The 72089-nt window shown below is 46.9% G+C and overlaps 1 long non-coding RNA gene across 1 annotated transcript; it reads right to left on the bottom strand.

Annotated features, from left to right (window-relative positions):
- Window positions 1-17047: 17047 nt before the first annotated feature.
- LOC144311758 (uncharacterized) lies at window positions 17048-44508 on the bottom strand. The gene is made up of 4 exons (XR_013377281.1): window positions 44388-44508; window positions 32315-33059; window positions 20120-20256; window positions 17048-19061 (listed from the first exon to the last, which is right to left on the bottom strand). It is a non-coding gene; the product is annotated as an uncharacterized LOC144311758 (long non-coding RNA).
- Between the last annotated feature and the right edge of the window lie 27581 nt (window positions 44509-72089).

Here is a 72089-nt window from a genome sequence, read left to right as displayed (position 1 = left end):
TGCAGGAAATACAGACTCTTAATTATAGGAAACAAACTGAGGGTCGCTGGAGGGTAGGGGACGGGTGAGGGGATCACAGGGGACCGGCATGAAGGAGGGCACGTGATGTCACGTGCACTGCTGTTATCTCCAACTGGTGAATCCCTGAATTCTTCCTCTGAAAGTATAATACACTATCCATTAATTAATTGGGTTTAAATTAAATTAAGTTAAAAAAATCAGTTGTATCAGAGCACAATTCCTTCTAGAATCTCTGTTCTGCTCCTTCAGCTTATGCCGGGACCACCTCCCTTGTGTCTGGTTTGTTTAAGTAGGCTCCACGCCTCATCCATGGCCCAGCCCCTGGCTAGAACTCACGACCCCGACCCCGAGATCAGGACGGGAGGTGAGGTCAGGTGTCGAATGCTTAACTGACAGCCAGCCAGGGGTGCGAGAACAACACTGCTATATCCTGTGTCTCTGTGACATCGTTTGAAATAGGAAAGTGCCATGTCCCTCTCTGGCCTGCTCCTCCAATACTGATTTGCTGTCCGGGGTCATTTTGGGGGGCGGATGGATGTTATGTTTTTTTTTTTTTTTTCTATTTCTAAGATCTGCGACCATGATTTTGGTTGGAATGACATTGAAACTGAGGGTGGCTTCAGGAACTGCGGACATTTTCACAAGATAAAGCTCCCACCCCCGAGCCCAGGAAGGCCTCCCAGAGCCTGGTATGGCTCAGTGCACAAGTCTTGTGTTCCTTTGTTTCTGTCTCATTATTTATTCTCTGTGATGCTCCTGAGAAGGGAGTCACGTCCTTCATTTCCTTCCTGAGTGCTCATTGTCGGGATACAGCAAGGCTATTCTGCTCTGTAGGGTCAGTTTGTGTCCCCTGACTTTACTGAACTCACTCCTTAGTTCTAACAGGCTTGGTGGAGGCTCTCGACTTTCCTGTTTCTAGTACCACGTCTTCAGCATACAGGGACAGTGTGATTCCCCTTCCAGTTGTGGAACCTTTGCTGTTTACAGCTTAATGTCCTAGAAAGCCCGACAATAGAATAAAAATTGAGTCCAGGCAAAGGGCAGGAAGCCCCTATTAGAATGTGAACAGAGCTCAATGCCCTAGAAGCCCCCATATCAAAATGTAAACAGAACTTGAGGAATTGCTCCAGCCCTCCTGGAGGTCCGGAGACCAGCACTTAAAACTAAGCTAAAACCCACCTCGGGGTCCAAGTCCCTGCTCCGCTATGTCGGGTGTACTTGGACACAAGCTCGAGCTTGTAAATAAACCCTCGTGTGTTTGCACTGGTGTCGGCTTCTGGGTGGTTTCTCGGATTCGCAATCTTGGGCAAAACAGTCTGAGAAAAAAAAACAAAACCAAAAGAAGCTCGGACGCAGGCAGAGTAAAAGCAGGGTTCTGAGAGAAGTAGTGGAGACCCGGGGTGTTGGCAGGTCTTTTGTGTAGGCCCTGGCAGATGGGGGGTGGGGTGGGGGGGGTGGGGGGATGCTCAGCCCCAGAGCCAGAAGACTCAGCGTCCCCACCCACATCCCGCCCATCAGGAGAGTCTCAGGGAGCAGCACAGCGCCGCCCACTGGAGGCCAGAGGCGCTGACGCCCACCCTGCCTCTGACCCCACAGTTGCATCTCCCAGGCAGATGTGCACCTAAGAATCAGCGCCATGGCCCATCCCGAGACCCTGCACAGACCACTCACTGCCACCAAGTTGTCGGACCACAGAGGCTGCAGAGCTTGAGCTCTGCCTGGAAAGTAGGGTCTAGCTTCCTTTGTACTTTGTGCTTTATTTTCATTTATTTTCTTTGATTCTTTTTTATTAATTGCCTTATTTTAATTTTTATGTATGTACCTTATATATTTATTATTTTTACTATTATGGTACTTTAATTGTGTTTCTTATTTTGGAATTTAGAATCTTTAACAAGCAGGCCAAAATAATCTGGTGTTTTTTATTTTGGGAGGGTAGTTGTTATTGTTTTTCTTGGTTTTCCTTTTTCTTCCTTCTTTCTTTTATGGAAAAAATAATGATATGGAGAAATTCAACTCCATAAAATAACTGAGGTAGTACTCACAGCCAGGAAGTTCATCAATACACATATATGATGTCTAATTACAGTTTAAAACAATGATTATAAAGGTAGCAGCTGGGCTGGAAAAAGAGCACAGAAGAAAACTAGAGAATTCCTACTGTAGAAATAAAAGAACTAAAAACTAGTCAGACCAATGTTAAAAATGCTATAACTGAGATGCAGTCCCAAGTGGAAGCCTTCAAAACAAGAAAGGTTATGGACCACAGAGGCAGACATAGAGAACTCAGCCACTTATTAAAACAATAACATTCATATCATAGAAGACTCAGATGATGAAGAGAGAGAAAAGGTGGGCCTTGCTCAGCCATTAGAAAAGACAAATGGCCACCATTTGATTCAACGTGGATGGAACAGGAAGGTATCATGCTGAGTGAAGTAAGTCAATCGGAGAAGGACAAACATTGTATGTTCTCATTCACTTGGGGAATATAAATAAGAGTGAAAGGGAATATAAGGGAACAGAGAAGAAATGTGTGGAAAATATCAGAAATGGAGACAGAACATAAAGACTCCTAACTCTGAGAAATGAACTAGGGGTGATGGAAGGGGAGGAGGATGGGGGTGGGGGTGAATGGGTGACTTGTACTGAGGGGGGCACTTGACGGGATGAGCACTGGGTGTTATTCTGTATGTGGGCAAATTGAACACCAATAAAAAGTAAATTTATTATTAGAAAGAAAGAAAGAAAAAGTGGCATCTGGGTGGCTCAGTCAGTTAAGCTTCTGCCTTAGGCTCAGATCATGATCCAGGTCCCAAGGCAGGCTCCCTGAAGCAGGGAACCTGCTTCTCCCTCTCCATCTGCCCCTCTCACTAATGGTTTTTCTCTCCTCTCTCTCTCAAATAAATAAATAACATCCTGAAAAAGAAACAAACAGAAGGAAGAGAAATCTCCCATGTATTAGAATTTCAAAGAAGTTGTCCAGACATTCCACCCTCAAGTTGATTAGCATAGCCTCCCACTCTTATGTGTGGAATACACATAGTAACTTCCTTCTACAAAATATAATATGAAAATCTTAATATAAAAATAAAAATGATAATAATAATAATAATAATAATAATAATATCACTTTACTATGGAGAAAGCTGACAAACACTACCTCAGCAAGATGATCAGATCAATACCAAGACTGATAAATCATGTTGATAATATCTATCCTTTATATGATATAATAAAAATGGCAGTATATCTCTGTATATAATCCACAAAAACAGTTCAATGATGAGATAAACAACAGACATGTCCCAACTGAGGTAAATTTTACAAAATACTCTACTTCTCAAAGTGTTCCAGTTCAACGACAACAAGGAAAGGCTGAAAGACTGTCACAATCCAGAGGAGCCTAAGAAAACACGAGTACAAATGGAATGTGATATGAAAGATAGTAACTTAGCAAAATCTAAGGAAATCTGAATAACGTATGGTCTTTGGTTAATGCGACTATTTTAATATTGATTCATTAGCTAATATTTGTACCGGACTAATATAACACCACAATCATATCCCTGCCCCACACCATCCACCACCGCCTCCAGCAAGGACCCAGTGCAGCTGCCCCCCTGTGGGACCATGCTCAGCCTCCCCAGGGTTCTCTGGATACCCTGCTCCCATCAGAAGCCCGATTGTCCCATAGAGAACCCAGGGCTTGCAGGGGGGAGGGAAGGCAAGGATCCCCAAAATGGTGGGTGCAGGTGAGTGGTGCAGAGGACACATTGGGCCTTGCCTCCGCCCACTGTCCCTCCTGGAGTTCGGCACACCCTGCACAGGACACCAGCCCCTAACCCAAAGGGACCTGGGCTGACCTGGCCCTGCGCTCTGTGGGGGCTGAGGTGATTTGAGCCCCACCCAGGCCCAAAACAAAGACTAATGGGATCCAGGCCCCCATGGTCCTGGCTAGCCCTGGATTCTGGCCCCAGGATGAGTGAGCCCTCTCACAGCTGGACGTGGCCTCTTGGGCCCTGTGTGTGCCACACAGATCCAGGTCACTGACCTAGGGCAGGCTGGGGGATCCCGGGACAACCCAGGGTGGGGAGAGGATGGATAGGCCGGTTGGCCCCACCCGACTCCACACCAGGAGGCAGGCTCCAGGTACTGGGTATTGGGGCCCCAGAGGGCCCAAGGCCGGGGTCCAATTGCCCTGTGGGTCCCAGTGCAGGAGCCCATGAGCTGCAGGTCCAGGTCATCTCTGCTGTCCTCAAAACAGTCACTCAGGCTGAAATCTCAGGACACACGCCCCCACCCGGAGTCCACACATGCTCCCACAATGTGGACCCTAGCACCCGCCCCCCCCACACTGTGTGATTCTTGCCCTCCCCTAAAGGACAGAAAGGTCTCCCTGCCCAGGGGAAGGCTCACATTAGGCTCTGAGCCCGTTTGCTGTAAAAAGTCAATAAAGTTTTGTGGTGCGAAAATGCATAGCCAGGCCATTTCTGTGTCTCCCAGAACTCTGCATGGGGCATGGAGAGATACCCAGAGAGGAGGAGGGGGCACCATCCAGGCCCCAAACAGCCCCTGCAGGGGCGCCACCAGGTACACACAGCTGACGTCCCCACGTGCCTTCCAGGGGCGGCCAGATGCCAGGGTCAGGACCCACAGATTTTCCTGGGACTCAGGCTCTGCCCACTGGGCCAGGAGGGGCTGGGACAGAGTGACAGCCAGGGAGCTTCAGGTCACCAGGGTCTGTGCACAGCGACCTGGGAGGTCTGTGCTCCCTCTGTCCTGATGAACGAGGATGGCCGAGTTCCGGGGCACTTATTCCCGTCCCCACATCCCCGTGCCTGTGTGCCTGGGGCACAGAGGGCCTGCGGTCAGCATGGCCCTGGAAGGGATACCAGGACACCAGGCCCTGGTGTTGTGCCCAAGATTGTAAATCAGGGAAACCACCAAGGAGCCCACACAGATGGAAACTCCCGAGGGTTTCTTTATAAGCTGGAGCTTGGGTGTAATTGCACCCAACACAGCGGAGCAGGGACATGGATCCCGAGACTAAGAGGCATAGCAGCTTTATAGGGGCCAGTGGCACATGGGATTCGCAGAAAGTTGCACGATCATGCCGGTCCACACGCAGGTGGCCAACTGAATTACACCTTACCCTATAGTATCCAATTGAGCTGGCCTATTACTTTGGTCAGAATCGTCGCACAGTTTTGGGGGACACAAAGCAGGGTTACATTGTTATAAGCCGATTTCCGATTAGGGTGTGCCCAGCGGCCTGACTAGGGTGGGGCAGCACCTTAAGCAATAAGCAGGTCATGTGGGGGTCATAGGGGAGGTGGCGGGTGTAGCACAAAATGGAATCAGTTCTGCCCTGCTTGTCCAGGAGTAGGGGATTTTTGTTAACTTTCCTGGGTCCCACACTTGCAGCTCATGCACCTCGGCTACCCTGACCAGGTGGACTCAGCCTGCACACCTCGTGGTGCTGGATCTCTCACACCAGCGTGTGGAGGGCACCCTCCTTGCCCTAGTGAGTAGGGGCTGGGTGAGCATGGGGCTCGCCACAAGGCCAGGCAGCACAGGGGACTGAGAACCCCAGCCCTCACCCCAACTCGACTCCCACACACAGGCAGCAACAGGGCTCTCTGCCATGGCCAGCTCCTCAGGATCTCCCCCAGGCAGCGCTGAGGTCTGGCTCCCTGATGGAGAGGCATCAGGGAGAAGAGAAGCAGCCTGCGCTCAGCGGGACCCCCTGCTGGACATGGGAATGTGGCGGAGTCGGAACTTCAAGCTCAGCTGACCCTCCAGAGGAAAGTCACTGCAGGAGCGAGCCCCGAGTAAGCAAGGAGAACCCAGCTATCTGCCCAGCGCCAGCACCAGAAATGATGTTGTGCCAACCATTTCGGCATTTGGGTGACCCAGCCAGAGGATCAGATAGCTGCACGTGATATCTGCATGTGATAGACACACACACAACCCAAAACCAACAAAAGTCGGAATCCCCCAATGTTGTCAAACAGCAGTCAGATGGTTACATACACGACGCTGTGGTCCCCAATAGGATACATGGAAGACGCTATAAACCATGACTGCAGAGGTAGTGGAGACATCTGTCCTCCTCTTTTGTTCTTCCTAATTCTAGTTTAGCCTCGACCCTGCATCCAAGACTATGACCAAAGAGGCTTCGTTATGACATCGCGTCCTAAAGGAGGCCGAGCTCTGGCTACCGGGTTCAGAAATGGTCATTGCCTAGGTGTATGCTGATCCCCCGAAGTCGTGGCTTCACAGCTCTTCTCTCCCTGCAGAACGAGGGGAACCACAGGTCTTACAATGAAAGACGCCCACTAACACTGAGGCAGGACTATCCCTTGTGGAGGACGTCATCTGGGCTAAGTAGGACAAGTGGGGCGATCAAGAATAGTTCGCAGGTGAGACATAAGCAAACACTTACCTTTGATGTCATGCTTTATTTGTTCATCCATTTATTATTTGTTAAATATTTTCGTTTCATGTCCTCTCTATACCCAACATGGAGTTCAAACTCACAACCCTGAGATCAAGATCCCCCAACCAGGCCAGCCAGGCACCCCAGTGCCATGTTTCATAACTCTTTGCTTCCTTGCCTATCTCTGCATCGGACTGGAACATTAAGTCCTGGACGGGAAGCTTTAGTTACCTCCGAATCCTAGAATGTTCTCACTGTATCCCAATCCTAGATTGACATTTACCATTGAATAGCACTTTAAATAAATAGTAAAATAACTACTACAGTAAAGGAAATTATCAACTATTCACGTGTGTGGGCCCTGCTCCCTGGGCTCCCAGGGAAGCTATGGTTTCTTTCACATTGATCAGGTCCAAATGACTCCACCACACCTCAAAGCGTGGGCTCAGTTTCTGCCCTGACACATGCAGGACCCCTGCTTCAATTAACATGTATCAATCAATCAAAGAGAGCCTGACCGGCTCAGTGTGGTTCGTAAGAACATGGGACTCTTGTTCTTGGGGTAGCAAGTTCAAGCCCCGTGTTGGCTGTAGAGATTACAGAAAAATAAAATCTTAAAAAAATCAATCAGTTGATCTTGGAGAGACATAGCCCCGGATCCCACAAGGGCAGAGAGCCAACCTACGAATCTACTCACAATATTATAAGCAGCAGTGCACAAAAATTGTACTTTCAGAAGTCTCCTAGAGTGGGGGACACACCAGCCTTAAGGTGTTCAAGTGGAGAAGTGGGGGGCAGTCCCTGGAGCAACAGGGTGGGTTCAGGATCCCAGGGGTCCCAAGGACAGTGGCGCCAACTGTTCCCAGGCACAGGAGCAGGAACCTGGCTGAGAGCAGTGGGGCTCGGGCCAGCTGTCTGCCCTGTGTGGCCATAAGCTGCAAACCCCTGTGCAGTTATGGGGCCCAGTTCCTGGGACAGAGCAACAAAGGCCAGGAGTGTGTGGACACCCTCCCGGGCAGGAAGAGAACAGGTCTCCACCAGGGCAGCCCCTAAAATTTGGAGTTTTAAACTTCAGTCACTTGTCTGTGGGGAGGCTGAGAAAATTGAGGCCGTTCCACTTTAAGTTCACAGTTAGCACAAGTACTGCCATCCCAGGACCCTGTGTATAAGAGCTAAAATTTACATTACTTCAGTTACAGGAAAAAAAAGAAAAAAAACTTACAGCTTAAGGTCCCAGAAAGCCCCATATTAGAATGAGAACAAAACTCAATGCCCTTGAAGGCCTCATATCAAAATGTAAACAGAACTTGAGGAATTGCTCCAGCCCTTCTGGAGGACCCTGAGAGGAGCCCTTAAAACTAAGCTAAAACCCACCTCGGGGTCCAAGTCCCTGCTCCGCTGTGTGGGGTATACTTGGACCCAACCTTGAGTTTGTAAATCAACCCTCGTGTGTTTGCATCGGTGTCTGCTTGGACAATCTTGGGCACAACACCCCCAAGTGTTGGGCACTTGCAATCTTGGGCACAACACCCCAAGTCCCCTCCCCACCTGGGCTGATACCCTGTCCCCTCCCACCCAGGCTGACCCTCAGTCACCTCCCGCCCACAGCGGCTCACCACAGCCCCTCACATAGGTCCCACAGCCACGGTCGGCACTCTGGCCATCCCCGGCCTCCCAGGAGAAAAAAGGAGATTTCAGCAGGACACACTCCTATGGTGGTCCCAGGGCTCCCTGCCCAGGATGGCAGCTGGTGACTGGCCGGTGTCTGTGTCCCTGACGCCGGCTCCTCCTCCCCGGTTTTCCCGCAGGAAATGAAGGAGGAGGCCTCGACTCCTCCAGGGACATCACGCAGATAGACTTGGACATCAACAAGATATTTAGCAGCCAAATTAAGTTTTGGGATTGCTAGAGGGTGGGGAGAGGCTGTTGAGTCAGGGGGCTTCTAGGCCCCGGGGGAGGCCTAAGGGCTTCTGGGTAGGGAACACGGGGCTTAAGAGGCCAGGGAAGCAACAGCAGCCAGCAACACACCACTGTATGGTTGGGTGCAGGGGAGGACACCCATGCCCCAACCCCCGGGGCTTCGGGGTTGAGGGGGTCACTAGGTCGGTGCCTCTAGGGGTTTCCATGGGAGCTGAACCACACAGGGGCGAGGGACGGCCCCTTGAAAAGCAGGGGGCTGCGGTGGGGCCCGTGGAGGGCAGTAACCGGACCTGCGGGCCAGGCGGCATGGCCGTGGCTGGAGCAGGACACACATCGTTCCCATGAGGGTCGGATGGGTCAGGGTGACACCCACACTCGGTGTTTTATATATATCTAAATTCTATGCATTTAATTTGAGACAATTTGCAATTTGTAAGCATACATAGTATGATGACCCCCAGATAATGCCCCCGGTCCAGCCAGCGTCCTGCACTGACCACACGGTGCCCCAGGGGCAGGTGTCACAGCAAACCCCAGACTGGGATCGCCTTTATCTGTAGACGTATCCATGTGCGTCTGAGAGAAAGTGGATGCCCTGTGTCAGCAGGCCCCCCATGTCATCCCCTCTTTCCCCACCCCCACAGCATCCCCCTTCATCATCATCCCCAATGGCATCCCACCTATATCATCCCCCTCACACTGACACAGCCCCACACAATCCCCACCCAAACTATTCCCCCCACCATCCCCCCGCACCATCCCCCACACTCCACCACCATCATGCCCCTGCCCCCACAACATCCACCCCCACAGCATCTGTCCCCAGCAAGGACCCTGGGCAGCTGCCCCCTGTGGGACATACTCAGCCTCACCGGGGTTCTCTGGATACCCTGCTCCCATCAGAAGACCGGGTTTCCCATAGAGTACCCAGGGGTTGCAGGAAGGAGGGAAGGCAGGGAGCCCCAGACAGGGTGGGTGCAGGTGAGTGGTGCAGAGGACCCACTGTGCCCTGCCTCCACCCACTGTCCCTCCTGGAGGGCGGCACACCCTGCATAGGACACGCCCCTAACCCAGAGGGACATGAGCTGGCCTGGCCCCAGGCTCTGTGGGGTTGGGGTGATTTGAGCCCCCCCAGGCCCAACAGAAAGACTAATGGGATCCAGCCCCCCATGGCCCTGGCCAGCCCTGGATTCTGGCCCCAGGCTGAGAGAGCCCTCCCACAGCTGGATGTGGCCTCTTGGGCCCTGGGTGTGCCCCACAGATCCAGGTCGCTGACCTAGGGCAGCCCTAGGAATCCCGGGACACCCAATGTTGGGGAGAGAAGGGGTAGGCCGGTGGGCCCCACCCACACCCACACTAGGAGACAGGCTCCACCAGGTTCTGGGGCCCCAGGGCCCCGAGACCGGGGTCCAGCTACACTGCGGGGAACAGTGCAGGAGTCCATGAGCTCAGGTCCAGCTCAGCTCTGCTGCCCTCAGAACCGTCTCTCTTGCTGAAACCTCAAGACACGTCCCCACCCGGAGTCCAAACATGCTCCCAGGTGGGGGACTCCAGCACCCGTCCCCACTCCACATGTGATTCTTGCCCTCCCCTAAAGGACAGAAAGGTCTCCCTCCCCAGGGAAAAGCACATGCCCTCGGCTCTGAGCCCCATTGCTGTAGATCGTCAATAAAGTGTTGTGGTGCAGAATTGCACAGCCAGCCCATTTATGTGTATCCCAGAACTCTGAGCAGAGGGCGTGGAGAGACCCCGAGAGAGGAGGAGGGGCTACATCCATGCCCCAAACAGCCCCTACAGTGGCGCTGCCAGTCACACCCAGCTGACATCCTCACATGCCTTCCAGGGGCTGCCAGACACCAGGGTCAGGCACCATAGACTTTACTGGGACTCAGCCTGTGCCCAGCAGGCCAGGAGTGGCTGAGACAGAGTGACAGCCAGGGAGCCTCAGGGTACCAGTGTCTGTGGAAGAGACCTGGGTGGTCTGTGCTCTCTCTGTCCAGGGGGCCAGGGCTGGCTGGGTTCCGGGGCACTTCCTCCCCTCCCCGTATCCCCGTGCCTGTGTGCCTGGGGCACAGAGGGCCTGCGGGGCGGTAGCGTGGCCCTGGAAGGGATGTCAGGACAACAGGCCCTTGTGTTGTGCCCAAGATTGCTAATCCGAGAAACCACCAAGGAGCCCACACCGATGCAAACTCCCGAGGGTTTCTTTACAAGCTGGAGCTTGGGTCCAAGTGCATCGGACACAGAGGTGTAGGGATTTGGACCCCGAGACTAAGAGATGTAGCAGCTTTATAGGAGCCAGTGGCACATGGGAATGCTGAAAGATGTGTAGTCATGTTTGTCCACACGCAGGTGGCTGGTTGAATTACACTTTACCCTATAGTATCGACTTGAACTGGCCTATTACTTTGGTCAGAATTGGGCGCAGCTTTGTGTGGCACAATGCAGGGTTACAATGTGATGACCCGATTTCAGATTAGGGTGTGCCCAGCGGCTTGAGTCGGGTGGGGCAGCGCCTTAAGCCATAAGCAGGTCACGTGGGGTCATAGGGGAGATGGCTGGTGGAGCACAAAATGGAATCAGTCCTGCTCTGCTTGTCCAGGGGTAAGGGATTTTTGTTAAATTTACTGGGTCCCACACTGCAGCTCACGCACGTGGGCCACCCTCACAAGGTGTACTCAGCGTGCACACCTTGTGGTGCTAGATCTCTCACACCAGCATGTGGAGGGCACCCTCCTCGCCTTAGTGAATAGGGGCTGGGTGAGCATGGGGCTCAGCCTGAAGGCCAGGCAGCACAGGGGACCAAAGAACCCCAGCCCCGTCTCCACCCAGACTCCCAAACACAGGCAGTCCCAGGGCTCCCCACCCATGGGCAGCTGGCTCCTCAGGAGCTCCCACCAGGATGGCCCCGAGGTCTAGCTCCCTGCTGGAGAGGCATCAGGGAGAAGATAAGCAGCCAGCGCATGGCAGGACCCACTTCCGCACATGGGAATATGACCAAGCTGGACCTTCCAGCTCAGCCTACCCTCCAGCGGAAAATCACTGCACGCGCGAGCCGTTGGTCTGCCATGAGAGCCTAGCTAGCCGCCCAGCGCCAGCACCAGAAATGATGTTGTGCCAACCATTTCGGCATTTGGGTGAGCCAGCCAGAGGATCCAATAGCTGCACGTGATAGCTACATGTGATAGACACACACACACCACACAACCAACAAAAGTTGGAATCCACCCAATGTTGTCTAAAGCAGCCGGATGGTTACATACACGACGCTGTGGTCCCCAATAGGATACATGAAAGACGCAATAAACCATGACTTCAGAGGTGCTGGAGGCACAGAGATGTGCCTGCTGGGTTCCAACAAGGAGCACAGAGGGGCAGGAAGCATCCTACGGAGGGGAGGACATCATGGAAAGGACATCTTGGAAAGGACATCATGTCCCTGTGAAGGCTACGGACGGTGAAATCTGTCCTCCACTCTTTCAGCTTCTGGTTTACCTCCTACATGCCATTTTCCTCAATCATAAGACCAAAAATTTATTTTATGTTTTTAAATTTCTCTTATTGGAGTCCAATTTGTATGAATTCTTGCTTCAGCAAGGGTGTCATTCAGGAGGAGAGGAGAGATAATGATTTTCCCAGACAGGCAAAATATAAAGGAGTTCATGACCATTTAACCAGTCCAGTAAGGAATTTTAAGAGGGACTCTTCTAGTGGGGGGAAAAAAAGAGACCAAAAACAACAACTCTAGAAAGGCCCAGAGTACGTCACCAGAAACACCAACTCTTCCGGTAACACAAAATCACAAAGTTCATATCTTTGAATAATCACTCTGAATGCTGATAGACTAAATGCTCCAATCAAAAGATATAGGGTATCAGAGTGGCTTAAAAAACAGGATCTGGGATGCCTGGGTGGCTCAAGGTGTTGAGCATCTGCCTTTGACTCAGGGTGTGATCCTGGAGTTTGGGATCGAGTCCCATATGGGGCTCCTGGTGGGGAGTCTGCTTCTCTTTCTCCCTAATTTTCGGCCTCTCTCTCTCTCTCTCTCTCTCTCTCTCTCATAAATAAAATCATTATTAAAAAAACAAGATCCATCTGTATGCTGCCTACAAGATGCTCACCTTAGACCTAGACACACCAGCAGATTGATAGGGGAGGGAAAATCATCTACCACGCTAATGGATATCAAACGAAAGCTGGAGGACCCATACTTATATCAGACAAAAGAGATTTGAAACCAAACCCTGGGGGACACCTGGTGGCTCAGTTGTTGAGCATCTGCCTTCGGCTCAGGGTGTGATCCTGGGATCCCAGGATCGAGTCCCACATCGGACTCCCTTAGGGGAGCCTGCCTCTCCCTCTGCCTATGTTTCTGCCTCTGCTTCTCTGTGTATCTCTAATGAAAAAATAAATAAAATATTTAAATCTCAAAAAGGAAGAACAAATACTGTAAGAAGAGATGAAGAAGAACATTATTTCATAATTAAAAAGACACCCTATCAAGATCAAACAACTAAATATTTATGCTGCCAACATGAGAGTACCTAAATATAGAAACCAATTAACAACAAACATACAGGAAATCACTGGTAATAATACACTGACAGGGGATTTCAACCCCCACTTATGGCAATGGACCGATCATCTAGCAGAATCAACAAGTGAACAATAGCCTTGACACACTGGACCACAGGAACTCAACAGATATAGTCAGAATATTCGATCCGAAAGCAGAATACACATTCCTTTCAACTGCACATGGGACATTCTCCAGAACAGATAATATCAAGGCCCACAAAACAGCTCTCAACAGGTACAACAGTTACAAGAAGGTTGATATCACACCCTGTACATTTTTGGACCACAACGCTATGAAACTTGAAGTCGACAGTAAGAAAAAATTTGGACAGACCAAAAATATGTTGAGTTTATGATCATCCTACTAGAGAATGAATGGAGCAACCAGGAAATTAAAGAGGAAATATAAAACAAACGAAAATTAAAACATGTTTCTCCAAACCTCTGGGATGTAGCAAAGGCAGTCCTAAGAGGGAAGTACATAGCAATACAGGCCTACCTCAAGAAACAAGAAGTCTCCAATACACAACCTAACCCTACACCTGAAGGAGCTGAAAAAGAAATAGCAAACATAGCCTAAAGCCTACAGAAGAAGGGAAAAAATAAAAAAGAGAGCAGAAATAAACAATATAGGAACAACAAAACAGTAGAATGGAAAAACAAAACTGAGAGCTGGTTCTTTAAAATAATTAATAAAATGGATCAAGCCATAGCAAGCCTTATCAACGAGAAAAGAGAAAAGACCTAAATAAATAAAATCACAAATGAGAGAAGAGAGATCACAATCAACACCAGAAAAATAAGACAATTATAAGGTAATACTATGAAAGATTATACGCAAACAAACTGGGAGACCTGAAAGAAATGGACAAATCCCTAGAAATGAGCAAATGAGCAGAACTGAAATAGGAAGAAATAGAAAGTGTGAACAGACCCATAACTAGCAAAGGAATTGAATCAGCAAGGCACCTGGGTGCCTCAGTGGTTGAGCATGTGCTTTGGCTCAGGTCATGATTCCGGGGTCCTGGGGGATCAAGTCCCACATCAGGCTCCCCACATGGAGCCTCATTTTCCCTCTGCCTATAACTCTGCCTCTCTGTGTCTCGCATGAATACATAAATAAAATCTTTAAAAAAGAGAACAAATACAAAGATGTGAAAGGACCTAAATAAAATCACAAATGAGAAAAGAGAAATAACAACCAACACTAGAGAAATACAAACGATTATAAGAGAACATTATGAAAAATTATATGCCAGGAACCTAGAACCTGGAAGAAATAGATCAATTCCTGGAAATATATAACATAGCAAAAATGAAAAAGGAAGAAATAAGAAACTTGAACAGACAGATAACCAGCAAAGAAATTGAATCTGCAATCAAGAATCTCCCAACAGGAGATGCTTAGATCAATAGAACAGAATGGAAAGCCAAAACAAGATACAAACCTGTAACTCTATGATCCATTAATCGACAACAAGGCAGGAAGGAATATCCAATGGCACAAAGACAGTCTCTTCAACAAACCCTAACCCTGACCCCAGGATAAGAACAAATGGTGTTGGGAAAACCAGGAAGCCACATGCAGAAGAATGAAACTGGACCACTTTCTTACTCCATATATATAAAAAATAAATTCAAAATGGATGAAAGACCTAACTGTGAGACCTGAAACCATACAAAGAAGAAAAGATAGGCAGCAAAGTCTTTGACATTGGCCATTGGATGTTCTTTCTAGATATGCCTCTGAGGTGAGGGAAACAAAAGCAAAAATCCTATTGGGACTTTAAGAAATTGAAAAGCTTCCGAAAAGTGAAGGAAACAACCAAAGCTAAAAGGCAACATACAAAATGAAAGGAGATATTGGTAAACAACACATCCACTAAAGAGTTAGTATGCAAAACACATAAAGCAAATATAAATCTCAAGATCCTAAAAACAAATTATGCAACTGGAGATGGGCAGAAAAATGAATGGACTTTCTCTCTGAAAGACTGCCAGATGGCGACCAGACACAAGGAAAGACACTAAGCATCACCCATCATCAAGGAAATACAAATAAAAACCACAATGATAGTTCACCTGACAGCTGACATAATGGCTAATATTAACAACACAAGAAAAAACAGGTTTTAGTGAGGCTATGGAGAAGGGGTCCCTCCCTTACACTCCTGGTGGGCATGCGAACAGAAGTAGCCACTGTGGAAAACAGTGTGGAGGGTCCTCTAGTAATTAAAAATAGGTGATCCCTGGGTGGTGCAGTGGTTTGGTGCCTGTCTTTGGCCCCGGGCATGATCTTGGAGACCGGGGATCGAATCCCACATTGGGCTCCCTGTGCATGGAGCCTGCTTCTCCCTCTGCCTGTGTCTCTGCCTCTCTCTCTGTGACTATCATAAAAAAATTTTTTTTTAAAAGTTAAAAATAGAGCTAACCTACGATTCCAAATTTGCAGAGCTAGACACAAAAGTACTTTAGTAGATTCGAGGGGGACACGCAGCCCAGTGTTTCTAGCAGCGTTATCAACAACAGCCAAACTGTGGATACAGCCCTACGTCCATCGGCAGATGAACGGGCAGAGACAGTGTGGTAAATATACACACTGCGACATCACTCAGTCATCAGAAGGGATGAAATGAAGCCATTTACAATGATGTGGAAGGAGTGAGAGGATTTATGCTAAATGAACTCAGAGAAAGACAGATACCAAATACCATACAATTGCATTCACAGGTGAATTTTAAGAAACCAAACAAACTGGCAAAGGGGCTCAGGGGGGATGAGAGAATCAAGCCAAGATACCCACTCTTAACCACAGAGAATAAACTAATAAATACCAGAGGAAGGTGGGGGATGGGGAATCAGGGGATGGGGACAGTGGAGGGCACCTGTGACCAGTACCAGGCGTTGTATCCAAGTGTTGAATCACTAAGTGGTAAACCTGAAACTATATCATACTGTGTTTACAAACAGGAATTCTAGTAAAACTTTAAAATAATAATTGGTAGTATTGATGAAACATGTGCGCACTAGAGAAAAAATCAGAAAGGCAACTAAAAATCCAAATAAAGAGTATTTAGAGCCACAAATCCCCTCCTTAGCTCAGCTTGGAAGAAGTCTGTAATGTCTATTCTGACCCCATCAGAAGTCTGGATTTTGAGTCTCTGGGGAGGCAACTAATTTGGTGGAGTCAGGCTATCTTTGAACCCAAAACCTAAATAGAGTGCATAAAACTCAACGGCCCAAGATACTAGGAGTCCCAGTGCAGGCACATGCCAGGACCCAAACTCTAACCATACACAGACATAACCCTAACCCTACACTTAATCCTAATGTTAAACTAACCCTTAAACAAGACCCATCACTAATCGACAACCAAACACAAACCCCAAGACCAAAACACATTCAGCGAACCTTCCTGCCAACCCTCACCCTAAATCCTAAACCTATTAGAAACCCTTATCCCTGACCCCTGTCTTAAATCTAACCCTAACCTCTAACCCTAACCTTAACTTAATGTACTCAAATCCTATTCCTAACCTTAACCTGTACCCTAACCCTAACCCTCTAATACTAATCCTATCTCATACCCCAAATGGTACTCTAACTTGTACCCTAAAACTAACTCCTAAACCACTCCCTAAACCTATCTCTTACACTTTTAAAAACCCGTAACCTGACCCTGACCTGACCCTAATCCCTAACTAAACACTAACCCTAACCCTAGCCCTAATCCCTATCCTAAACCTAATCCTCGCCCTAACCCTAAACGTAGCCATAACTTTTACCCTAACCCCTAACACTTACCCCTAACCCTAAATGCAAACCTAAGCCCAACCCTAACTGTAACCATAACCCTAACCCCACCTCCAAACCTCCTGTCCTAATCCCTAAAGCCTAAACCCTAAGCCTAACTCTAAATCCTGTCACTAACCCTAACCCCGTTTCCTAATCCCTAACCCCCATCTTAACTCCTAACCACTGACTCTTAACCTTATCCCTCACCCTAACCTGTATTCCGTAACTATAAGCTTAATCACAAACACCTAACATCTAACCTAAGCCTAACCACCAACTGCCTCCCCTCCCGACCCTACCATTCATTCTACCCATTCACTTACCCTGTGGTTCTGAGTAGTCCCTTCTGATGTGGACGTGACCCCCAACAGCGCCTCCAGAGTCCTCCAGGGGGTCCTGAGGAAGCAGGGCTCCTGTGAGTATGGACGTGGCCCCAATTGTTCCTGAGTCATAGTCAGAGGGTCCTGAGGACGCTGGGTCTCCTGTCACTGTGGACTATGCCTCACATCGTCTGGAAGCCTCACAGCAGGTCCTCAGGTGGCCCGGGGCTCCTGTCAGCCTGGACATGGCCACACGTCCCCCAGAAAACTCACCACACATCCTGAGGAGCTGTGGGCTCCTGTCAGCATAGACGCAGCCCCATATTTCCCGAAGCCAAGTGCATGTCCTGAGGAGGACGGGGGTCCTGTCAGTGTTGAGGTGGCCCAACATTTTCCTCAAGCCTCACCAGAAGACCTGAGGATGCTGGGGGCTCCTGTCAGCATAGATGTGGCCCCAAATCTTCCCAAACCTTCACAGTGGGTCCTGAGGAGGCTGGAGACTCTTGTCAGTGTGGATGCGGCACCCACATTTTTCTTAGGCCTCACCACAGGCCCTGACAAGCCTGGGGTCTTCTGTCCGCATGGATGCATCCCATATTTCCCCAAGTCAACACCAGGGGTCCTAAGGATTCAGCATCCTGTTGTGTCGTGACACAACGTCCTCCCGAAGCATCACCGAGGGTTCTGAGGAGGCCGGGGCTCCTGCCACCATTAATGCGGCCCGCAGCTTCCAGAAGCCTCAACTTATGTCCTGAGGTGGCCCAGGGGCTCCTGTCAGCGTGGATGCGGGCCCACATCTTCCTGAAGCTGCGGCTCATCAGCGTGGACGTGTCCCCACGTCCTCCTCAGGCCTCCCCAGCACAGGCTGGCTCCTGTTAGTGCAGGCAGAGGAGGCCTACTGCACATTCATGCCCGCTGGGTGGGGCCTGGGCTCGGGCGCCCCCTGCAGGACGCTCAGGCGCTGCAGGAGGCTGTGCAGAAGGCAGCGGGCGCTCCAGGGGCCGCACCTGCCTCCTTTCAGGCTCCTGCTGTGGCCTGTTAGCTTTGGAAACGTCTCACTGAAACGGAGCCCAACACCTGGCTTCCCCAGAAATACTTAAGGACAAGGAATTGGAGCCCACAGGACGCGAAATGAAATGTGGACCAGAGTTTTACCACGTCCCGCAAAACTCACTCAACCCTCTTCCACTGTGGGCGGGATTGCGGGCTGGTGCAGCCACCCTGGAAACAGTGTGGAGGCTCTGCAGGGCGACTCTATTTGTAACATCCTGTGAACAGCGGGTGAACGGCCTGATTTCACTCCGAAGATACAGATGCAGTGAGACTTGGGACACCTGCACCCCAATGTATACAGCAGCCGGGTCCACAGTAGCCACACTGTGGGAGGAGCCTCGGTGCTCTGTGGCAGATGATGGATAAAAAGGATGGGAGATAGATGATGGTCATAGAGAGAGGAATGGAACTCAGCTATCAAAGAGAAGGAAATATTGCCATTTGCAATGACGTGGATAGAACTAGAGGGATCATGTTAAATGAAATAAGTCAGTCAGGAAAGAGAATGACCGTGTGGTGTCATTCATAGGTGGAATTAAAAAGCAAAGCATATAACAACTGTGAAGGGAAGGAAAAACAAATAAGATGAAAACAGTTGCAGGAAATACAGACTCTTTTTTTTATTTTTATTTATTTATGATAGTCACAGAGAGAAAGAGAGAGGCAGAGACATAGGCAGAGGGAGAAGCAGGCTCCATGCACCAGGAGCCCGATGTGGGATTCGATCCCGGGTTTCCAGGATCGCGCCCTGGGCCAAAGGCAGGCGCCAAACCGCTGCGCCACCCAGGGATCCCCAAAATACAGACTCTTAATGATAGGAAACAAACTGATGGTCGTTGGAGGCGGGGAGGTTAACAGGGGACCTGCATGAAGGAGGTCACGTGATGTCACGAGCATTGCCGTTATCTCCAACTGGTGAATCCCTGATTCTTCCTCTGAAAGTATAATACACTATCCATTAATTAATTGGGTTTAAATTAAATTAAGTTAAAAAAATCCATTGTATCAGAGCGCATTTCCTTCTGGACTCTCTGTTTTGCTCCTTCAGCTTATGCCGGAACCACCCCCCATGGGACTGGTTTGCCTAAGTAGGCTCCACGCACCGTCCATGGCCCAGCCCAGGGCTAGAACTCACGACCCCTGAGATCAGTACCAGAGGTGAGGTCAGGAGTCAGATGCTTAACCAACGAAGCCAGCTGGGGGCCCGAGAACCACACTGCTTTATCCTTTGTGTCTGTGACATCGTTTGAAATAGGAAAGTGCTGCGTCCCACTCTCTCCTGCTCCTCCAGTACTGATTTGCTGTCCGGGGTCATTTGTGGGGGCAGATTGATGTTATGGTTTTTGTTTTTTTTTTTTTTTGCTATTTCTAAGATATGCCACCATGATTTTGATAGGAATGACTTTGAAACTGAGGGTGGCTTCAGAAACTGTGGACATTTTCACAAGATGAGGCTCCCACCCCTCGAACCCAGGACGGCCTCCCAGAACAGAGCCATGTATGGCTCAGTGAACAAGTCTTGTGCTCCTATGGTTCAGTCTCATTATTTATTCTCCTTGACGCTCCTGAGAAGGGAGTCACGTCCTTCCTTTCCTTCCTGAGTGCTCATTGTCGGGACAGAGCAAGGCTACTCTGCTCTGTAGGGTCAGTTTGTGTCCCCTGACTTTACTGAACTCACTCCTTAGTTCTAACAGGTTTTGGTGGAGGCTCCCAGGTTTCCTGTTTCCAGTATTGCGTCTTCAGCATATAGGGACAGTGTGACGCCCCCCCTTCCAGGTGTGGAACCTTTTCTGTTTACAGCTTAATGTCCTAGAAAGCCCCACAATAGAATCAAAACTGAGCCCAGGCCAAGGGCAGGAAGCCCCTATTAGAATGAGAACAGAGCTCAATGCCCTTGAAGGCCCCATATAAAAATGTACACAGAACTTGAGGAATTGCTCTAGCCCTTCTGGAGGTCCCCGAGACCAGCCCTTAAACCTAAGCAAAAACTCACCTCGGGGTCGAAGTCCGTGCTCCGCACTGTCAGGTATACTTGGACACAAGCTCGAGCTTGTAAATAAACCCTCGTGTGTTTGCTTCGGTGTGGGCTTCTCCATGGTTTTTCGGATTCACAATCTTGGGCACAACAGTCTGAGATAAAAAAAGAAAACCAAAAGCATTTCGGACGCGGGCAAAGTGAAAGCAGGGTTCTGAGAGATGCGCTTGGGGGCTCTTCTGTGGAGGGCTTGCAGACTGGGGGGTGGGATGCTTAGCCCCAGAATCAGAGGACCCAGTGTCCCCTCCCAAATCACGCCAAACAGCGCCAATCTCAGGGAGCACCACTGCGCCACCTGCTGGAGGCCAGAGGCGCTGAAGACCACCCCAACCCTGACCCGGCAGGTGCATCTCCCAGGCAGATGTGCACCTGACAATCAGCACCATGGGCCATCCCCAGACCCCACACAGACCATTCGCTGCCACCAAGTTGTCAGACCCAAGAGGCTGCATAGCTTCAGCGCTGCCTGGAAAGAAGGGTCTAGCTTCCTTTGTATTTTGTGCTTTATTTTCATTTTTTTATTCTATTTTATTAATTGCTTTATTTTATTTTTTATGTATGTACCTTATATATTTCTTATTTTTACTTTCATGGAACATTAATTGTGTTTGTTATTTTGGGATTTAGAATCTTTTTACAAGGAGGCCAAAATAATCTAGTGGTTTTTATGGGGGAGGGCAGTTGTTATTGTTTTTCTTGATTTTTCTTTTTTTCCTACTTTCTTTTCTGGAAAATATAATGAGATCGAGAAATTCACCTCCATAAAATAACATGAGGTAGTATTCACAGCCATGAAGTCCATCAAAACAAATATATGATGTCTAAATACAGTTTAAAACAATGATTATAAAGATAGCAGCTGGGCTGGAAAAAGAGCACAGAAGAAAAGTAGAGAATCCCTTACTGTAGAAATAAAAGAACTAAAATTAAGTCAGGCGAATGTTAAAAATAGTATAACTGAGATGCAGTCCCAAGTGGAAGCCTTAAAAACAAAGAAAGTTATGGACCACAGAGGCAGATTTAGGGAACTCAGCCACTTATTAAAACAATAACATTCATATCATAAGAGACTCAGAAGATGAAGGGAGAGAAAAGATGGGCCTTACTCATCCAATAGAAACCACAAATACCCACCATTGCTTCAATGTGGATGTAACTGGAAGGTATTATGCTGAGTGAAGTAAGTCAATCAGAGAAGGACAAACATTGTATGTTCTCATTCACTTGGAGAATATAAATAATAGTGAAAGGGAATATAGGGGAAGGGAGAAGAAATGTGTGGGAAATATCAGAAAGGGAGACAGAACATAAAGACTCCTAACTCTAGGAAGCTAACTAGGGGTGATGGAAGGGGAGGAGGTTAGGGATCTGTATGAATGGGTGACGGGCACTGAGGGGGGCACTTGACGGGATGAACACTGAGTGTTATTCTGTATGTTGTCAAATTGAACACCAATAAAAAGTGAATATATTATTTAAAAAAAAAGAAAGGGAAAGAAAGAAATAGTGGCACCTTGGTGGCTCAGTCAGTTAAGCTTCTGCCTTAAGTCAGATCATGATCCAGGTCCCAAGAAAGGCTCCCTGTTTAGCAGGGAACCTGCTTCTCCCTCTCCCTCTGCCCCTCTCACTCATGGTTTTTCTCTCCTCTCTCTCTCAAATAAATAAAAAACATCTTTGAAAAAGAAACTAAAAAAAACAAAGCCACAAGAAGAGAAATCTCCCATGTAGAAGAATTTCAAACAATTTGTGCAGACATTCCACCCTCAAGTTGATGAGCATAGCTTCCCACTCTTACGTGTGGAATACACATAGTAACTTCCTTCTACAAAATATATTATGAAAAACTTAAAATAATAATGATAATAATAAGAAGAAGAAGAAGAAGGAGGAGGAGGAGGAGGAGGAAGAGAAGGAGGAGAAGAAGAATCACTTAACTACGGAGAAAGATGACAAACACTACCTCAGCAAGATGATCAGATCGATACCAAGACTGATAAATCATGTTGATAGTATCTATCCTTTATATGATATAATGAAAATGGCAGTATATCTCTGTATATAATCCACAAAAACAGTTCAATCATGAGATAAACAACAGACATGTCTCAACTGAGGGAAATTTTACAAAATACTCTACTTCTCAAAGTATTCCAGTGCAACAACAAGGAAAGGCTGAAAGACTGTCACAATCCAGAGGAGCCTAAGAAAACAGGAGGACAAATGGAATGTGATATGAGGGATGGTAACTTAGCAAAAACTAAGGAAATCTGAATAAAGTATGGTCCTTGGTTAATGCAACTATTTTAATATTGATTCATTAGCTAATATTTGTACCATACTGATATAAGATATCAATAATTGGAGAAATTGAGTGCAAGTGCATGCGAATGCTCTGTACTATCTTCTCAATTTCCCTATAAATCTTTCTTTTTTTTCCTAATAAATAAGATTTATTTTGAAAATTGACTTAAATGAATCAGGCTCCCAGTGTGAAGACATTTTAAGAATAGTTAAATTAACTTTTGCCTTATTCTTAAAGACTTCCTTTGATGGGAACAAAGTAATAATTTTATATCAGAAGGAAAGAAAAACACTTATGAACACGTATAATGTCTCCTCAACCTGAAAAGCAGGAACGGATAATAAATAGCAAAAATCAGATAAAAAATACTTCTATTATAATAGACACCATATTGCAAGGGCATTTAAAATTAGCAATGCATAACATTTATTTCCTTGACATTTGTCTTCCAGAGAGTTCAAAGTGTTTCAGTGTCAGTTGAAACAGGGGAAGAATCTCAGGGAAGAATCCTTCACAGAATAATAGGACCACTGGTAATAATATATCTCAGTTCTTTCCAAATCCATAAAGATGCAATTCCTGAGCAGTGACTGAGCTGTGAAGAAAAAGATGAGAAACCCTCATCCCTCTGAATTACTTGTGTCAGAATATTTTAACCATAGTACTACGGATAGTAGTAAATTATCCTTATTAACAGGAAATACGTCTCAGATTGGAATCTGAGCAATCAGAAGGGCAGAGAAAAAACACTTTGAATCGCTCTTCATCTTATAAAGAGAAAGGACAGCTTTTTTATGTACGAAGTCAGTTGTCAAGATAGCCTTAGGGAATAAGATTCTGCAGCATCGAATCCTGCTGCACAGCTGGGACGCCCACGCCCCAGGTCTTCCTGATCCCAAATCCCTGGGCCTGTCCCCCACACACGCTGCCAGGCGGAGGTCATTTGCAATTGCTCTCTTAGGAGCTCCGGGGAAGGGGGAAGGAGCTAGATAGGATGGGAAGGGATGCAAGGAGGCCGAGAAAATGAAGGCCTTTCCACTTTAAGTTCAGCGTTCGAACACGTCCAGCCATCCCAGGCCCCCGTGAAGGAGAGATGAAATTTACATTACTTCAGTTACAGGAAAAAAACAAAAGTTTACAGCTTAATGCCCTGGAAAGCCCCACAATAGAATAAGAACAGAGCCCACGCCAAGGGCTGGAAGCACCTATTAGAATGAGAACAGAGCTCAATGCCCTTGAAGGCTCCATATCAAAATGTAAACAGAACTTGAGGAATTACTCCAGCCCTTTTGGAGGTCCCCAAGACAAGCCCTTAAAAGGAAAACACCACCTTGGGGTCCAAGACCCTGCTCTGCTGTGTCGGGTGTACTTGGACGCAAGCTCGAGTTTGGAAATCAACCCTTGTCTGTTTGCATCAGTGTCAGCTCCGTAGTGGTTTCTCGGATTCACAATCTTGGGCACAACACCCCCATGTCCCCTCCCACCTGGGCTGAACCACTATCCCCTCCCATCCAGGCTGCCACTCAGTCACCTCCCCGCCCACAACAGCTGGGCAGAGGCCCTCACACAGGTGTCACGGGCACGGTGGACACTTTCATCATGCCTGGCCTCCCAGAGGAAGGAAAGAGGTTTCGGCAGGACACACTCCCATGGTGGCCCCAGGGCTCCCTGCCCAGCACAGCAGCTCGTGACAGGTTGGGGTCTGTGTCCCTGACGCCTGCTCCTCCTCCCCGGGTTTCCCACAGGAAATGAAGGAGGAGGCCCTGGTCTCCTCCAGGGACATCTTGGAGGTAGACTTGGATGTCACCAGGATGTTCGGCAGCCACACCATATTTTGGGATGGCTAGGGGGTCGGGTGAGGCTGCTGGGCCAGGGGTCTTCGGGACACCAAGGGAGGCCCGGGGCCTTCTGGGTAGGGAAAACGGGGCTACTGAGGCCGGGGGAGCAATAGCAGCCAACAACACACTGCTCCATGGTAGGATGCTGGGGCTGACACCCGTGCCCACACTCCCGGTGCCTCGGGGATGAGGAGGCCACTAGGATGGGGCCTCCAGGGGTAGCCATGGGAGCTGAAGACCAAAGAGGAGAGGGACGGCTCCCTGAGAAGCAGGGGATGGGGTGGGGATGTGGGGGGCAGGAACCGGACCAGGGGGCCAGGCTGCATAGCCGCGGCTGGAGCAGGACCACATCGATCCCATGAGGGTCGGACGGGTCAGAGTGACACCCACTCTCGGTGCTTTATATTATTCTAAATTTTATGCATTTAATTTGAGACAATTTGCAATTTGAAAGCATATAGAGTAAAATGACCCCCAGATAATGCCCCCGGTCCAGCCAGGGCCCTGCAATGACCACACGGAGCCCCAGGGGCAGGTGTCACTGCAAACCCCAGAGTAGTCGCCTTTAACTGTAGATGTCTCCTTAGCATCATAGAGGAAGGAGATTTCCTGTGTCCGCAGGCCCCCCACGACATCCCCCACATTCCCCACTCTCACACCATCCTCCTACATCATCATCCCCAATGGTATCCCACCTACACATCCCCCTCACAGCCACACAGCCCCACACAATCCGCACTCACACTATACCCCAACACCATCACCCCTACACAATCCCCCACACTCCACCACCATCATACCCCTGCCCCCACACCATCCACCACCACACCATTGGCCCCCAGCAATGACCCGATGCAGGTGCCCCCTGTGGGACATGCTCAGCCTCCCCGGGGTTCTCTGGATACCCTAATCCCATCAGAAGCCCGGGTGTCCCATAGAGTACTTAGGGGTTGCAGGGAGGAGGGAAGACAGGAAGCCCCCGACAGGGTGGGTGCAGTTGAGTGATGCAGAGGACCCACTGTGCCCTGATTCTGCCCACTGTCCCTCATTTAGGGTGGCAAACACTGCACAGGACACCAGCCCTTAACCCATGGGGATCTGGGCTGGCCTGACCCTGGGCTCTGTGAGGGCTGGGGGTGATTTGAGCCCCCACCACAGGCCCAACACAAAGACTAATGGGATCCAGCACACACAGCCCTGGCTAGCCCTGGATTCTGACCCCAAGCTGAGCCAGCCCTCTCACAGCTGGATGGTGGGCCCCACCTGCACCCACACCAGGAGGCTGGCTCCTACAGGTGCTGGGGACCCAGGGAGCCTGAGGCCGGGATCCAGCTGCCCTGTGGAGACCCAGCGCAGAAGCCCATGAGCTGCAGGTCCAGGTCAGGTCAGCTCTGCTGTCCTCAGAACCGTCTCTCAGACTGAAACCTCAGGACACACGCCCCCACCCAGAGTCCACACATGCTTCCAGGTGGGGGACTCCGGCATCCGTCCCCAACCCATGTCATTCTTGCCCTTCCCTAAGGGACAGAAAGGTCTCCATCCCCAGGGGAAGGCGTGCACCCTCGGCTCTGAGCCCGTTTACTGTAGAAAGTCAATAAAGTGTTGTGGTGTGAAAATGCACAGCCAGCCCGCTTCTGTGTCTCCCAGAACACTGTTCATGGGGCATGGAGAGACCTCCAGAGAGGAGGAGGGGGTACCACCTAGGCCCCACAAGCCCCTGCAGGGGCGCCGCCAGGAACACCCGGCTGACGTCCCCACGTGCCTTACACAGGTGGCCAGATGCCAGGGTCAGGACCCAACAGACTTTACTGGGACTCAGGCTGTGCCCCGCGGGCCAGGAGGGCCTGGGACAGAGTGACACCAGGAAGCCTCAGGTCACCAGGGTCTATGCAAAGCGACCCAGAGGTCTGTGCTCCCTCTTTCCAGGAGGCCGTGGCTGGCCGGGTACGGGGCACTTCCTCCCCTCCCCGCATCCCTGTGCTTGTGTGGCTGGGGCAGAGAGGGCCTGCCGGGCGGTCAGCATGGTCCTAGAAGGGATGTTAGGACAGTAGGCCTTTGAGTTGTGCCCAAGATTGTGAATCCAAGAAACCACTGAGGAGTCAACACCGATGCAAACTCCCAAGGGTTCCTTACAATCTGGAGCTTGTGTCCTAGTGCACCCGACACAGCGGAGCAGGGATTTGGACCCTGAGACTAAGAGGTGTAGCAGCTTTATAGGGGCCAGTGGCCCATGGGATACACAGAAAGTTGCACAGTCGTGTCGGTCCACATGCAGGTGGCCAATTGAATTACACCTTACCCTATAGGATCCACTTGACCTGGCCTATTTCTTTGGTCAGAATCGGCGTGCAGTTTTGGCAGGCACAAAGCAGGGTTACATTGTTATGAGCCGATTTACGATTACGGTGTGCCCAGCGGCTTGACTGGGTTGGGGCAACGCCTTAAGACATAAGCAGGTCATGTGGGGGTCATAGGGGAGGTGGCGGTTGTAGCACAAAATGGAATCAGTCCTGCTCTGCTTGTCCAGGGGTAGGCGATTTTTGATAAATTTCCTGGGCCCCACACTTGCAGATCATGCACCTGGGCCACCCTCACCAGGTGGACTCACTGTGCACACCTTGTGGTGCTGGATCTCTCACACCAGTGTGTAGAGGGCACCCTCCTCGCCCTAGTGAGTAGGGGCTGGGTGAACATGGGGCTTGGCCTGAAGGCCAGGCAGCAGAGGACCGAGGAACACCAGCCCCATCACCACCCCTACTCCCACACACAGGCTGCCCCATGGCTCCCCGTAATGGGCACCCGGCACCTCTGGAGATCCACCTAGGGTGGCCCCAAGGTCCGGCTCCCTGCTGGAGAGGCATTGGGGAGAAGAGAAGCAGGCGGCGCTCGGGGAGACCCACTGCCGGACGTTGGATTGTGGCCGAGCCAGACCTTCCACCTCAGCTGACCCTCTGGCTGAAATTCACCTCAGGAGCGAGCCCTGGGTCAGCCAGGAGAGCCCAGCTAGCCACCCAGTATCAGCACCAGAAATGAAGTTGTACCAACCATTTCGGCATTTGGGTGACCCAGCCGGAAGATCTGATAGCTGCATGTGACAGCTTCATGTGATAGACACACACACACCCCACAACCAACAAAAGTCAGAATCCCCCCAATGTTGTCAAACAGCAGCTGGATGGTTACATACACGACGCCGTGGTCCCCAATAGGATACCTGGAAGATGCTATAAAACATGACTGCAGAGGTGCTGGAGGCACAGAGATGTGCCTGCTGTGTTCCAAAAAGGAGCGCAGAGGGGCAGAAAGCATCCTACAGAGGGGGGGGCCCTCCTAGGAAAGGACACCAGGACCCTGTGAAGCCCACGGATGGTGAAATCATTCCTCTTCTCTTTCAGCTTCTGCTTTTCCTACTAAATGCCATTTTCCACAATCATAATAGCAAAAATTTATTTTATGTTTTCATATTTCTTTTTATTGGAGTCCAATTTGTATGAATTCTTGCTTCAGCAAGGGTGTCATTCAGGATAGAAAGAGAGAGAAAGATTTTCCCAGACAGGCAAAGTATAAAGGAGTTCATGACCACTAAACCAGTCCAGTAAGGAATTTTCAGAGGGACCATTCTAGTGGGGGAGAAAAGAGACCAAAAGCAACAAAGACTAGAAAGGACCAGAGAACGTCACCAGAAACACCAACTCTTCTGGTAACACAAAGGCACAAAGTTCATATTTTGAATAAGCACTCTGAATGCTGATACTAAATGCTCCAATCAAAAGATATAGGGTATCAGAGTGCCTTAAAAAACAAGATCCGGGATGCCTGGGTGGCTCAGGGTTTGAGCCTCTGCCTTTGAATCAGGATGTGATCCTAGAGTCTGTGATCGAGTCCCATATTGGGCTCCTGGTGGGAAGGTGCTTCTCTCTGGGCCTAATTTTCTGCCTCTCTCTCTCTCTCTCTCTCTCTCTCTCTCATGCTCTCAAAAATAAAATCGTTATTAAAAAAACAAGGTCCATAGGTATGCTGCCTACTAGATGCTCACCTTAGACCTATAGACACCAGCAGATTGAAAGTCAGGGATGGAAAATCATCTATCACGCTAATGGTTATGAAAAGAAAGCTGGAGGACCAATGCTTATATTAGAAAAACTAGATTTGAAACCAAACCCTGGGGGACACCTGGTGGCTCAGTGGTTGAACATCTGCCTTTGGCTCAGGGTGTGTTCCTGGGATCCCAGGATCGAGTCTCACATCGGCATCCCTTTGGGGAGCCTTTCTCTCCCTCTGCCTATGTTTCTGCCTCTGCTTCTCTGTGTATCTCTCATGAATAAATAAATTAAATATTCAATCTCAAAAAAGAAAGAACAAATACTATAAGAAGTGATGAAGAAGGGCATTATTTCATAGTTAAAAAGACTCTATCAGGATCAAACAACTAAATATTTATGCTGCCAACATGGGAGTACCTAAATATGGAAAACAATTACCAACAAATGTACAGGAACTCACTGATAATAATACAATGACGGGATTTTAACACCCACCCACTTATGGCAATGGACCGATTGTCTATGCAGGAAATCAACAGGGGAACAATAGCCTTGACACACTGGACCACAGGGACCCAACAGATATAGTCTGAACATTTCTTCCTAAAGCAGAATACACATTACTTTCTTTTTTTTTTAAGATTTTATTTATTTATTCATGATAGTCACAGAGAGAGAGAGAGAGGCAGAGACATAGGCAGAGGGAGAAGCAGGCTCCAAGCAGGGAGCCCAATGTGGGATTTGATCCCGGGTCTCCAGGATTGCGCCCTGGGCCAAAGGCAGGCGCCAAACTGCTGCACCACCCAGTGATCCCAGAATACACATTCCTTTCAAGTGCACATGGGACATTCTCCAGAACAGATCATATCATAGGCCACAAATCAGCCCTCAACAGGTACAACAGGTTCAAGAAGTTTGATATCACACCCTGTATATATTTTTTTTAATTTTTATTTATTTATGATAGTCACACAGGGAGAGAGAGAGGCAGAGACATAGGCAGAGGGAGAAGCAGGCTCCATGCACCGGGAGCCTGACGTGGGATTCGATCCTGGGTCTCCAGGATCGTGCCCTGGGCCAAAGGCAGGTGCCAAACTGGTGCGCCACCCAGGGATCCCCACCCTGTATATTTTTGACCACGATGCTATGAAACTTGAAGTCGGCAGTAAGAAAAAATTTGGACAGACCAAAAATACGTGGAGATTATGAACATCCTACTAGAGAATGAATGGAGCAACCAGGAGATTAAAGAGGAAATTTAAAACAAATGAAAATGAAAACATGTTTCTCCAAACCTCTGGGATGTAGCAAAGGCAGTCCTAAGAGGGAAGTACATAGCAATACAGGCCTAAAAAACAAGAAGTCTCCAATACACAACCTAACCCTACACCTAAAGGAGCTGTAAAGGAATAGGAAACAAAGCTTAAATCCTACAGAAGAAGGGAAAAAATAAAGATGAGAGAAGAAATAAACAGTGCAGAAAAAACAAAACAGTAGAATGGAATAACGAAACTAAGAGCTGGTTCTTCAAAAATTAATTAATAAAATGGATCAAGCCCTAGCCAGCCTTATCAACGAGAAAAGAGAAAACCTAAATAAATAAAATCACAAATGAGAGAAGAGAGATCACAATCAACACCAGAAAAATAAGATGATTATAAGGGAATACTATGAAAGATTATACACTAACAAACTGGGAGACCTGGAAGAAATGGACAAATCCCTAGAAATGTGCAAACGAGCAAAACTGAAATAGGAAGAAATAGAAAATATGAACAGACCCATAACTAACAAAGAAATTGAATCAGTAAGGCACCTGGGTGCCTCAGTGGTTGAGCATCTGCTTTGGCTCAGGTCATGTTCCCGGGGTCCTGGGGGATCACGTCCTACATCAGGCTCCCTGCATTAAGCCTCATTTTCCTTCTGCCTATAACTCTGCCTCTCTGTGTCTCTCATGAATACATAAATAAAGGTGAAGCCACTGTGGAAAACAGTCTGGAGGGTCCTCAAGAAATTAAAAATAGGGGATCCCTGGGTGGCGCAGTGGTTTGGTGCCTGCCTTTGGCCCAGGGCGTGATCCCTGAGACCCGGGATCGAATCCCACGTCGGGCTCCCAGTGCATGTAGCCTGCTTCTTTCTCTCCCTGTGTCTCTGCCTCTGTCTCTGTGACTATCATAAAAAAAAATTAAAAAAAGACGTTAAAAATAGAGCTACCCTACGATTCCAAAATTGCACAGCTAGGTATTTACCCCGAGGATACAAAAGTAGTTTAGTAGATTTTAAGAGGAACATGCAGCCTAGTGTTGGTAGCAGCGTTATCAACAACAGCAAAACTGTGTATAGAGCCGAGATGTCCATCGACAGATGAATGGGCAGAGACGATGTGTTAAATATACACACTGCAACATCACTGGGTCATCAGAAGGGATGAAATGAAGCCATTTACAATGACGTGGGAGAAGTGGAAGGGACTTAAGCTAAATGAACTCAGTCAGTCAGAGAATACAGATTCCAAATACCATACAATTGCATTCACATGTGAATTTTAAGAAACCAAACAAACTGGCAAAGGGGCAAAGGGTGGGATGAGAGATGCAAACCAAGAAACACACTCTTAACCACAGAGAATAAACTAATAAATACCAGAGGAAGGTGGGGAGTGGGGAATCAGGGGATGGGGATAGTGGAGGGCACCTCTGACCAGTACCAGGCATTGTATTCAAGGGTTGAATCACTATGTGGTAAACCTGAAACTATATCATACTGTGTTTACAAAGAGGAATTCAAGTAAAACTTTAAAATAATAATTGGTAGTATAGAGAAAACATGTGCACACAAGAGATAAAATCAGAAAGGCAACTGAAAATCCAAACAAAGAGTTTTTAGAGCCACAAATCCCCTCCTTCGCTCAGCTCATGAGAATCCTGCCATGCCTATTCTCACCCCAGAGAAGACTGGATTTTGATTCTCTGGGGAGGCCACTGACTTGGTGGAATCAGGCTATCTTTGAAACCAAAACTTAAATAGAGTGCATAAAACTAAACTGCCCAAGACGCTAGGAGTCCCAGTGCAGGCACATGCCAAGACACAAACTCTAACCATACACAGATATAACCCTTACCCTACACTTAAGCCTAATGTTAACCTAACACTTAAACAAGAACTATCACTAATCAAAAAACCAAACACAAACCCCAAGACCGAACCACATTCACTGAACCTACCTGCCAAGCCACACTAACTCCTAAACCTATTCTGAGGTTTCCTTAACCCTGACCCTTACCTTAAATCTAATCGTAACCCTAACCTCTAACCCTAACCTTAACTTAATGTACTCAAATCCTATTCCTAACCTTAATTTGTACCCTAACCCTAACCCTCTAATACTAACCCTATCTCATACCCCAAACTGTACACTACCCATACCCTAAAACTAATCCCTAACCCACTGCCTAACCCTATCTCTTACCCTTTTCCAAAACCATACCCTGACCCTACCCTGACCCTATCCCTAACCCCTAACCAAACACTAACCCTAACACTAGCACTAAACCCTATCCTAAGCCTAACCCTCACCCTAACCCTAAACCTAGGCCTAACTTTAACTCTAACCCTTAACGCTAACCCCTAACCCTAACTCACACCCTAACCCCTAACCCTAACTGCAAACCTAATCACAACCCTAACACTAACCATAACCCTAACCCCAACTCCTAACATCCTGCCCTAATCCCTAAGCCTAAACCCTAACCCTAACTCTAAATCCTGTCCCTAACACTAACCCTAACCCCTTTCCCTAATCCCTAACCCCCAGCCTAACTCCTAACCATTGACCCTTACCCTTATCCCTCACGCTATCCTCTAATCTGTAACCATAAGCATAATCACTAAACCCTAACATCTAACCTAACTTAACCACCAACTGCCTCCCCTCCCCTGACCCTACCATTCATTCTACCCATTCACTTACCCTGTGGTTCTGAGTAGTCCCTTCTGATGTGGACGTGGCCCCCAACGGCACCTCCAGAGTCCTCCAGGGGGTCCTGAGGAAGCCAGGATCCTGTGAGTGTGGATGTGGCCCCACGTGTTCTTGGGTCATAGTCAGCGGGTCCTGAGGACACGGGTCTCCTGTCACTGTGGACTATGCCTCACATCCTCTGGAAGCCTCACAGCAGGTCCTCAGGAGGCCGAGGGCTCCTGTCAGCCTGGACATGGCCCCATGGCCCCCAGAAAACTCACTGCGGGTCCTGAGGGGGCTGTGGGCTCCTGTCAGCATAGACGCAGCCCCATATGTCCTGAAGCCAAAGTGCTGATCCTAAAGAGGCTGGAGACTCCTGTCAGTTTGGATTCGGCACCCACATTTTTCTTACGCCTCACCACAGGCCCTGACAAGGCTGGGGTCTTCTGTCTGCATGGAAGCATCCCCATATTTCCCGAAGTCTACACCGGGGGTCCTGAGGACGTCAGCGTCCTGTTGTTTAGGCGTGGCCCCCAGTCCTCCCATAGCCTCACTGCAGAATCTGAGGAGGCCAGGGCTCCTGACACCATGGATGCGGCCCCCACCTTCCAGAAGACTCAAATTATGTCCTGAGTGGCCCGGGAGCTCCTGCCAGAGTGGACGCAGCACCACAGCTTCCTGAAGCCTCCCTGCAGGTCCTGAAGCGGCCCAGGTGTTCCTGTCAGGGTGGATGCGGGCCCACATCTATCCTGGGAATCTGAGCAATCAGATGGGCAGAGAAAAAAACACTTTGACTCGCTCTTCGTCTTATAAAGAGAAAGGACAGTTTTTCTATGTACAAAGTCAGTTGTCAAGATAGCCTTAGGGAATAAGAGTTGCAGCATCAAATCCCGCTGCACAGCTGGGACGCCCGAGCCCCAGGTCTTCCTGATCCCAAATCCCTGGGCCTGTCCCCCAACACAAGCTGCCAGGCTGAGATCATTAGCAATTGCTCTCTTAGGAGCTCTGGGGAAGGGGGAAGGAGCTAGATAGGATGGGAAGGGACACAAGGAGGCCGAGAAAATGAAGGCCTTTCCACTGTAAGTTCAGCATTCCACAAGTACAGCCATCCCAGGCCCCTGTGAAGAAGAGCTGAAATTTACATTACTTCAGTTACAGGAAAATAACAAAAGTTTACAGCTTAATATCCTGGAAAGCCCCACAATAGAATAAAAACTGAGCCCAGGCCAAGTGCAGGAAGCCCCTATTAGAATGAGAATAGATCTCAATGCCTTTGAAGGCCCCATATCAAAATGTAAACAGAACTTGAGGGGGATCCCTGGGTGGCACAGCGGTTTGGCGCCTGCCTTTGGCCCAGGGCGCGATCCTGGAGACCCGGGATCGAATCCCACGTCGGTATCCCGGTGCATGGAGCCTGCTTCTCCCTCTGCCTGTGTCTCTGCCTCTCTCTCTCTCTCTCTCTCTCTCTGTGACTATCATAAAAAAAATAAAATCTTAAAAAAAAAAAGAAGTTTAAAAAAAAAAGAACTTGAGGAATTGCTCCAGCCCTTCAGGAGTACCCCGAGACCAACTCTTAAAACTAAGCTAAAACCCACCTCAGGGTCCAAGTCCCTGCTCTGCTCTGTCGGGTATATTTGGACACAAGCTCAAGCTTGTAAATAAACTCTCATGTGTTTGCCTTGGTGTCAGCTTCTCGGTGGTTTCTCGGATTAGCAATCTTGGGCATAACAGTCTGAGATAAAAAAACAAAACCAAAAGAAGCTCGGACACAGGTAGAGTGAACGCAGGGTTCTGGGGGCTTGGCCGCTCTTCTGTGGAGGCCCCAGCAGACTGGGGTGGGGGATGCTCTGCCCCAGAGCCAGAGGACCCAGAGACCCCACCTGCATCCCGCCTATCAGGGCCAGGTCTCAGGAACAGGGCAGCACAGCCCACTGAGCCCAGAGGCGCTGACGCCCACCCCGCCTCTGACCCGCGCAGGTGCATCTCCCAGGCAGATGTGCACCTGACAATCAGCGCCCTGGCCCATCCCCAGACCCCACACAGAGCATTCGTTGCCACCAAGTTGTTGGACCACTGTGGCTGCAGAGCTTAAGGTCTGCCTGGAAAGTAGGGTCTAGATTCCTTTGTACTTTGTGCTCTTTTTTCATTTATTTTCTTTGATTCTTTTTTATTAATTGCCTTATTTTAATTTCTATGTATGTACCTTATATATTTATTTTTGCTTTCATAGTACTTTAATTGTGATTCTTAATTTTTTTTCAATTTATTTATGATAGTCACAAACAGAGAGAAAGAGAGAGAGAGAGAGAGAGAGAGAGAGAGAGAGAGGCAGAGACACAGGCAGAGGGAGAAGCAGGCTCCATGCACTGGGACCCCGACGTGGGATTTGATCCAGAGTCTACAGGATTGTGCCCTGGGCCAAAGGCAGGCACTAAACCGCTGCGTCACCCAGGGATCACTTTAATTGTTTCTATTTTGGGATTTAGAATCTTTTAACAAGCAGGCCAAAATAATCTGGGTTTTATTTTGTTTTGTTTTGTTTTTTGGGGAGGAGGGCAGTTGTTATTGTTTTTCTTGTTTTTTCTTTTTCTTCCTTCTTTCTTTTCTGGAAAATATAATGAGATGGAGAAAATCACCTCCATAAAATAACATGAGGTCTACTCACAGCCAGGAAGTTCATCAATACACATATATGATGTCTAAATACAGTTTAAAACAATGATTATAAAGACAACAGCTGGGCTAGAAAAAGAGCACAGAAGAAAACTAGAGAAACCTTTACTGTAGAAATAAAAGAACTAAAATCTAGTCAGGCCAATGTTAAAAATGGTATAACTGAGATGCAGTCCCAAGTGGAAGCCTTCAAAACAAGAATGGTTATGGACCACAGAGACAGACGTAGGGAAGTCATCCACTTATTAAAACAATAACATTCATACCATAGGAGACTCAGAAGAGGAAGAGAGAGAAAAGGTGGGCCTTTCTCAGACATTAGAAACAACAAATACCCACCATTTGCTTCAAAGTGGATGGAACTGGAAGGTATTTCGCTGAGTGAAGTAAGTCAATCGGAGAAGGACAAACATTGTATGTTCTCATTCATTTGGGGAATATAGATGATAGTGAAGGGAATATAAGGGAAGTGAGAAGAAATGTGTGGGAAATATCAGAAAGGGAGACAGAACATAAAGACTCCTAACTCTGGGAAATGAACTAGGGGTGATGGAAGGGGAGGAGGGTGGGGGTGGGGGTGAATGTGTGACGTGTACTGACGGGCTGAGCACTGGGTGTTATTCTGTATGTGGGCAAATTGAATACCAATAAAAGTAAATTTATTACTAAAAAAAGAAAAAGAAAGAAAAAGTGGCATCTGGGTGGCTCAGTCACATAAGCTATTGTCTTAGGCTCAGATCATGATCCAATTCCCAAGGCAGGCTCCCTGTTTGCAGGGAACCTGCTTCTCCCTCTACATCTGCCCCTCTCGCTCTTGGTTTTTCTCTCCTCCCTGTTTCAAATAAATAAATGACATCTTTAAAAAGAAACAAACAAACCCAGAAGGAAGAGAAATCTCCCATGTAGAAGAATTTCAAAGAAGTTGTACAGACATTCCACCCTCAAGTTGATTAGCATAGCCTCCCACTCATATGTATGGAATACACATAGTAACTTCCTTCTACAAAATAGAATATGAAAATGTGTATATAAAAATGATAATATAATAATAATAATAATCACTTTACTACGGAGAAAGCTGACAAACACTACCTCAGCAAGATGATCAGATTGATACCAAGACTGATAAATCATGTTGATAATATCTATCCTTTATATGATATAATTAAAATGGCAGTATATCTCTTTATATAATCCACAAAAAGAGTTTAATCATGAGATAACAGACATTTCCCAACTGAGGTAAATTTTACAAAATACTCTACTTCTCAAAGTGTTCCAGTTCAACAACAACAAGGAAAGGCAGAAAGACTGTCACAATCCAGAGGAGCCTAAGAAAACATGAGTACAAATGGAATGTGATATGAGGGATGGTAACTTAGCAAAAACTAAGGAAATCTGAATAAAGTATGGTCTTTGGTTAATGAGAATATTTTAATATTGATTCAAGGCTAATATTTGTACCTTCCTAATATACCACCAACATCATATCCCTACCCCACAACATCCACCCCCACATCATTGGCCCCCAGCAAGGACCCAGTGCAGCTGCCCCCTGTGGGACATGCTCAGCCTCCCTGGGGTTCTCTGGATACCCTGCTCCCATCAGAAGCCTGATTGTCCCATAGAGAACCCAGAGGTTGCAGGGAGGAGGGAAGGCAGAGATCCCCGAAAGGCTGGGTGTAGGTGAGTGGTGCAGAGGATACATTGGGCCCTGCCTCCACCTACTGTCTGTCCTGGAGGGTGGCACACCCTGCACAGGACACCAGCCCCTAACCCAGAGGGACCTGGGCTGACCTGGCTCTGTGCTCTGTGGGGACTAGGTTGAATTGAGCCCCTCCCAGGCCCAACACAAAGACTAATGGGATCCAGGCCTCCATGGTCCTGGCCAGCCCTGGATTCTGGCCCCAGGCTGAGCGAGCCCTCTCACAGGTGGATGTGGCCTCCTGGGCCCTGGGCGTGCCCCACAGATCCAGGTCGCTAACCTAGGGCAGACTGGGGGATCCCGGGACACCCGAGGGTAGGGAGAGGATGGATAGGCCGGTTGGCCCCACCCAACCCCACACCAGGAGGCAGGCTCCAGGTATTGGGTATTGGGGCCCAGAGGGCCCAAGGCAGGTGTCCAGCTGCCCTGCGGGGCCCCAGTACAGGAGCCCATGAACTGCAGGTCCAGGTCATCTCTGCTGTCCTCAGAACAGTCACTCAGGATGAAATCTCAGGACACACGCCCCCACCTGGAGTCCACACATGTTCCCACAATGTGGACTCTAGCACCCGCCTCTCCACACCGTGTGATTATTGCCCTCCCCTAAAGGACAGAAAGGTCTCCCTCCCCAGGGGAAGACGCGCATTAGGCTCTGAGCCCCTTTGCTGTAAAAAGTCAATAAAGTGTTGTGAAAAAATGCACAGCCAGCCTGTTTCTGTGTATCCCAGAAGTCTGTGCATGGGGCATGAAGAGACACCCAGAGAGGAGGAGGGGGCACCATCCAGGCCCCAAACAGCCCCTACAGGGGTGCCACCAGGTACACAGAGCTGACTTCCCCACGTGCCTTCCAGGGGCAGCCAGACGTCAGGGTCAGGATCCCACAGACTTTACTTAGACTCAGGCTGTGTCCCCCCGGGCCAGGTGGGGCTGGGACAGAGTGACAGCCAGGGAGCTTCAGGTCACCAGGGTCTGTGCACAGCAACCTAGGAGGTCTGTGCTCCCTCTGTCCTGAGGGCCAAGGATGGCCGAGTTCCGGGGCACTTCCTCCCGTCCTCGCATCCCCATGCCTGTGTGCCTGGGGCACAAAGGGCCTGTGGGGCGGTCAGCGTGGCCCCGGAAGGGATGTCAGGACACCAGGCCCTGGTGTTGTGCCCAAGATTGTAAATCAGGGAAACCACCAAGGAGCCCACACAGATGGAAACTCCCGAGGGTTTCTTTACAAGCTGGAGCTTGGGTGTAATTTCACCAAACACAGCGGAGCAGGGACGTGGATCCCGAGACTAAGAGGCATAGCAGCTTTATAGGGGCCAGTGGCCCATGGGATATGCAGAAAGTTGCACAGTCATGATGGTCCACACGCAGGTGGCCAATTGAATTACACCTGACCAAATAGTATCCACTTGAACTGGCCTATTACTTTGGTCAGAATCGTCGCACAGTTTTGGGGGGCACAAAGCAGGGTTACATTGTTATGAGCCGATTTCCGATTAGGGTGTGCCTAGCGGCCTGACTAGGGTGTGGCAGCGCCTTAAGAAAAAAGCAGCTCATGTGAGGGTCATAGGGGAGGAGGCGGGTGTAGCACAAAATGGAATCAGTCCTGCTCTGCTTGTCCAGGGGTAGGGGATTTTTGTTAACTTTCCTGGGTCCCACACTTGCAGCTCACGAACCTGGGCCACCCTCACCAGGTGGACTCACTGTGCACAGCTTGTGGTGCTGGATCTCTCACACCAGTGTGTAGAGGGCACCCTCCTCACCCTAGTGAGTAGGGGCTGGGTGAGCATGGGGCTCGCCAGAAGGCCAGGCAGCACAGGGGACTGAGAACCCCAGCCCAGACCCCAACTCGACTCCCATACACAGGCAGCAACAGGGCTCCCCACCATGGGCAGCCAGCTCCTCAGGATCTCCCCCCAGGGCGGCGCTGAGGTCTGGCTCCCTGCTGGAGAGGCATCTGGGAGAAGAGAAACAGCAGGTGCTCAGTGGGACCCCCTGAGGACATGGGAATTTGGCCGAGTTGGACCTTCCAGCTCAGCTGACCCTCCAGTGGGAAGTCACTGCAGGAGCGAGCCCGGAGTCGGCAAGGAGAGCCCAGCTATCTGCCCAGCGCCAGCACCAGAAATGATGTTGTGCCAACCATTTCGGCATTTGGGTGACCCAGCCAGAGGATCAGATACCTGCACGTGATAGCTACATGTGATAGACACACACACACCCCAAAACCAACAGAAGTCGGAATCCCCCCCAATGTTGTCTAACAGGAGCCAGATGGTTACATACACGACGCTGTTGTCACCAGTAGGATACATGGAAGATGCAATAAACCATGACTGCAGAGGTGCTAGAGATACAGAGATGTGCTTGCTGGTTTCCAACAAGGAGCACAGAGGTGCAGGAAGAATCCTACAGAGGGAGGGGAGGCCCCTTCATGGAAAGGACTCCATGTCCCTGTGATGGCTACAGATGGTGAAATCTGTCCTCCTCTCTCTTAGCTTCTGGTTTTCCTCCTAAATGCCATTTTCCTCAATCATAAGACCAAAAATTTATTTTATGTTTTTAAATTCCTTTTTATTGGAGTCCAATTTGTATGAATTCTTGCTTCAGCAAGGGTGTCATTCAGGAGAGAAGGAGAGAGAAAGATTTTCTGGACAGTCAACATATCAAGGATTTCATGACCACTTAACCAGTCCAGTAAGGGATTAAGAGGGACTCTTCTAGTGGGGGAAAAAAGAGACCAAAGCAATAAAGACTAGAAAGGACCAGAGAACGTCACCAGAAACACCAACTCTTCTGGTAACACAAAGGAACAAAGTTCATATCTGTGAATAATCACTCTTAATGCTGATAGACTAAATGCTCCAATCAAAAGATATAGGGTATCAGAGTGGCTTAAAACACAGGATCCGGGATACCTGGGTGGTTCAAGGGGTTGAGCATCTGGCTTTGCTCAGGCTGTGATCCTGGAGTCTGGGATCGTGTCCCATATTGGGCTCCTGGTGGGGAGTCTGCTTCTCTCTCTCCCTAATTTTCGGCCTCTCTCTCTCTCTCTGACAAATAAAATCATTATTAAAAAAACAAGATCCATCTGTATGCTGCCTACAAGATGCTCACCTTAGACCTATAGACACCAGCAGATTGATAGGGGAGGGAAAATCATCTACCACGCTAATGGATATCAAAAGAAAGCTGGAGGACCCATACTTATATCAAACGAGATTTGAAACCAAACCCTGGGGGACACCTGGTGGCTCAGTGGTTGAGCATCTGCCTTCGGCTCAGGGTGTGATCCTGGGATCCCAGGATCGAGTCCCACATCACCCTCCCTTTGGGGAGCCTGCCTCTCCCTCTGCCTATGTTTCTGCCTCTGCTTCTCTGTGTATCTCTCAAAAATAAATAAATAACATATTTAAATCTCAAAAAGAAACAACAAATATTGTAAGAAGAGATGAAGAAGAGCATTATTTCATAATTAAAAAGACTATCAAGATCAAACAACTAACTATTTATGCTGCCAACATGAGTACCTAAATATAGAAACTGATTAACAACCAACGTACAGGAAATCACTGATAATAATACACTGACAGAGGATTCCAACACCCACTTATGGCAATGGACCAATCATCTATGCAGAAAATCAACAAGGGAACAATAGCCTTGACACACTGGGCAACAGGGACTCAACAGATATAGTTAGAATATTAGTTCCAAAAGGAGAATAAACATTCTGTTCAATTGCATATGGGACATTCTCCAGAACAGATCATATCAGGGCCCACAAATCAGCCCTCAACAGGTACAACAGGTACAAGAATGTTGATTTCACACCCTGTTCATTCTCAGACCAAGGCGCTATGAAACTGGAAGTCGACAGTAAGAAAACAATTGGACAGACCAAAAATACATGGAGTTTATGATCATCCTACTAGAGAATGAATGGAGCAACCAGAAAATTAAAGAGGAAATTTAAAACAAATGAAAATGAAAACATGTTTCTCCAAACCTCTGGGATGTAGCAAAGGCAGTCCTAAGAGGGAAGTACATAGCAATACAGGCCTACCTCAAGAAACAAGAAGTCTCCAATACACAACCTAACCCTACACCTGAAGGAGCTGAAAAAGGAATAGCAAACAAAGACTAACGGCTACAAAAGAAGGGAAAAAATTAAGATCAGAGCAGAAATAAAAAATACAGAAACAACAAAACAGTAGAATGGAATAACAGAACTAAGAGCTAGTTCTTTAAAATAAGTAATAAAATGGATCAAGCCCTAGCCAGCCTTATGACGAGAAAAGAGAAAAGACCTAAATAAATAAAATCACAAATGAGAGAAGAGAGATCACAATCAACACCAGAAAAATAAGACAATTATAAGGGGATACTATGAAAGATTATACGCTAACAAACTGGGAGACCTGGAAGAAATGGACAAATCCCTAGAAATGTGCAAATGAGCAAAACTGAAATAGGAAGAAATAGAAAATGTGAACAGACCCATTACTAGCAAAGGAATTGAATCAGCAAGGCACCTGGGTGCCTCAGTGGTTGAGCATGTGTTTGGCTCAGGTCATGATCCCAGGGTCCTAGGGGTTCAAGTCCCACATCAGGCTCCCCCCATGGAGCCTCATTTTCCCTCTGCCTATACCTTTGCATCTTTGTGTCTCTCATGAATACATAAATAAAATATTTTTTTTAAAAAAAGATAAAAAGTTGAGAAAGGACCCAAATAAAATCAGATGAGAAAAGAGAAATAAAAAACAACACTAGAGAAATACAAACGATTATAAGAGAATATGATGAAAAATTATATGCCAGCAACCTAGAACCTGGAAGAAATAGATCAATTCCTAGAAATATATAACATAGCAAAAATGAAGAAATAAGAAATTTGAACAGACAGATAACCAGCAAAGAAATTGAATCAGCAATCAGGGTTCTCCCAACAGGAGATGCTTAGATCAATAGAACAGAATGGAAAGCCAAAACAAGATACAAACCTGTATCTATGACCCATAAAGGATAACAAGGCAGGAAGGAATATCCAATGGCAGAAAGACAGTCTCTTCAACAAACCCTAACCCTGACCCCAGGATAAGAATAAATGGTGTTGGGAAAACCAGGCAGCCAAATGCAGAAGAATGAAACTGGACCACATTCTTACACCATATATATAAAAAATAAATTCAAAATGGATGAAAGACCTAAATGTGAGACCTGAAACCAATCAAAGAAGAAAAGATAGGCAGCAACGTCTTTGACATTGGCCACTGATTTTTCTTTCTAGATATGCCACTGAGGTGAGGGAACAAAAGCAAAAATGCTACTGGGACCTCATCAAAATGAAAAGCTTCTGCAAAGTGAAGGAAACAACCAAAGCTAAAAGGCAACATACAAAATGAAAGGAGATATTGGTAAACAACACATCCACTAAAGAGTTAGTATGCAAAACACATAAAGGAAATATTAATCTCAAGATCCTAAAAACAAATTATGCAACTAGAGATGGGCAGAAAAATGAATGGACTTTGTCTCTGACAAGACAGCCAGATGGCCACCAGACTCACGGAAAGACACAAAGCGTCACCCATCATCAGGGAAATGCAAACCAAAACCACAATGATATGTCAGCTAAGAGCCGTCATAATGGCTAAAATTAACAACACAAGAAACAACAGGTGTTGGTGAGGCTTTGGAGAAAGGGTAGCCTCCTTACATTCCTGGTGGGCATGCGAACACATTTAGCCACTGTGGAAAACAGTGTGGAGGGTCCTAGAGAAGTTAAAAAAATTGGATCCCTGGGTGGTGCAGTGGTTTGGTACCTGTCTTTGGCCCAGGGTGCGAACCTGGAGACCCGGGATTGAATCCCACTTTGGGCTCCAGGGCATGGAGCCTGCTTCTCCCTCTGCCTGTGTCTCTGCCACTCTCTCTGTGACTATCATAAAAAAATTTTTAAAAAGAAGTTAAAAATAGAGCTACCCTACGATTCCAAAATTTCACAGCTCGGTATTTATCCCGAGGATAGAGAAATACTTTAGTAGATTCGAGGAAGGACACGCAGCCCACTGTTTGTAGCAGCGTTATCAACAACAACCAGACTGTGGATACAGCCCAGATGTCCATCGACTGATGAATGGGCAGAAAGATGTGGTAAATATACACACTGCGACATCACTCGTTCATCAGAAGGGATGAAATGAATCCATTTACGGTGACGTGGAAGGAGTGGAAAGGATTTATGCTAAATGAACTCAGAGAAAGACAGATACCAAATACCATACAACTGCATTCACATGTGAATTTTGAGAAACCAAACAAACTGGCAAAGGGGCGGAGGAGGCATGAGAGAAGCAAACCAAGATACACACTCTTAACCACAGAGAATAAACTAATAAATACCAGGGGAAGGTGGGGAGGATGGTGAATCAGGGGATGGGGATAGTGGAGGGCACCTGTGACCAGTACCAGGCGTTGTATCCAGGGGTCTAACCACTATGTGGTAAACCTGAAACTATATCATACTGTGTTTACAAACAGGAATTCAAGTAAAACTTTAAAATAATAATTGGTAGTATAGAGAAAACATGTGCACACAAGAGATAAAATCAGAAAGGCAACTGAAAATCCAAATAAAGAGTCTTTAGAGCCACAAATCCCCTCCTTAGCTCAGCTCGGGAGAAACCTGCCATGTCTATTCTCACCCCAGCAGAAGCCAGGATTTTGATTCTCTGGGGAGGCCACTGACTTGGTGGAGTCAGGCTATCTTTGAACCCAAAACCTAAATAGAGTGCATAAAACTAAACTGCCCAAGATGCTAGGAGTCCCAGTGCAGGCACATTCCAAGACCCAAACTCTAACCATACACAGACGTAAGTCTAATCCTACACTTAATCTTAATGTTAACCTGACCCTTAAACAAGACCCATCACTAATCGAAAACCAAACACAAACCCCAAGACCAAAACACATTCACGGAACCTTCATGCCAACCGTCACCCTATATCCTAAACCTATTCTAAACCCTTAACCCTGACCCCTGTCTTAAATCTAACCCTAACCTCTAACCCTAACCTTAACTTAATGTACTCAAATCCTATTCCTAACCTTAACCTGTACCCTAACCCTAACCCTCTAATACTAATCCTATCTCATACCCCAAACTTTACTCTAACCTGTACCCTAAAACTAACTCCTAAACCACTCCCTATACCTATCTCTTACCCTTTTCCAAAACCGTACCCTGACCCTGACCCTGACCTGACCCTAAACCCTAAATAAATACTAATCCTATCCCTAGCCCTAACCCCTATCCTATACCTAACCCTCGCCCTAACCCTAAACCTAGCCCTAAATTTTACCCTAACCCCTAACCCTTACCCCTAACCCTAACTCACACCCTAACACCTCACCCTAACTGCAAACCTAAGCCCAACCCTAACTGTAACCATAACCCTAAACCCACCTCCAAACTTCCTGCCCTAAACCCTAAAGCATAACCCTAACCCTAACTCTAAATACTGTCACTAACCCTAACCTCATTCCCTAATCCCTAACCCCCATCCTAACTCCTAACCACTGACCCTTACCCTTATCCCTCACCCTAACCTCTAATCCGTAACCATAAGGTTAATCACAACACCTAACATCTAACCTAAGCCTAACCACCAACTGCCTCACCTCCCCTGACCCTACCATCCATTCTACCCATTCACTTACCCTGTGGTTCTGAGGAGTCCCTTCTGATATGGACGAAGCCCCCAATGTCTTGTGCTCTTTTTGTTCAGTCTCCTTATTTATTCTCTGTGATGCACCTGAGAAGGGAGTCACATCCATCATTTCCTTCCTGAATGCTCACTGTCAGGACACAGCAAGCCCCACAATAGAATAAAAACTGAGCCCAGTCCAAGGGCAGGAAGCCCCTATTAGAACAGATCTCAATGCCCTTGAAGGCCCCATATCAAAATGTAAACAGAACTTGAGGAATTACTCCACCCTTCAGGAGTTCCCCGAGACCAACTCTTAAAAATAAGCTAAAACCCACCTCGGGGTCCAAGTCCCGGCTCCACTGTGTTGGGTATACTTGGACACAAGCTCGAGCTTGTAAATAAACCCTCATGTGTTTGCATTGGTGTTGGCTTCTCGGTGATTTGTGATTTCTCAGATTCATAGATTCACAATCTTGGGCACAACAGTCTGAGATAAAAAAAGAAAACCAAAAGAAGCTTCGGTGCAGGTAGAGTGAACGCAGGGTTCTGAGAGAAGCCGCGGAGACCCGGGGGCTTCGGGGTTCTTCTGTGGAGGCCCCAGCAGACTAGGGGGTGGGATGCTCAGCCCCAGAGCCAGAGGACCCAGCGTCCCCACCGGCATCCCGCCCATCAGGGCCAGGAATCAGGGAGCAGCACAGTGCCGCCCGCTGGAGCCCAGAGGCGCTGACGCCCACCCCGACTCTGACCCCCACAGGTGCAACTCCCAGGCAGATGTGCACCTGACAATCAGCACCAAGGCCCATCCCCAGACCCCACACAGACCATTCGCTGCCACCAAGTTGCCAGACCACAGAGGCTACAAAGCTTCAGCTCTGCCTGGAAAGTAGGGTCTAGATTCCTTTGTACTTTGTGCTCTATTTTTAATTATTTTCTTTGATTCTTTTTTATTAATTGCCTTATTTTAATTTAATGTATGTACCTTATATATTTCTTATTTTTACTTTTATGTTAGTTTAATTGTGTTTCATATTTTGGGATTTAGAATCTTTTAACAAGCAGGCCAAAATAATCTGGTGGGTTTTTTTGGAGGGCAGTTGTTATTGTTTTTCGTGGTTTTTCTTTTTCTTCCTTCTTTTTTTCTGGAAAAAATAATGAGATGGAGAAATTCTCCTCCATAAAATAACATGAGGTAGTACTCACAGCCAGGAAGTTCATCAATAAACATATATTATGTCTAACTACGGTTTAAAACAATGATTATAAAGATAGCAGCTGGGCTGGAAAAAGAGCACAGAAGCAAACTAGAGAATCCCTTACTGTAGAAATAAAAGAGCTAAAATCAAGTCAGTCCAACGTTAAAAATGCTATAACTGAGATGCAGTCCCAACTGGAAGCCTTCAAAACAAGAAAGGTTATGGACCACAGAGGCAGACGTAGGGAAGTCAGCCACTTATTAAAACAATAACATTCATATCATAGGAGACTCAGAAGATGAAGAGAGAGAAAAGGTGGGCCTTACTCAGGCATTAGAAACAACAAATACCCACCATTTGCTTCAAGGTGGATGGAACTGGAAGGTATTATGCTGAGTGAAGTAGGACAATCGGAGAAAGACAAACATTGTATGTTCTCATTCATTTGGGGAATATAGGTAATACTTAAAGGGAATATAAGGGAAGGGAGTAGAAATGTGTGGGAAATATCAGAAAGGGAGGCAGAACATAAAGACTCCTAACTCTTGGAAATGAACTAGTGGTGATTGAGGGGAGGAGGGCAGGGTTGAGGGTGAATGGGTGACGGGCACTGAGGGGTCACTAGATGGGATGAGCACTGGGTGTTATTCTGATTTGGCAAACTGAACACCAATAAAAAATAAATTTATTATTTAAAAAAAAAGAAAGAAAGAAAGAGTGGCACTGGGGTGGCTCAGTCAGTTAAGCTTCTACCTTAAGTCAGATCATGATCCAGGTCGCAAGGAAGGCTCCGTTTTCAGCAGGGAACCTGCTTCTCCCTCTCCCTCTGCTTCTCTCACTCATGCTTTTTCTCTCTTCTCTCTCTCAAATAAATAAATAACACCTTTGAAAAAGAAACAAAAAAAAGAAACCCACAAAGAAGAGAAATCTCCCTTGTAGAAGAATTTCAAACAATTTGTGCAGACATTCCACTCTCATGTTGATGAGCATAGCTTCCCACTCTTACGTGTGGAATACACATAGTAACTTCCTTCTACAAAATATATTATGAAAAACAAAATAACATGATGATGATAATAACAATAATTAATAATAATGAAAAGAATCACTTAACTATGGAGAAAGATGACAAACACTACCTCAGCAAGATGATCAGATCGATACCAAAACTGATAAATCATGTTGATAGTATCTATCCTTTATATGATATAATAAAAATGGCAGTATATCTCTGCATAAAATCCACAAAAACAATTCAATCATGAGATAAACAACAGACATGTCCCAACTGAGGGAAATTTTACAAAATACTCTACTTCTCAAAGTGTTCCAGTGCAACAACAAGGAAAGGTTGAAAGACTGTCACAATCCAGAGGAGCCTAAGAAAACAAGAGGACAAATGGAATGTGATATGAGGGATGGTAACTTAGCAAAAACTAAGGAAATCTGAATAAAGTATGGTCCTTGGTTAATGCAACTATTTTAATATTGATTCATTAGCTAATATTTGTACCATACTGATATAAGATATCAATAATTGGAGAAATTGAGTGCAAGTGCATGCGAATGCTCTGTACTATCTTCTCAATTTCCCTATAAATCTTTCTTTTTTTTCCTAATAAATAAGATTTATTTTGAAAATTGACTTAAATGAATCAGGCTCCCAGTGTGAAGACATTTTAAGAATAGTTAAATTAACTTTTGCCTTATTCTTAAAGACTTCCTTTGATGGGAACAAAGTAATAATTTTATATCAGAAGGAAAGAAAAACACTTATGAACACGTATAATGTCTCCTCAACCTGAAAAGCAGGAACGGATAATAAATAGCAAAAATCAGATAAAAAATACTTCTATTATAATAGACACCATATTGCAAGGGCATTTAAAATTAGCAATGCATAACATTTATTTCCTTGACATTTGTCTTCAAAAGAGTTCAGTGTTTCAGTGTCAGTTGAAACAGGGGAAGATTCTCAGGGAAGAATCCTTCACATAATAATAGGACCATTGGTAATAATGTCTCTCAGTTCTTTCCAAATCCATAAAGATGCATTTCCTGAGGAGTGACTGAGCCGGGAAGAAAGAGACGAGAAACCCTCATCCCTCTGAATTATTTGTGTCAGAATATTTTAACCATAGTACTATGGATAGTAAATTATCCTTATTAACAGGAAATACATCTCAGATTGGAATCTGAGCAATCAGATGGGCAGAGAAAAAAGGCTTTGACTCGCTCCTCATCTTTTAAACATAAAGGACAGCTTTTCTATGTAAAAGTCAGTTTTCAAGATAGCCTTAGGGAATAAGAGTCTGCAGCATCGAATCCCGCTGCACAGCCGGGGTGCACGCAACCCAGGTCTTCCTGATCCCAAATCCCTGGTCCTGTCCAACACACGCTGCCACGCTGAGGTCATTTGCAACTGCTCTCTCAGGAGGTCCGGGGAAGGGGAAAGGAGCTAGATAGGATGGGATGGGACGCAAGGAGGCTGAGAAAATGAAGGCCTTTCCGCTTTAAGTTCAGCGTTCGAACACGTCCAGCCATCCCAGGCCCCTGTGAAGAAGAGATGAAATTTACATTACTTCAGTTACAGGAAAAAAACAAAAGTTTACAGCTTCATGTCCTAGAAACCCCCACAATAGAATAAGAACTGAGCCCACGCCAAGGGATGGAGGCGCCTATTATAATGGGAACAGAGGTCAATGCCCTTGAAGGCCCCATATCAAAATGTAAACAGAACTTGAGGAATTACTCCAGCCCTTCTGGAGGTCCCCGATACAAGCCCTTAAAACTAAGCAAAAACCCACCTCGTGGTCCAAGTCCCTGCTCCGCTGTGTCGGGTGTACTTGGACGCAGGCTCGAGTTTGGAAATCAACCCTTGTGGGTTTGCATCAGTGTCAGCTCCGTAGTGGTTTCTCAGATTTGCAATCTTGGGCACAACATCCCCATGTCCCCTCCCACCTGGGCTGAACCCTTATCCCCTCCCACCCAGGCTGACCCTCAGTCACCTCCTCGCCCACAACAGCTGGGCACAGGCCCTCACACAGGTCCTACGGGCATGGTGGGAACTCCCGCCATGCCCGGGCTCTCAGGGGAAGGAAAGAGGTTTCGGCAGGACACACTCCCATGGTGGCCCCAGGGCTCCCTGGCCAGCATGGCAGCTCATGACAGGTGGGGGTCTGTGTCCCTGACGCCTACTCCTCCTCCCCAGTTTTACCACAGGAAATGAAGGAGGAGAACATATAATGTTTGTCCTTCTCCGACTGACTTACTTCACTCAGCATAATACCCTCCAGTTCCATCCACGTTGAAGCAAATGGTGGGTATTTGTCATTTCTAATATCAGAAAGGGAGACAGAACATAAAGACTGCTAACTCTGGGAAACGAACTAGGGGTGGTAGAAGGGGAGGAGGGCGGGGGGTGGGAGTGAATGGGTGACGGGCACTGGGTGTTATTCTGTATGTTAGTAAATGGAACACCAATAAAAAAAAAAAAAAAAAGAGAAAAAAAAAAAAAAAAAAGGAAATGAAGGAGGAGGTCCTGGTCTCCGCCAGGGACATCACCCAGGTAGACTTGGACGGCAACAGGACATTCGGCAACCACACCATATTTTGGGATGGCTAGGGGGTCGGGTGAGGCTGCTGGGCCAGGGGGCTTCGGGGCCCCGAGGGAGGCCCGGGGCCTTCTGGGTAGGGAAAACGGGTTTCTGAGGCCGGGGGGAGCAATAGCAGCCAACACACACTGTTCCATGGTAGGATGCTGGGGAGGACTCCAGTGCCCACAATCCCGGTGCCTCGGGGATGAGGCCAGTAGGATGGGGCCTCCAGGGGTTGCCATGGGAGCTGAATGCCAAAGGGGAGAGGGACGGCCCCCTGAGAAGCAGGGGATGGGGTGGGGGACGTGGGGGGCAGGAGGGCCTGGGACAGAGTGACAGCCAAGAAGCCTCAGGTCACCAGGGTCTGTGCAAAGCGACCCGGATGTCTGTGCTCCCTCTGTCCAGGAGGTCGTGGCTGCCCAGGTACGGGGCACTTCCTCCCCTCCCCACATCTCCTTGCCTGTGAGCCTGGGGCAGAGAGGGCCTGCAGGGCAGTCAGCATGGCCCTAGAAGGGATGTCAGGACAGTAGTCCCTTGTGTTGTGCCCAAGATTGTGAAACCGAGAAACCACTGAGGAGCCAACACCGATGCAAACTCCCAAGGCTTTCTTTACAAACTGGAGCTTGTGTCCAAGTGCACCCGACACAGCGGAGCAGGGACTTGGACCCTGAGACTAAGAGGCATATCAGCTTTATAGGGGCCAGTGGACCATGGGATATGCAGAAATTTGCACAGTCATGTCAGTTCACACACAGGTGGCCGATTGAATTGCACCCTACCGTATAGTATCCACTTGAGCTGGTCTATTACTTTGGTCAGAATCGGCGCACAGATTTGGTGGGCACAAAGCGGGGTTCACTGTTATGAGCTGATTTCTGATTAGGGTGTGCCCAGCAATCTGACTAGGGTGGGGCAGCGCCTTAAGCCATAATCAGGTGATGAGGGGGTCATAGGGGAGTTGGCGGGTGTAGCACAAAATGGAATCAGTCCTGCTCTGCTTGCTCAGGGGTAGGAGATTTTTGTTAAATTTCCTGGGTCCCACACTTGCAGCTCATGCACCTGGGCCACCTGCACCAGGTGGACTCAGCGTGCACACCTTACGGTGCTGGATATCTCACACCACCGTGTGGAGGGCACCCTCCTTGCCCAAGTGAGTAGCTCGGTGAGGATGGGACTCAGCCTGAAGGCCAGGCAGCACAGGGTCTGAGGAACCCCATCCCCATCCCCACCCCGACTCCCACACACAGGCAGCCCCAGGGGTCCCCTCCATGTGCACCCTTCTCCTCAGGAGCACCCCCCAGAGCGGCTCTGAGGTCTGGCTCCCTGCTGGAGAGACATCAGGGAGAAGAGAAGCACATGGTGCTTGGCAGGACCCACTGCAGGACCTAGGAATGTGGTCAAGCCGGAACTTCCATCTCAGCAGACACTCCACTGGAAAGTCATTGCATGAGCCAGCACAGGGTCGGTAGGAGACCCCAGTAGCTGCCCAGCTCCAGCACCAGAAATGATGTTATGCCCACCATTTTGGCATTTGGGTGACCCAGCCAGAGGATCTGATAGCTGCACATGATAGCTGCATGTGATAGACACACACACACCCCAAAACCAATAAAAATCAGAATCCCCCCAATGTCAAACAGCAGCCAGATGATTCCATACACGACGCGGTGGTCCCCAAAAGGATACATGGAAGATGTTATAAACCACGATGACAGAGGTGTCAGAGGTACAGAGATGTGCCTGCTGGGTTCCAACAAGGAGCGCAGAGGAGCAGGAAGCATCCTATGGAGGGGGGGCCCTCCTAGGAAAGGACACCAGGTCCCTGTGAAGGCTACGGAGGGTGAAATCTGTCCTCCTCCCTTTCAGCTTCTGGTTTTCCTCCTAAATGCCATTTTCTTCAATCATAACACCAAAAATTTATTTTATGTTTTTAAATTTCTTTTTATAAGAGTCTAATTTTTATAAATTCTTTCTTCAGCAAGGGTGTCATTCAGGATAGAAGGAGATATAAAGATTTCCTATACAGGCAAAATATAAAGGAGTTCATGACCACTTAACCAATCCAATAAGGAATTTTAAGAGGAACTCTTCTAGTGGGGGAATAAAAGAGACCAAAAGCAACAAAGACTAGAAAGGACCAGAGAACATCACTGGAAACACCAACTCTACCGGTAACACAAAGGCAGTAAGTTCATATCTTTCAATAATCACTCTGAATGCTGATAGACTAAATGCTCCAATCAAAAGATAGAGGGTATCAGAGTGGCTTAAAAAACAGGATCCGGGATGCCTGGGTGGCTCAGGTGTTGAGCCTCTGCCTTTGACACCGGGTGTGATCCTGGAGTCTGGGATTGAGTCCCATAGTGTGCTAGTAGTGGGGAGCATGCTTCTCTCTCTGCCTAATTTTCTGCCTCTCTCTCTCTCTCTCTCTCTCTCTCTCATGCTCTCAAATATAAAATCGTTATTAAAAGAACAAGATCCATCAGTATGCTGCCTACTAGATGCTCACGTTAGACCTATAGAAACCGGGAGATTGAAAGTCAGGGGATGGAAAATCATCTATCACGCTAATGGTTATGAAAAGAAAGCTGGAGAACCCATACTTATATCAGACTAACTAGATTTGAAACCAAACACTGGGGGACACCTTGTGGCTCAGTGCTTGAGCATCTGCCTTCGGCTCAGGGTGTGATCCTGGGATCCCAGGATCGAGTCCCATATTGGCATCCCTTTGGGGAGCCTGTCTCTCCCTCTGCCTATGTTTCTGCCTCTGCTTCTCTTTGTATCTCTCAAAAATAAATAAATAAAATATTTAAATCTCAAAAAAGAAAGAATAAATACTGTAAGAAGAGATGAAGAAGGACATTATTTCATAATTAAAAAGACTCTCTATCAGGATCAAACAACTAAATATTTATGCTGCCAACATGGCAGTACCTAAATATGGAAACCAATTAACAACAAACATACAGGAACACACTGATAATAATACACTGACAGGGGATTTCAACACCCACTTATGGAAATGGACTGATTGTCTATGCAGAAAATCAACAGGGGAAAAATAGCCTTGACACACTGGACCACAGGGACTCAACAGATATAGTCTGGACATTTCTTCCTAAAGCAGAATACACATTCCTTTCAAGTGCACATGGGACATTCTCCAGAACAGATCATATCATGGGCCACAAATCAGCCCTAAACAGGTACAACAGGAACAAGGAGGTTGATATCACACCCTGTACCTTTTCGGACCACGACTCTATGAAACTCGAAGTCAACGGTAAGAAAAAATTTGGACAATCCAAAAATACGTGGAGATTATGAACATCCTACTAGACAATGAATGGAGCAAACAGGAAATTAAAGAGGAAATTTAAAACAAATGAAAATGAAAACATGTTTCTCCAAACCACTGGGATGTAGAAAGGGCAGTCCAAAGAGGGAAGTACATAGCAATACAGGCCTACCTCAAGAAACAAGAAGTCTCTAATACACAACCTATCCCTACACCTAAAGGAGCTGGAAAAGGAATAGCAAACAAAGCCTAAAGCCTACAGAAGAGGGAAAAATAAAGATGAGAGCAGAAATAAACAATACAGAAATTAAAAAAACAGTAGAATGGAATAACGAAACTAAGAGCTGGTTCTTCAAAATAATTAATAAATGGAATCAAGCCTTATCCAGCCTTACGAATGAGAAAAGAGAAAAGACCTAAATAAATAAAATCACAAATGAGAGAAGAGTGATCACAATCAACACCAGAAAAATAAGACAATTATAAGGGAATACTATGAAAGAATATATGTTAACAAACTGGGAGACCTGGAATAAATGGACAAATCCCTAGAAATGTGCAAAAGAGAAAAACTGAAATAGGAAAAAATAGAAAATGTGAACAGACCGATAACTAGCAGAGGAATTGAATCAGCAAGGCACCTGGGTGCCTCAGTGGTTGAGCATCTGCTTTGGCACAGGTCATGATCCCGGGGTCCTGGGGAATCAAGTCCCACATAAGGCTCCCCGCATGGAGCCTCATTTTCCCTCTGCCTATACCTCTGCCTCTCTGAGTCTCTCATGAATACATAAATAAAATATTTTAAAAAGAGAAAAGATAAAAAGATGAGAAATTACTGAAATAAAATCACAAATGAGAAAAGAGAAATAACAACCAACACTAGAGAAACACAAATGATTATAAGAGAACATTATGAAAAATTATATGCCAGCAACCTAGAACCTGGAAGAAATAGATCAATTCCTGGAAATATATAACATAGCAAAAATGAAAAATAAATAAATAAGAAAATTGAAAAGACCGATAACCAGCAAAGAAATTGAATCAGCAATCAGGGATCTCCCAACAGGAGATGCTTAGATCAATAGAACAGAATGGAAAGCCAAAACAAGATACAAACATGTATCTATGATCCATTAATGGACAACAAGGCAGGAAGGAATATCCAATGGCACAAAGACAGTCTCTTCAAGAAACCCTAAACCTGACCCCAGGATAAGAACAAATGGTGTTGGGAAAACCAGGCAGCCACATGCAGAAGAATGAAACTGGACCACTTTCTTATACGATATATATAAAAAATAAATTCAAAATGGATGAAAGACCTAAATGTGAGACCTGAAACCATACAAAGAAGAAAAGATAGGCAGCAACATCTATGACATAGGCCATTGGATCTTGTTTCTAGATATGCCTCTGAGGTGAGGGAAACAAAAGCAAAAATACTATTGGGACTTCATCAAATTGAAAAGCTTCTGCACAGTGAAGGAAACAACCAAACCTAAAAGGCAACATACAGGAAGAAGGGCAATATGGCGGAAGAGAAGGGTCCCCAAGTCACCTGTCCCCACCAAATTACCTAGATAACCTTCAAATCATCCTGAAAATCTAGGAATTCGACCTGAGATTTAAACATATATCAGCTGGAATGCTACAGAGAGAAAAGTTCGCGCTTCTATCAAGGTAGGAAGACCAAAAAAGGAGTAAAGAAACAAAAGGCATCCAAGGGGGAGAGGCCCCCGAGGAGCCGGGCTAAGGCCAGGGCGAGTGCTCCCCGGTCAGGAGAGCTCTGTCCCAGAGATGCAGGAGCTGCACCAATCTTCCAGGGTGGAATGGCACCCGCAGGGATTCAGAGCAGGACCCCAGGAGGGTGGGGATACCCTCGGGGTCCATGGGAAACTAACAGACACCTGCACTCCCAAGAGAGTGAACCGAGCTCCCTAAGGGCTGCAGGGCACATGCATTGACCCAGGAGCAGCTCTGAGGGGCTCAGGTGGTGGCTGTGTGTGGAGGGGGCTGCGGGTCCCTGGGAGCAGCTAGGTGGCGGCACCCAGGGCAGAGGAAGAGGCTCCATGTGGAGGGGGCTGCGCAGCTCCTACAGCAGCTCAGAGGGGCTAGGGCGGCAGCTCCGTGGAGAGGTGGCTGCACGGCTGGGAGCGAGAATCCAACAGCACAGGCCCCGGAGCACAGGGCGCCATGACACATCCCAGGATTCGGCCTCCCGCAGGACAGGCAGAGGCCCGGAGGGCCCAGGACAGCAATGACGCTCCTGCCAAGAGCTCAGCAGATCAGCAGCCTCACCCTGGAGCCTCCAGGCCCTGCAGATGGACTGTTCTGGAGTTACTGTGGGGGCTGAATACCGGTTTTCAGACCTGGCCACTGCCACTGGGGTTGTTTCTCCTTGGGCTTCATGGGGTAAACTACCCCCATTGAGCGCTTCACCTGGCAGGGGGAGAGGAGCTCCCCCAAGGGCTAACACCTGAAGATCAGCACAACAGACCCCTCCCCCAGAAGACCATCTAGACGGACAAGTTCCAGGGGAAGTCAAGGGACTTTAAGTATACAGAATCAGAAGATACTCCCCCATGTTTTATTTATTTCTGATTGCTTCCCCCACCCTTTTTCTCCCCCTTTCTTTCTTTTTCTTTCTCCTTTTATTCTATTTTTTTGCTTTTTTTAGTCCTTTTTCCTTTTTTCTTTTTCTCTTCTCTTTCCTTTTTTCTATCCTCTCTTTTTCTCTTATTCCCAATACACTTGTTTCTGGTCACTCTGCTTTGAGCAAAATGACTACAAAGAAAAGCTCACCCCAAAAGACAGAAACAGTCCTCTCTCCAACAGAGTTACAAATCAGGATTACAATTCAATGTCAGAAAACGAATTCAGAAGCACTATTATACAGCTACTGGTGGCTCTAGAAAAAAACATAAAGGACTCAAGAGACTTCATGACTGCAGAATTTAGATCCAATCAGGCCGAAATTTAAAAGTCAATTGAATGAGATGCAATCGAAACTAGAAGTCCTAAAGATGAGGGTTAACGAGGTGGAAGAACGAGTGAGTGACATAGAAGACGAGTTGATGGCAAAGAGGGAAACTGAGGAAAAAAGAGACAGACAATTAAAAGACCAGGAAGACAGGTTAAAGGAAATAAACGACAGTCTGAGGAAGAAAAACCTATGTGTAAATGCGGTTCCCGATGGCGCCAAAAGGGATAGAGGGCCAGAATATGTATTTGAACAACTCCTAGCTGAAAACTTCCCTAATCTGGGAAGGGAAACAGGCATTCAGATCCAGGAAATAGAGAGATCCCCCCCCCTATAATCAATAAAAACCGTCCAACACCTCGACATTTAATAGTGAAGCTTGCAAATTCCAAAGATAAAGAGAAGATCCTTAAAGCAGCAAGAGACAAGAAAATCCTGACCTTTATGGGGAGGAGCATTAGGGTAACAGCAGACGTCTCCACAGCAACCTGGCAGGCCAGAAAGGGCTGGCAGGATATATTCAGGGTCCTCCATGAGAAGAACATGCAACCAAGAATACTTTATCCAGCAAGGCTCTCATTCAAAATGGAAGGAGAGATAAAGAGCTTCCAAGACAGGCAGGAACTGAAAGAATATGTGAACTCCAAACCAGCTCTGCAAGAAATTTTAAGGGGGACTCTTAAAATTTCCCTTTAAAAAGAAGTTCAGTGGAACAATCCACAAAACAAAGACTGAATAGATATCATGATGACATTAAACTCATATCTGTTGATAGTAACTCTGAACATGAACGGGCTTAATAACCCCCTCAAAGGCGCAGGGTTTCAGACTGGATAAAAAAGCAGGACCCAACTATTTCCTCCCTCAAGAGACTCATATTAGACAGAAGGACACCTACAATCTGAAAATAATGGGTTGGAGAACTATTTACCATTCAAATGGTCCTCAAAAGAAAGCAGGGGTAGCCATCCTTATATCAGAAAAACTAAAATTTACCCCGAAGACTATAGTGAGAGATGAAGATGGACACTAAATCATACTTAAAGGATCTATCCAACAAGAGGACTTAACAATCCTCAATATATACTCCCCGAATATCGGAGCTACCAAATATTTAAACCAATTAATAACGAAAGTGAAGAAATACTGGTGACATCAATCTAGGTCTCTCTACCCTCGATAGGTCTTCTAAGCACAACATCTCCAAAGAAACGAGAGCTTTAAATGATACACTGGAGCAGATAGATTTCACAGATATCTACAGAACTTTATATCTAAACTGAACTGAATAAACATTCTTCTCAAGTGCACATGGAACTTTCTCCAGAATAGACCACATATTGGGTCACAAATAGGGTCTGAACCGATACCAAAAGATTCAGATCGTCCCCTGCATATTCTCAGACCATAATGCCTTGAAAGTAGAACTAAATCACAACAAGAAGTTTGGAAGGACTTCAAACACATGGAGGTTAAGGACCATCCTGCTAAAAGATGAAAGGGTCAACCAGGAAATTGAGGAAGAATTAAAAAGATTCATGGAAACTAATTGGAATGAAGATACAAACGTTCAAAATCTTTTGCATGCAGCAAAAGCAGTCCTAAGGGGGAATACATCACAATACAAGCATCCATTCAAAAACTGGAAAGAACTCAAATACAAAAGCTAACCTTACTCATAAAGGAGCTAGAGAAAAAAACAGCAGCTAGATCCTACGCTCAAGAGAATAAGAGATTTAATTAAAATTTGAGCAGACCTCAAGGAAATTTAGACCACAAGAAATGTGGAATAGATAAACAAAACCAGGAGTTGGTTCTTTGAAAGAATAACATACATAAACCATTAGCCTGTCTTATTAAAAGAGAGAGAAAACTCAAATTAATAAAATCATGAATGAAAAAAAAATAAAATCATGAATGAGAAAGGAGAGATCACTACCAACACCAAGGAAATACAAACAATTTTAAAAACATATTATGAACAGCTATATGGAAATAAATTAGGCAATCTAGAAGAAATGGAGGCATTCCTGGAATGCCACAAACTACCAAAACTGGAACAAGAAGAAATAGAAAACCTAAACAGGCCAATACCCAGGGAGGAAATTGAAGCAGTCATCAAAAAACTCCCAAGTCACAAAAGGACAGGGCCAGATGGCTTCCCAGGGGAAATCTATCAAAGGTTTAAAGAAGAAACCATACCTACTAAAGCTGTTTGGAAAGATAGAAAGAGATGGAGTACTTCCAAAAAGCTGTTTGGAAAGATAGAAAGAGATGGAGTACTTCCAAATTCGTTCTATGAAGCCAGCATCACCTTAATTCCAAAACCAAAGACCCCACCAAAAAGGAGAATACAGACCAATATCCCTGATGAACATGGATGCAAAAATTCTCAACAAGATAAAGCCAATAGGATCCAACAATACATTAAGAATATTATTCACCATGACCAAGTAGGATTTATCCCTGGGACACAAGGCTGGTTCAACACTCGAAAAACAATCAATGTGATTCATCATATCAGCAAGAGAAAAACCAAGAACCATATGATCCTCTCATTAGATGCAGAGAAAGCATTTGACAAAATAGAGCATCCATTGCTGATCAAAACACTTCAGAGGGTAGGGATAGAGGGAACAATCCTCGACATCTTAAAAGCCATGTAGGAAAAGCCCACAGCAAATATCATTCTCAATGGGGCAGCACTGGGAGCCTTTCCCCTAAGATCAGGAACAAGACAGGGATGTCCACTCTCACCAGTGCTATTCAACATAGTATTGGAATTCCTAGCCTCAGCAATCAGACAACAAAAAGACATTAAAGGCATTCAAATTGGCAAAGAAGAAGTCAAACTCTCCCTCTTCGCCGATGACATGATACTCTACCTAGAAAACACAAAACCCTCCCCGTGAAGATTGCTAGAACTCATACAGCAATTTGGTAGCATGGCAGGATACAAAATCAATGCCCAGAAATCAATGGCATTTCTATATACTAACAATGAGACTGAAGAAAGAGAAATTAAGGAGTCAATTTCATTTACAATTGCACCCAAAAGCATAAGATACCTAGGATTAAACCTAACCAAGGAGATAAATGATCTATACCTAAAACCTATAGAAAACTTCTGAAAGAAATTGAGGAAGACACAAAGAGATGGAAAATATTACATGCTCATGGATTGGCAGAATTAATATTGTGAAAATGTCAATGTTACCCAGGCAATGTACACGTTTAATGCAATCCCTATCAAAGTACCATGGACTTTCTTCAGAGAGTTAGAACAAATTATTTTAAGATTTGTGTGGAATCAGAAAAGATCCCGAAAAGCCAGGGGAAGTTTATTTTATTTTATTTTTAATTTTTATTTATTTATGATAGTCACACACGGAGAGAGAGAGAAGCAAAGACACAGGCAAAGAGAGAAGCAGGCTCCATGCACAGGGAGCCCTATGTGGGACTTGAAACGGGTCTCCAGGATGGCGCCCTGGGCCAAAGGCAGGCGCCAAACCGCTGCGCCACCCAGGGATCCCAAGCCAGGGGAATTTTTAAAAAGAAAACCATATCTGGGGGCATCACATGCCAGATTTCAGGTTGTACTACAAAGCTGTGGTCATCAAGACAATGTGGTACTGGCACAGAAACACACATAGATCAATGGATCAGAATAGAGACCCTGAACTTTATGGTCAACTAATAATCGATAAAGGGGGAAAGACTATCCATTGGAAGAAAGACAGTCTGTTCAATAGATGGTGGTGGGAAAATTGGACAACCGAATGCAGAAGAATGAAACTAGACCACTCTCTTTCACCATACACAAAGATAAACTCAAAATGGATGAAAGATCTAAATGTGAGACAGGAGTCCATCAAAATCCTAGAGGAGAACACAGGCAACACCCTTTCTGAACTCGGCCACAGTAAATTCTTGCAAGATTCATCTCATTAGATGCAGAGAAAGCATTTGACAAAGGCAAAAGAAGGCAAAAGAAACAAAAGCAAAAATGAACTATTATGACTTCATCAAGATAAGAAGCTTTTGCACAGCAAAGAATACAGTCAACAAAACTAAAAGACAAACTACAGAATGGGAGAAGATATTTGCAAATGTCGTATCAGATAAACGGCTAGTTTCCAAGATCTATAAAGAACTTCTTAAACTCAACAGCAAAGAAACAAACAATCCATCATGAAATGGGCAAAAGACATGAACAGAAATCTCACAGACGAAGACATAGACATGGCCAACATGTACATGAGAAAATGCTCAGCATCACTTGCGTCAGGGAAATACAAATCAAAACCACAATGAGATACCACCTCACACCGGTGAGCATGGGGAAAATTACCAAGGCAGGAAACCACAAATTTTGGAGAGGATGTGGAGAAAAGGGAAGACTCTTACACTGTTGGTGGGAATGTGAACTGGTGCAGCCACTCTGGAAAACTGTGTGGAGGTTCCTCAAAGAGTTAAAAATACACCTGCCCTATGACCCAGCAATTGCATTCTTGGGGATTTTCCCCAAATATTCAGATGCACTGAAACACCGGGACACCTGCACCCTGATGCTTTTAGCAGGAATGTCCACAAAGGCAAAACTGTGGATGGAGCCATGGTGTCCATTGAAAGATGAATGGATAAAGAAGATGTGGTTTATGTATACAATGGAATATTACTCAGCCATTAGAAACGACAAATACCCACCATTTGCTTCAACGTGGATGGAACTGGAGGGTATTATACTGAGTGAAGTAAGGCAATTGGAAAAGGACAAACGTATGTTTTCATGCAATTGGTTAATATAAATTATAGTGAAAGGGAATATAAGGGAATGGAGAAGAAATGTGTGGGAAATATCAGAAAGGGAGAGAGAACATAAAGACTCCTAACTCTGAGAAAGGAACTAGGGAGCTGGAAGAGGAGGAGGGCAGGGGGTACGGGTGAATGGGTGACGGGCATTGAGGGGGGCACTTTGGGATGAGCACTGGGTGTTATTCTGTTTGTTGGTAAATTGAACACCAATAAAAATAAATTTATTTTAAATAAAAGTTCAAACAACTAAATATTTATGCTGCCAACATGGCAGTACCTAAATATAGAAACCAATTAGCAACAAACAACAGGAACTCACTGATAATAATACAATTACAGGGGATTTTAACACCCACTTATGGCAATGGGCCAATCGTCTATGCAGAAAATCAACCGGGGAAAATAGCCTTGACACAATGGACCACAGGGACTCAACAGATAATGTCTGAACATTTCAACCTAAAGCAGAATACACATTCCTTCCAAGTGCACATGGGACATTCTCCAGAACAGATCATATCATGGCCACAAATCAGCTCTCAACAGGTACAACAGGTACATGGTTGATATCAACAAGGTTGATATCACACCCTGTACATTTTCGGACCATGACGCTATGAAACTCGAAGTCGAAAGTAAGAAAAAATATTGGACATACCAAAAATACATGGAGATTATGAACATCCAAATAAGGAATGAATGGAGCAACCAGGAAATTAAAGAGGAAATTTGAAACAAATGAAAATGAAAACATGTTTCTCCAAACCTCTGGGTTGTAGCAAAGGCAGTCCTAAAGGGAAGTACATAGCAATACAGGCCTACCTCAAGAAACAAGAAGTCTCCAATACACAACCTAACCATACACCTAAAGGAGCTGGAAAAGGAATAGCAAAGAAAGCCTAAAGCCAACAGAAAAAATAAAGATGAGAGCAGAAATAAACAATGCAGCATAAACAAAACAGTAGAATGGAATAATGAAAATAAGAGCTGGTTCTTCAAAATAATTAATAAAATGGATCAAGCTCTAGCCAGCCTTATCAACGAGAAAAGAGAAAACTTAAATGAATAAAATCACAAATGAGAGAAGAGAGATCACAATCAACACCAGAAAAATAAGATGATTATAAGGGAATACCATGAAAGATTATATGCTAACAAACTGGGAGACCTGGAAGAAATGGACAAATCCCTAGAAATGTGCAAATGAGCAAAACTGAAAGAGGAAGAAATAGAAAATATGAAGAGACCCATAACTAGCAAGGAAATTGAATCAGGAAGGCACCTGGGTGCCTCAGTGGTTGAGCATCTGCTTTGGCTCAGGTCATGATCCCGGGGTCTGGGGGATCACGTTCCACATCTGGCTCCCCGCATAGAGCCTCATTTTCCCTCTGCCTATAACTCTGCCTCTCTGTGTCTCGCATGAATACACAAATAAAGGTGCCGCCACTGTGGAAAGCAGTCTGGAGGGACCTCGAGAAGTTAAAAATAGGGGATCCCTGGGTGGCACAGTAGTTTGGTGCCTGCCTTTGGCCCAGGGCTTGATCCTGGAGACCCGGGATCGAATCCCACATTGGGTTCCCAGTGCATGGAGCCTGCTTCTCCCTCTGCCTGTGTCTCTGCCTCTCCCTCTGTGACTATCATAAAAAAAAATTTAAAAAAAGAAGTTAAAAATAGAGCTACCCTATGATTCCAAAATTGCACAGAGGATACACAGAGGATACAAAAGTAGTTTAGTAGATTCAAAGAGGAACATGCAGCCCAGTGTGGTCACAGTGTTATCAACAACAGCGGAACTGTGTATACAGCCTATATGTCCATCGACAGATGAATGGTCAGAGACGATGTGGTAAATATACACACTGCAACATCACTCATTCATCAGAAGGGATGAAATGAAGCCATTTTCAATGACATGGGAGAAGTGGAAGGGACTTATGCACAATGAACTCAGTCAGTCTGAGAAAGACAGATACCAAATACCATACAATTGCATTCACATGTGAATTTTAAGAAACCAAACAAACTGGCAAGGGGCGAAGGATGGAAAGAGATGCAAACCAAGAAACACACTCTTAATCACAGAGAATAAACTAATAAATACCAGAGGAAAGTGAGGGGGGATGGGGAATCAGGGGATGGGGATAGTGGAGGTCACCTCTGACCAGTACCAGGCATTGTATTCAAGGGTTGAATCACTATGTGGTAAACCTGAAACTATATCATACTGTGTTATCACTATGTGGTAAACCTGAAACTATATCATACTGTGTTTACAAAGAGGAATTTAAGTAAAACTTTAAAATAATAATTGGTAGTATAGAGGAAACATGTGTGCACAAGAGATAAATCAGAAAGACAACTGAAAATCCAAACAAAGAGTCTTTAGAGCCACAAATCCCCTCCTTAGCTCAGCTCAGGAGAAGCCTGACATGCCTATTCTCACCCCAGCAGAAGCCTGGATTTTGATTCTCTGGGGAGGCCACTGACGTGGTAGAGTCAGGCTCAAAGAACCCAAAACCTAAATAGAGTGCATAAAAATAAACTGCCCAAGATGCTAGGAGTCCCAGTGCAGGCACATGCCAAGACCCAAACTCTAACCATACACAGACATAACCCTAACCCTACACTTAAGCCTAATGTTAACCTAACCCTTTAACAAGAACTATCACGGGATCCTTGGGTGGCGCAGCGGTTTGGCGCCTGCCTTTGGCCCAGGGCGCGATCCTGGAGACCCGGGATCGAATCCCACATCGGGCTCCTGGTGCATGGAGCCTGCTTCTCCCTCTGCCTATGTCTCTGCCTCTCTCTATTTCTCTCTCTGTGACTATCATAAATAAATAAAAATTAAAAAAAAGAACTATCACTAATCAAAAACCAAACACAAACCCAAAGACCGAAACACATTTACTGAACCTTCCTGCCTACCCTCACCCTAACTCCTAAACCTATTCTAAACCCTTAACCCTGACCCTTAACTTAAATCTAACCCTAACCCTAACCTCTACCAATAACCTTAACTTAATGTACTCAAATTCTATTCCTAACCTTTACCTATACCCTAACACTAACCCTCTAATACTAATCCTATCTCATACCCCAAAGTGTACCCTAACCCGTACCCTAAAACTAATCCCTAACCCACTGCTGAACCCTCTCTTACCCTTTTCCAAAACCGTACCCTGACCCTGACCTGACCCTATACCGAACCCCTAACCAAACACTAACCCTAATCCTAGCCCTAACCCCTATCCTAAAACTAACCCTCGCCCTAACCTTTAACCTAGCCCTAACTTTAACTTTAACCCCTAACCCTAACCCTAACTCACACCCTAACCCCTAACCCTAACTGCAAACCTAGCCCAACCCTAAATCTAACCATAACCCAAACCCCAACTCCTAACCTCCTGCCCTAATCCCTAAAATCTTTTTTTTTAAACTTTTATTTATTTATGCTAGTCACAGAGAGAGAGAGAGAGGCAGAGACATAGGCAGAGGGAGAAGCAGGCTCCATGCACCAGGAGCCCGACGTGGGATTTGATCCCGGGTCTCCAGGATCGCGCCCTGGGCCAAAGGCAGGCGCCAAACCGCTGTGCCACCCAGGGATCCCCTAATCCCTAAATCTTAGCCCTAACCCTAACACTAATCCTGTCCGGAACCCAACCCCCATCCTAACTCCTAAACATTGAGCCTTATCCTTATCCCTCACCCTAACCTCTAATCCGTAACCATAAGCATAATCACTAACCCCTAACATCTAACCTAAGCCTAACCACCAACTGACTCCCCTCCCCTGATCCTATCATTCATTCTACCCATTCACTTACCCTGTGGTTCTGAGTAGTCTCTTCTGATGTGGACGTGGCCCCCAACGGCGCCTCCAGAGTCCTCTAGGGGGTCCTGAGGAAGCTGGGCTCCTGTGAGTGCGCACGTGGCCCCACGTGTTCCAGAGTCATAGTCAGCGTGTCCTGAGGACACCGGGTCTCCTGTCACCGTGGAGTATGCCTCACATCCTCTGGAAGCCTCACAGCAGGTTTTCAGGAGGCCGGGGTTCCCGTCAGCCTGGACATGGCCCCACATCCCCTGAAAACTCACCGCGCATCCTGAGGAGGCTGTGGTTTCCTGTCAGCCTTGATGGAGTCTCATGTGTCCCGAAGCCAAAGTGCAGGTCCTGAGGAGGACGGGGGCCACGTCAGTCTTGACGTGGCCCCACATTTTCCTCAGCCTCACCATAAGACCTGAGGAGGCTGGGGGCTCCTGTCAGCATGGACGTGGCCTCAAATCATCCCAATCCTTCACAGTGCATCCTGAGGAGGCCGGAGAAACCTGTCAGTGTGGATTCGGCATCCACATCTTTCTTAGGCCTCACCACAGGCTCTGACAGGCTCTGACAAGGCTGGGGTCTTTTGTCCGCATGGACACATGCCCATATTTCCCAAAGTCTACACCGGGGGTCCTGAGGAAGCCAGTGTCCTGTTGTGTCCATGTGGCCCCAAGTCCTTCCAGAGCGTCACCGAGGGCTCTGAGGAGGCCGGGGTTCCTGTAACCATGAATGCGGCCCCCAGCTTCCAGATGTCTCAACTTATGTCCTGAGGGGCCCAGGAGCTCCTGCCAGAGTGGACGCGGTGCCACATTTTCCTGAAGCCTCCCCACAAGTCCTGAGGTTGCTCAGGGGCTCCTGTCCGCGTGGATGCGGGCCCATATCTTCCTGAACCCTCCCCGCGGGTCCTGAGGCTGCTCAGGGGCTCCTGTCAGCATGGATGTGGGCCCACAATTCCTGAAGCCTCCCGGCAGTCCTGAGGAGGCTCAGGGTTCCTGTCAGTGAGGATGTCAGCCCACATCTTCCTGAAGTTCTGCGCGGGTCCTGAGGCGCCCAGGGGCTCCTGACAGGGTGGATGCGGGCCCACATTTTCCTAATGGCTCACCTTGGGTCCTGAGGAGACCGGGGTTCCTGAGAGCGTGAACACGGCCCAATTTCCCCCTGAAGACTCCCTGCGGGTCCTGAGGAGGCTGCAGCTCATCAGCATAGATGCGTCCCCACCTCCTCCTCAGGCCTCTCCAGCACAGGCTGGCTCCTGTTAGTGCAGGCAGAGGAGGCCTACTGCACATGCGCGCCCCATGGGAGGGTTCTGGTCTCGGGCGCCCCGTGCGGGATGCTCAGGTGCTGCAGGAGGCTGTGTAGGAGGCAGCGGGTGCTTCATGGGCCGCACCTGCCTCTTTCAGGCTCCAGCTGGGGCTGTTAGCTTCGGAAACATCTCACTGAAAAGGAGCCCAACACCCGGCTTCCCCAAAAATACTTAAGGACAAGGAATTGGAGCCCACAGCACACGAATAAAATGTGGAACAGACTTTTACCACGTCCTGCAAAACTCCTCAATCCTCTTCCACTGTGGGCGGGACAGCGGGTTGGTGCAGCCGCAATGGAAACAGTGTGGAGGCCCCTCAGGAAGTTACAAATAGAGCCACTCTGCGACCAGCAGGTGAACGGCCTGGAGCTCACTCCGAAGATACAGATGCAGTGAGACTCGGGACACCTGCACCCCAATGTCCACAGCAGCCGGGTCCACAGTAGCCACACTGTGGGAGGAGACTCGGTGCCCTGTGGCAGATGATGGATAAAGAGGATGGGAGATAGATGATGGTCATAGAGAGAGGAATGGTACTCAGCTATCAAAGAGAAGGAAATCTTGCCATTTGCAATGATGTGGATAGAACTAAAGGGATCATGTTAAGTGAAGTAAGTCAGTAGGAAGGAGAATGACCGTGTGGTGTCACTCATAGATGGAATTATAGAAGCAAAGCAGATGAACTACTGTGAAGGGAAGGAAAAACAAATAAGATGAAAACAGATGCAGGAAATACAGACTCTTAACGATAAGAAATGAACTGAGGGTCTCTGGAGGGGGGAGGATAACAGGGGACCGGCATGAAGAAGGGCACGTGATGTCACGGGCACTGCTGTTATCTCCAACTGGTGAGATAATTCTTCCCTGAATCCCTGAATTCTTCCTCTGAAAGTATAATACACTATACATTAATTAATTGGGTTTAAATTAAATTTAAAAAATCAGTTGTATCAGAGCACATTTCCTTCTGGACTCTCTGTTTTGCTCATTCAGCTTATGCCGGGACCACCCCACGTGGGTCTGGTTTGTCTTAGTAGGCTCCACGCCTCGTCCATGGCCCAGCCCAGGGCTAGAACTCAAGACCCCTGAGATCAGGACCAGAGGTGAGGTCAGGAGTCGTATGCTTAACCGATGGAGCCAGCCAGAGGCCTGGAACCACACTGCTTTATCCTGTGTCTCTGTGATATCATTTGAAATAGGAAAGTGCTACATCCCACTCTGTCATGCTTCTCCAGTACTGATTCGCTGTTCGGGGTCATTTGTTGGGGGGGATGGATGTTATAGTTTGTTTTTTTTTCCTATTTCTAAGATCTGCCACCATGATTTTGATAGGAATGACATTGAAACTGAGGGTAGCTTCAGAAACTGCGGACATTTTCACAAGATGAGGCTCCCACCCCACAAGCCCAGGACGGCCTCCCAGAGCCTGGTATGTCTCAGTGCACAAGTCTTGTGCTCCTTTGGTTCAATCTCATTATTTCTTCTCCTTGATGCTCCTGAGAAGGCCTTCACGTCCTTCCTTTCCTTCCTGAGTGCTCATTGTCGGGACACAGCAAGGCTACTCTGCTTTGTAGGGTCAGTTTGTGTCCCGTGACTTTACTGAACTCACTCCTAAGTTCTAACAAGTTTTGGTGGAGGCTCTCTGGTTTCCTGTTTCAAGTACCGCATCTTCAGCATATAGGGACAGTCTGACGTCCCCCTTCCAGGTGTGGAACCTTTGCTGTTTACAGCTTAATGTCCTAGAAAGCCCCACAATAGAATCAAAACTGAGCCCAGGCCAAGGGCAGGAAGCCCCTATTAGAGTGAGAACAGGGCTCAATGCCCTTGAAGGCCCCATATCAAAATATAAACAGAACTTGAGGAATTGTTCCAGCCCTTCTGGAGGTCCCGGAGACCAGCCCTTAAAACTAAGCTAAAACCCTCCTCAGGGCAAGTCCTTGCTCCGCTGTGTCGGGTATACTTGGACACAAGATCGAGCATGTAAATAATCCCTCATGTGTTTGTATCGGAATCGGCTTCTTGGTGGTTTCTCAGATTCACAGTCTTGGGCCCACAGTCTGAGATAAAAAAACAAAACCAAAAGGGGCTCAGACGTGGGCAGAGTGAAAGCAGGGTTCTGAGAGAATCAGCAGAGACTCGGGGGCTTCGGTGATCTTCTGTGGAGGGCCTGCAGACTGGGGGACGGAATGCTCAGCCCCAGAGCCAGAGGACCCACTGTCCCCACCCGCATCCCGCCCATCAGCGCGGAGTCTCAGGGAGCAGCACAGCACTGCCCACTGGAGGCCAGAAGTGCTGACGCCCACCACGCCTCTGACCCCGCATGTCCATCCCCCAGGCATATGTGCACCTGACAATCAGAGCCATGGCCAATCCCCAGACCCAACACAGACCACTCACTGCCACCATTGTGTCAGACCACAGAGGCTGCAGTGATTCAGCTCTGCCTGGAAAGTAGGGTCTAGATTCCTTTCTACTTTGTGCTTTATATTCATTTATTTTCTTTGATTCTTTTATATTAATTGCCTTATTTTAATTTTTATGTATGTACCTTATATATTTCTTATTTTTAGTTTCATGATATTTTAATTGTGTTTCTTATTTTGGGATTTATAATCTTTTAACAACCAGGCCAAAATAATCTGGTGGGTTTTTTTTGGGAGGGCAGTTGTTATTGTTTTTCTTGGTTTTTCTTTTTCTTCCTTCTTTCTTTTCTGGAAAAAATAATGAGATGGAGAAACTCACCTCCATAAAAAAACATGAGGTAGTACTCACAGCCAGGAAGTCCATCAATACAAATATATGATGTCTAACTACAGTTTAAAACAATGGGGATCCCTGGGTGGCGCAGCGGTTTGGCGCCTGCCTTTGGCCCGGGGCGCGATCCTGGAGACCCGGGATCGAATCCCACATCGGGCTTCCGGTGCATGGAGCCTGCTTCCCCCTCTGCCTGTGTCTCTGCCTCTCTCTCTTTCTCTCTCTGTGACTATCATAAATAAATTTAAAAAAATTTAAAAAAAATAAAATAAATAAAAAATAAAAAATAAAACAATGATTATAAAGATAGCAGCTGGGCTGGAAAAAGAGCACAACAGAAAAGTAGAGAATCCCTTACTGTAGAAATAAAAGAAGTAAAATCTAGTCAGGCCATCGTTAAAAATGCTATAACTGAGATGCAGTCCCAAGTGGAAGCCTTAAAACAAGGAAGGTTATGGACCACAAAGGAAGACTTCGGAACTCAGCCACTTATTAAAACAATAACATTCATATCATGGGAGACTCAGAAGATGAAGAGAGAAAAGGTGGGCCTTGCTCAGCCATTAGAAATGACAAATACCCACCATTTCCTTCAATGTGGATGGAACTGGAGGGTATTATCCTGAGTGAAGTAAGTCAATCAGAGAACGACAAATATTGTATGTTCTCATTCACTTGGGGAATATAGATAATAGTGAAAGGGAATATTAGGGAAGGGAGAAGAAATGTGTGGGAAATATCAGAAAGGGAGACAGAACATAAAGACTCCTAACTCTGGGAAACGAACTAGGGGTGATGTAAGGTGAGGGGGGCGGGGGTGGGGGTGAATGTGTGACGGGCACTGAGGGGGGCACTTGACGGGATGAGCACTGTGTGTTATTCTGTATGTTGGCAAATTGAATACCAATAAAAAGTAAATTTATTATTAAGAATAGAAAGAAAGAAAGAAAGAAAGAAAGAAAGAAAGAAAGAAAGAAAGAAAGAAAGAAAGAAAGAGAAAGAAAGAAAGAAAGAAAGAAAGAAAGAAAGAAAGAAAGAAAGAAAGAAAGAGTGGCACCTGGGTGTCCTAGTCTGTTAAGCTTCTGCCTTAGGGTCAGATCATGATCCAGGTCCAAAGGAAGGCTCCCTGTTCAGCAGGGATCCTGCTTCTCCCTCTCCCTCTGCCCCTGTAGCACACGTTTTTCACTCCTCTCTCTCTCAAATAAATAAATAGCATCTTTGATAAAGAAACAAACAAACAGGGAAACCTGGGTGGCGCAGCGGTTTGGCGCCTGCCTTTGGCCCAGGGCGTGATCCTGGAGACCCGGGATCGAATCCCACATCGGGCTCCCGGTGCATGGAGCCTGCTTCTCCCTCTGCCTGTGTCTCTGCGCCTCTCTCTCTCTCTCTCTGTGACTATCATAAATAAATTTAAAAAATTAAAAAAAAAAGAAACAAACAAACAAACCCAGAGGGATGAGAAATCTCCCATGTAGAAGATTTTCAAACAATTTGTGCAGACATTCCACACTCAAGTTCATGAGCATAGTTCCCACTCTTATGTGTGGAATACACATAGTAACTTCCTTCTACAAAATATATTATGAAAAACTTAATAATGATAATATAATAATAATAATATTAATAACAATAAAGAATCACTTTACTATGGAAAAAATAAATAAAAAATATTCTAAAAAAAATAGACACCATATTGCAAGTGCATTTAAAATTAGCAATGTATAACATTTATTTCCTTGACATTTGTCTTCCAAAGAGTTCATAGTGTTTCAGTGTCAGTTGAAACAGGGGAAGAATCGCAGGGAAGAATCCTTCACATAATAATAGGACCATTGGTACTAATGTCTCTCAATTATTTCCAAATCCATAAAGATTCATTTCCTGATGAATGACTGAGCTGTGAAGAAATAGATGAGAAAGCCTCATCCCTCTGAATTACTTGTGTCAGAATATTTTAACCATAGTACTACGGATAGTAAATTATCCTTATAAACAGGAAATACATCTCAGATTAAAATCTGAGAAATCAGATGGGCAGAGAAAAAATGCTTTAAATCGCTCCTCAGGTTTTATTTTTTTAATTTTTTTTATTTATTTATGATAGTCACAGAGAGAGAGAGAGGCAGAGACACAGACAGAGGGAGAAGCAGGCTCCATGCACTGGGAGCCTGATGTGGGATTCGATCCCGGGTCTCCAGGATCGCGCCCTGGGCCAAAGGCAGGCGCCAAACCGCTGCGCCACCCAGGGATCCCGCTCCTCAAGTTTTAAAGACAAAGGAGAACTTTTCTATGTACAAAGTCAGTTGTCAAGATAGCCTTAGGGAATAAGATTCTGCAGCATCGAATCCTGCTGCACTGCCGGGACGCCCGCGCCCCAGGTCTTCCTGATCCCAAATCCCTGGGCCTGTCCCCGAACACAGGCTGCCAGGCTGAGGTCATTTGCAATTTCTCTCTTAGGAGCTCCAGGGAGGGGGGCATGAGCTAGATAGGACAGGAGGGGATGCATGGAGGCCGAGAACATTACGGCCATTCTACTTTAAGTTCAGTATTAACACACGTCCAGCAATCCCAGGCCCCTGTGAAGAAAGCTGAAATTTGCATTACTTCAGTTACTGGAATAAAACAAAAGTTGACAGCTTAATGTCTTAGAAAGCCCCACAATAGAATAAAAACTGAGCCTAAGCCAAGGGCTGGAAGCCCCAATTAGAATGAGAAGACAGCTCAATGCCCTTGAAGGCCCAATAACAAAATGTAAACAGAACTTGAGGAATTGCTCCAGCCCTTCTGGACGTCCCCGAGACCAGCCCTTAAAACTAAGCTAAAACCCTCCTCAGGGTCCAAGTCCCTGCTCCACTGTGTGGGGTATACCTGGACCCTTGCTTGAGTTTGTAAAACAACCCACGTGTGTTTGCAAAGTGTCGGCTCCTTAGTGGTTTCTCGGATTCGCAATCTTGGACACAACACCCCCATGAACCCTCCCCACCTGGACTGACCTCCTGTCCCCTCCCACCCAGGCTGACCCTCAGTCACCTCCCACCCACCACAGCTGGGCACAGGCCCTCACACAGTTCCACGGGCATGGTGGGCACTCCCGCCATCCCTGACTCCCAGGGGATAGAAGGAGGTTTCGGCAAGACACACTCCCATGGTGGCCCCAGGGCTCCCTGCCCAGGAGAGCACCTGGTGACAGGTCGGGGTCTGTATCCCTGATGCCAGTTCCTCCTCCCAGGTTTTCCCACAGGAAATGAAAGAGGAGGACCTGGTCTCCTCCAGGGACATCACGCAGGTGGACCTGGACGTCAACAGGACGTTCAGCAGTCACATCATATTTTGGGACTACTACGGGGTAGGGTGAGGTTGAGGGGCCAGGGGGGATCAGGACCCAGTGGAGGACCGGGGGATTCTGGGTAGGGAAAACGGGGATTCTGAGTCGGGGGGCAGAACAGAAGCCAACAACACACCGTTCCATGGTAGGGTGTTGGGGATTACCTCTGTGCCCCCACCCCCGGGGCCTCGGACATGAGGAGGCCACTAGGATGGGGTCTCCAGGGCTTGCCATGGGAGCTGAACCGCAAAGGGGAGAGGGACGGTCCTCTGAGTAGCAGGGGATGGGGTGGGGGACGTGGGGGGCAGGAAATGGAACTGGGTGCCAGGCGGCATGGCCACGGCTGGAGCAGGATACACATCGATCCCATGAGGGTCGGACGGGTCAGAGTGACACCCACTCTCGGAGATTTATATATTTCTAAGTTGTATGCATTTAATTTGAGATATTTTGCAATTTGAAAACACACATAGTATGATGAATCCCAGATAATGCCCCCGGTCCAGCCAGAGTCCTGCAATGACCACACCCCGCCCCAGGGGCAGGTGTCACAGCAAACCCCAGACTGGGGTTGCCTTTAAGTGTAGACATCTCCTTGTGCATCTTAGAGGAAGGGGATGCC

This window comes from Canis aureus, chromosome 4 (assembly GCF_053574225.1).
Source record: "Canis aureus isolate CA01 chromosome 4, VMU_Caureus_v.1.0, whole genome shotgun sequence".
NCBI classification, from domain to species: domain Eukaryota; kingdom Metazoa; phylum Chordata; class Mammalia; order Carnivora; family Canidae; genus Canis; species Canis aureus.
This window is presented reverse-complemented; position numbering and strand designations above follow the sequence as displayed.